Source organism: Dipteris shenzhenensis, chromosome 28, assembly GCF_047967505.1.
Source record: "Dipteris shenzhenensis isolate YYH24624 ecotype China chromosome 28, Dip_SZ_1.0, whole genome shotgun sequence".
Classification (NCBI taxonomy): domain Eukaryota; kingdom Viridiplantae; phylum Streptophyta; class Polypodiopsida; order Gleicheniales; family Dipteridaceae; genus Dipteris; species Dipteris shenzhenensis.
The window spans coordinates 46,170,945-46,243,033 of record NC_141623.1 but is presented as its reverse complement, the minus strand read 5'-3'; the positions used below and the strand labels follow the sequence as shown (position 1 = coordinate 46,243,033).

Sequence of the window (72,089 nt, the reverse complement as noted above, 5' to 3'; positions counted from 1 at the left end):
TCTCAGCACAAGGTTCCTAGCATGGTTATTAAGACACTCGTGTCTTATGATAAGGCACTTAAGACACAATGTTGCATCAAGAGATTGAATGACTTGAGCTTTCATAATCAATTTCTCATAAAGAAAGAAGTAGATAAAAAAACATATCTATATGGTAAGCAATATGCCTCTTCTCCAGATTGGGTACCCATGGATGGCTTGCAATTTCTAATTTCTACCTTTTGTTCCAACCCATGAATTCATGTTTCAGTGCAAGAACCTCTAGTGATTGAGAGTGAGGTAAAGCAGTCACAAGCTTAAGGAAGGGATGTTGACTATAAAAGGTACATGTCTTAGAAGAGAGGTTTGATAGAGAAGGCAAAAATGTACTCTATAAGTATAGACAATGGAGTGTGGTGGAATACTTTCTTTGAAGAATAAGCCCTCATCAGTAATACTACTACTTTGTGCAATGATGTTGTATGGACAACACCTTGTCCTCCTTCAAAACACATTGTATAGCCTCAGAGTCTATCGCTTGATGTTGAAGCTTTAATCAATATACCTACACTAGGGATGTATCTCAGTGCACAATGATTTCAAAGAAGATGATAAGAGCTCACTGAAATGTGAGCAACATTTGTACAAGATTTGAATATTGGATCCATGTTGTGACTCTTGCTCAAGAGGACCCTCTTGGATATCCATTTTGGATTGCAAAAGTAATAGAAATTCAAAATTCTATGCAAGGGTAGGTAACTTTGTTTGTTGTGCATTGGTTTAGGACTACACATGCTAATCCGTTGAAAGGAAAATATGCTCTAGAAATAGTTGCATGTCCAAAAAAGAAAAGGGCAAGAAGGGGTAGCAAAGACCACCACCATTGGATGTTCTTGATCTTGGAGAAGTAGACATACTTGTTTATGATTTTCAACTTACAAATGATGGATGCCTAAGGAAGAAGACAATAGATATCCTCTAAATTGAGAAAGTTCCATCCTATATGACACATCTTGTTGGATCCTCCTCCTCTAGACTCACATGGTTGCAAATGGAAGTGCCACCACGTCTTCACAAGGACGAAAAGAATGTTCTTGTTGATAGTGTGGAGGCACTTGAGATAAAAAAAGGTTCCTTGGAAGTGAACCAAAGCCGGAGGACAATGCTTCCAATAAAAGTATATCAAACTAAGTACCCACCTTAGTGTCAATCCCATTTAGAATCTAACTCTAAGCTCACACTCAATGCTGCACGGTCTCGCACAAACTGATCCCTTGAGCTTGGAGGAGTCAACGAGCATTGAAGGAGAAATGGGTGAAAACCAAAATCTTGGGGCCTTTGTGGCTCCTAACTCTAGTTCAATCAGACCCATTCCCCCACACCTTCTACTATAGCCTCATGGCTTAGGGAATCGATCTCTAACATTATGGGGAGGTTTGGTCAATCTGACCCCGAGACGGTAAACCAAGTTTTAAGGATTATTTGAGTGCTTAAGGAGCTGTAGGGCCCTCTAACATCATTGGTACTAGGACCCACGTGGAGTATGCCTATTCGCACTGCATCATTAGTGAATCCCATGGGATCATCAATGGAAATTCCCATATTTTTTACAAACTCCGTCTAATTTCAAGATTCCCAAAGTCCCACTTTATCTAGTATGTTCTTCTATTGTGTACACAACAACTTTTAAAATTTCCATTAGAAGGTCAAAAAAATGTCATCTTCACAACAAATAATACACCGAATCCAGTTCAAGGGACAGGTGTTATCCCACAAAAGGATTAGTGAAAGATGTGCTCTATGTTCCGAAGCTTAGCAAGAACCTTTTGTCAGTAGGTCAAATGACAGTGATGAATGCACTATCAGAGACAAATCCAAAAGATGTCAGCTAGTAGCAAAAGGTTTCAAGGAAGGACACTTATATAGAATGCTAGCTACAGTACCAGATAAGCATGCCATGTCAACTCAACTGCAACAGATGCCACTATCTGCAAAATGGCACAAGAGATATGGTCATGTCAACTTCAAGTACTTGTTAGATCTTAGGAATCAGAATATGGCAATTGGGATTCTGAAGCTACAGTTTCTTGGAAAATTTTGTGAAGCATGCTACTTCCGCAAATAAAAGTGAACCAACTTTGTCAGAAGAATCTCTCGCACATGAGCTATTCTTGATTTGATACATACAGATGTATGGGGTTATGCATAGACTCGCAGCATCAATGGTTCACTTTATTACTTGACTTTCATCGATGACTATAGCAGATATTGTTGGGTCTACTTTCTGAAAGAGAAATCTGAAGTGTTTTCTAGATTTCAAGAATTCAAAGTCATGGTAGAAAACCAGATAGGCAAAAAGATCAAAGTTATGAGATCGGACAGAGGAGGTGAATACATGTCTTCAGCATTCATGAACTTTTGCAAAAATCACAGCATTTGAAGACAATTCACATGTGCAGATACTCCTCAATAGAATGCAAGAGCTGAAAGGAATAATGGGACTTTAGCACACTGTGCTAGAGCAATGCTTAGTGAAAAGCATCTTTCAAATCAGTATTGGGCAGAAGCAATAGCTATAGCAAACTACTTGCTTAATCGGCTTCCTACCGGCGAACTAATACAGGGTATGACTTGTTATGAAGCATTCACTGCACACAAGCCACACATTGGGCATCTCTACCTATTTGGTTTGTGGGGTTAAAGGTCACTGTGCCTTAACCCCAGTTATGTACAATACTCAAACACATATATAAATGAATGAAAAAGAAGATTAGGGTGGTTCTGCACCCACCAAACTTGTGTGGCTCTCTGTCTCTCTCTCTCCTTCTTCCGTTCTTGCTTCCGTTGAGAGCACTCTCAACTGGTATCAGAGCCCGAGTGATCTAGCTGAGTGTGCGTGAATGCTTGAAGCTCAGTAGCTCTGTGGGAGGAAGGAGAAGCTTTGTGGGAAGCTTTGTGGGTGACTTTACTTGCATTTGAGTGTGCAGAGACCTTGGAGGAACCTTTGGAAAAGTCACTTTGGCTTTACGAAGTGGTTTTGAGAGCCTGTTAAGAGCTTTCAAAGAAAAAGTCGTTTTTTGAGCTTTTCCCTGTTTCGTTCGATGACAGAGACTCCGTATTGACTTGTGGAGGCAACTATTGCTTGCTTTTGGTGTCCACATTACTTCAGGAGCCTGGAAACACTTTCATTCCTGAATCTGGGATCATTTCATTGGATTTCTGAGTCACTGTGTCAGTTCCTGCGTTTTTTGCCCGGGTGTTGGAACTCAAGTTTGGAGCAACCATTTGCAGATCTGTCAGTTCCGGTGGACTCAGGAGGTCCTAAAACTTCTATGTTGCTCATCATTCGCACTCCGGTGGAGTTTACAGATAGCTCTGTTTCCAAAAACGTTTTTCAGTCCGTGTGTTGGACCCAGTGATTGAGACCACGGTTTCCAAAACCGTCTGTCCCATTGCGTTCCGGACGCCCAAAAACCCCTACCTATCAGTTCTTGCGCGATTCGGTGAAGGATTTTCAGAGTTATAAATCTCTGTGTATTCGATTTCGTCTCTCTGTTATGCATTTTTCATACTAAGGTTTTGAAACCTTAGATTTATGCCACATGGCAGTGGATAAGTGTTGACTCCCATTTCTCACTCATCGGTTGGGATTTTGGAGTTCTGGCAGAAGAGAGATATTTGCAGATTTTCTTGCTGATTCCGATTATGCAATGGCGCCCATGTTTTGAGGCATCTCAGGTTCTATTTTCAATAGCGCTCATTACCGTGGGACTATGATTTCTTGAGCATACCTTATGCAGATCACTCTGGTTGCAGTTTGAGCAGTGTGCGCTCATTCATGGTGTGCATTGGGTTGCAGTGGATGATTTATAGGCCATTTGGATGCATTGCGGTCCTTGTTGGATGCGCTGATAGGCCCAAATTGCCTTGTGGGATGCTATTTTTATGGACGCTTTGCACATGGATGCTATTTTAAGCTGAGGGACAGCTTTGACACATTGCAGGTGATGCACTGATAGTGCTATGCTCTCTTGGATGAGACATTATTGATGCATATGCCAGTGGACAGTGTTTATGCTTGAGTCATTTGGCACTTATTGGCATTTTCTTTTGGGCCAGATTTGCTCATATGGATGCATAGTATATGCACATGAGTCAGATGCTTTGAGCTTTGAGTTTTGGTGATATTTCACTCTATTGTGGCATACACATTTGGGTGCACCTGGTATTTGGTGTGATTCTCTCTTGGAAGCACTAGCATTTGGGATTTTGCTTTATTTGCATCATGGCATCCTCTTCCATGTCTGAAAAGGAGTTTTTCAGCATTAAAAAGTTTGATGGGACAAACTTTTCTTTGTGGAAAGAACAAATAAGGGATGTGCTTATTCAAAAGAAGCAGATTAAACCCTTGGCAGGGATTGAAGCTAAGCCTACAAATATGTCTGAGGATGATTGGAATGAGCTGGATGCATTAGCAAAGTCTACTATTAGACTTCATCTTGCAGAGTCAGTTTATTTCACAGTAGTGAATGAGCAGACTACGGAAGATTTGTGGAAGAAACTATGTGCCACTTATGAGAAGGAAACTGCCTCTAATAAAGTTTACCTCATGAAGAGGTTGTTTGAGCTACAGATGAAGGAAGGGGTCTCCATTGCTTCTCACTTGAATGAATTCAATATTATTTTCAGCCAGCTTCAGGCTCAGAAAATGAATTTTGATGCGGAGACTAAGGCAATATTTCTCTTATGTTCATTGCCATCCTCATGGGATACCTTCCGTACAGCTGTCAGTAACTCTGCACCTGGTGGAGTACTGAAATTTGATGATGTTGTGGGTAGCTTATTGGCCGAGGAGATTAGACGAAAGTCTATGGATGGCACCAAGCAGGATGCAGCCTTAAATGTGCAAAGGGGTAGATCACAGTTCAGGGGGAAGTCCCAAGAAAGAGGGAAGTCTCGTAGCAAATCCAAGGCACGAAACATTGAGTGTTACCATTGTGGCAAGAAGGGCGATATGAAAAAGGATTGCTACAAGCTGAAAAGAGAGCAAAAGAATAAGAAAAAGAATGCAAATTGGGGTGCAAATCAAAAGGAAGAGAGTCCAAGGGAGGACAAAGGAAAAGTGAAGATCGAGGAGATCAATGCAGTCACACGTGATAGTGACAATGATGTTCTCTTCATGTCTAGTTTATCTGCAGAGTTGCTTACCACTTCAGATGATGCATATTCCCAGGATTGGATTTTGGATTCTGGTGCTTCATTCCATGTTACTCCCCATAGGGAATGGTTCTCCACTTATGACAGTGGAAAGACAGGTTGTGTACATCTTGGAAATGACTATGCATGTGACATAGTGGGAGCAGGTGACATAAAGTTTTCTTTTGCAAATGGGTCTGCATTTGTTTTGAAACATGTGAGACATGTGCCTAAGCTGACCAAGAGTCTTATTTCAGTGGGTCAGCTAGATGATGTTGGTTTTCACACCACTTTTGGCTTTCAAAGTTGGAAAATTCAGAAGGGCTCTATGCTTTTGGCCAGGGGTGCCAAGTGTGGGACTTTGTATCCCTTACATGTATCAGGGGTATTTGATCATGTTGTTGCAATAACCGAGCAGCCAAGCACTTCTTTGTGGCATTGCAGGTTGGGGCACATGAGCCAGAATGGAATGAAACTCTTATGCCGTTTGGGTTATGTACCGCATTTGAATTTCTCTGATTTTGAATTTTGTGAGCATTGTCTCTATGGGAAGCAGACTAAATCAGCCCATAAAAGAAGGGGAAAGAAAGAGTTTGAAATGCTTGATTTGGTGCATTCAGACGTATGTGGTCCCATGCCTACACGATCATTAGGCGGGGCTGAATACTATGTGACATTCATTGATGATGCAACTAGGAAAGTGTGGGCTTATGCTATAGCTCGGAAGAGTGATGTGTTCCAGGTATTTCAGAAATGGCTGGCCTTGGTTGAGAATCAGTCAGGTAGAATGCTTAAATGCCTACGGACTGACAATGGTGGAGAGTATCTCTCTCATGACTTTCAGCATTTCTGTGATACACGTGGGATTAAGAGGGAGCTTACATCCCCTCGTACTCCAGAGCAAAATCCAGTTGCAGAAAAGATGAACTGTACCATTCAAGAAAGGTTGCAATGCATGCTTTCCAATGCAAGTCTTTCTGGTGGTTTTTGGGCTGAGGCAATGAAGACTGCAGTGCATGTGATCAATAGATCACCTAGCAAAAGTTTGGATGGTGGTATTCCTGAAGAGGCATGGAGTGGAAAGAAGCCCTCTTACTCTCATTTGCATATATTTGGGTGTGAGGCATATGCACATGTGCCAAAAGAGCTTCGAAAGAAGCTAGATCCTAAGTCTAGGAAATGCATCTTTCTAGGTTATGGTGAAAGTGGAGAGATGGGCTATCGTCTCTGGGATCCAGAAGCAAAGAAGATCATACGCAGCCATGATGTGGTCTTCAATGAGAAGAAGATGCATAAGGCACCCATGAGGGATGTGGAAATGAGGAGAATCACTTTCCAGGATGTGAATCCACCTACATATGTTGATAGACAGCAAGCTGTCCATGCACCAAATGTGCAAGAAATGGTACAACCAAGTACTCCCACAGGTATACAATCAAGGGTAGATTATGGATCATCTATTGGTGGAAATGATGAGCCAAATGTGGCTGATATGCAAGTGGGACAGCAAGCTGAAATGCCCTTGAGAAGATCATCTAGAGTGTCTAGACCGCCTGATAGGTTTGTTCCAGGGGTAGACTATGTGATGCTTACTGATTGCGGGGAGCCTTCTTGCTACAAAGAGGCTATGATGCGTGAGGATCAATGCAAGTGGGAGTATGCTATGCAATCATGCAATCAGAGATGAGTTCACTTATGAAGAATAAAACTTGGGACTTGGTTTCTTTGCCACATGGAAAGAAAGCATTGCCATGTAAATGGGTCTACAAAATGAAGGTCACAGGTGATGATGTGCCTAGGTACAAGGCCCGTTTGGTTGCTAAAGGGTTCAAGCAAGAGAAGGGTGTGGACTTTGATGAGATATTCTCTCCAGTTGTGAAGATGACCACACTTAGATGCATGCTTGGACTAGTGGCAGTAGAGGATATGGAGCTTATGCAAATGGATGTCAAGACAGCTTTCTTGCATGGGGATTTGCATGAGGAAATTTACATGGTGCAGCCGGAAGGCTTTGAAGAAAAGGGCAAAGAGCATTTAGTTTGCAAGTTGAAGAAGAGTCTCTATGGTCTTAAGCAAGCACCTAGAGAATGGTATCAGAAGTTTGATGCTTTCATTCGGTCCCAAGGTTTTAGAAGGAGTGAAATTGATCACTGCCTCTACACTAAAAGGGCTAAGGATAGTAGCCTGATAATCCTGGCACTATATGTGGATGATATGCTATTGGCTAGCAAGAATACTTATGAGCTAGATGCATTAAAGGCCAAGTTGCATGAGGCCTTTGATATGAAGGATTTGGGATTTGCAGGTCATATTCTTGGTATGCGTATCACGTGTGATCGGAGTAGGAATCTCCTTTGGCTTTCACAAAAAGAGTATGTTACAAAAGTGTTGCAGCGTTTCAATATGAAGGGGGGGAAGGCAGTGAGTACTCCATTGCCTCCATATGTGAAACTGAGTCATACAAATAGTCCCAAATCAGATGAGGAAAGGGCCATGATGGCCAAGGTTCCTTATGCATCAGCAGTTGGGAGTCTTATGTATGCTATGATAGCTACTAGACCAGACATTGCATTTGCAGTGGGAGTTGTTAGCCGGTATATGGCTAATCCAGGAAAGAGGCACTGGGAGGCAGTTAAGTGCATCATGAGGTACATGAAGGGTACCAAGGAGATGTGCATTGGCTTTGGTAAAGGAGACATGCGTGTACTTGGGTACATAGATTCAGACTATGCAGGGCATGTGGATAGTAGGAGATCCACTTCTGGTTATGTGTTCACCTTTGCAGGTGGTGCAGTGTCGTGGATGTCTCGTGCACAGAATTGCGTTGCTTTGTCTACCACAGAGGCTGAGTATGTTGCAGCCACAGAGGGTTGCAAGGAGGCTATATGGCTTGATCGGCTAGTGGGAGATTTGGGGATTCATACAGGTGTGCCGACATTGCATAGTGATTCCATGAGTGCTATTCAGCTAGCACGGAATCCGGTCTTTCATGCAAAGACCAAACACATTGAGGTCAGGTACCATTTCATCAGGGAGGTATTTGAGGACAAGTGCATAGAGCTTTTCAAGGTTCATACAGATGATAACCCTGCAGATATGCTGACGAAGAGTCTACCTAGTCAGCGGTTTGAGTATTGTCGTGTATTGATGGGCATTGGATAGTATGCTCACTGGTTGTTCTCCCTTAAAGGCACATTGTCCTTTAAGTGGGAGGTTGTGGGGTTAAAGGTCACTGTGCCTTAACCCCAGTTATGTACAATACTCAAACACATATATAAATGAATGAAAAAGAAGATTAGGGTGGTTCTGCACCCACCAAACTTGTGTGGCTCTCTGTCTCTCTCTCTCCTTCTTCCGTTCTTGCTTCCGTTGAGAGCACTCTCATGGTTGCATAGCATATGCCCACATACATGATGATCATCGCAAGAAATTTGATGCAAAGTCACACAAATGCATCATGGTTGGCTACAGTGAAGAAAGCAAAGCATACAAATTGCATGATCCCATCAACCACAAAGTCATTATCTCTAGAGATGTAATCTTTGATGAGGAATCAGAATGGAAAACCTCACCTACACAGGAGATAGAAGCATCAACTTCACAGTCATCTACAGAATAGGTTGATGAAGAAGAGCAAGAATTGCCAGCAACACCCCAAGCAGAGCCACAACAACTGAGACAGTCTACTAGGGAAAGCAGACCTCTAGCTAGATTGACATATGCTCAGAAAGGCAAAGCAATTCTGGTTGAAACCACCAACTATGCTCTTATGACTACCATCATGGCTACAGAAGAGCCAGTGTACTTCGAAGATGCAGTAGACAAGCCAGAATGGCAAACTGCTATGAATGAAGAAATGGATGCTTTGTATAAGAATAATACTTGGGAATTATGCGACCTGCCACCAGGAAAGAAGGCCATAGCAAACAAATGGGTATACAAAGTGAAGTACAACCCAGATGGAAGATGGATTCCATACGGTTCTTGATATCACTAGCGACACTCAGCAAAATGGAATGTGTATCAACTTGATGTCAAGAATGCATTTCTCAATGGTTATCTAGACGAGGAAGTCTACATGCAACAACCAGCAGGTTATGTTGGACCAAGAAAGGAGAATAAGGTTTGCCATCTCAAGAAAAGTCTCTACGGCTTAAAACAAGCACCTAGAAGTTGGTACAGCACAATCGATAAGTATTTTATTGATATGGGATACATGAAGTCCAATGCAGATCATACTCTCTACTACAAAGTTCAAGGGGAAGACATTACTATTGCACTTTTGTACGTAGATGATCTGATTATGATAGGAAGCAAGGATAGCTTCATCAAAAAATTGAAACAAGACTTATCTGTAGAGTTCGACATGAAAGATCTTGGACTTATGCACTATTGTCTTGGAATTGAGTTTTGGAGAGATTCAGATAGTAGATTCATGAGTCAGCTCAAGTATGTTGACAATCTCCTGAAGAAGTTTCATATGGCAAATTGCAAGATTGCAGCCACTCCCATGGAATAGAGTTTGAAACTTACTAAAGATTCAGAAAAGCCTACAGTCAATGATAGATACTATAGGCAGCTCATTGAATCTCTTATATATCTGACAATCACACGGCCAGATATTTGTTATGTAGTAAGCTCACTAGCACAGTTTATGGCAAATCCAAAACAGTCTCACTAGAATGCAGCCAAAAGAGTCTTGAGATACATTAGAGGTACAAGACAGTTTGGAATAGAATACAGAGGAAGTCATCCACGGTTGCATGGATACTATGACAATGACTATGCCGGAGATCATGAGACTAGGAGATCGACACAGGGATATGCATTTTTCCTTGGTCAAGGTGCTATATCATGGTTGTCAAACAAATAGCCAACTGTTTCTTTGTCTTCGACTGAGCAAAATATAGAGCACTCACTACAGGTGCATGTGAGGCTATATGGCTCAGAAGACTATTGTCAGAAACAGATTACTTTGATGAGTCAAAGCCAACAACAATATATTGTGATAATCAATCGGCTCAAGCATTGGCCAAGAATCTAGTATATCACTCCAAGACAAAGCACATTGATGTTAGAGAGCATTTCATCAGAGAAAGAGTGTTACTTGGTGACATCACACTGCAACATTGTGATAGCAAAGAAAATGTTGCAGACATCTTTACCAAACCACTCGGTAAAGAGCTATTTGAGAAACACGGGTAAGTCAAAACATCGAGTGACTACGTTCGAGCGAGCCCAAAGTTCAAGTGACACTTATGAGGAACTTTGTCTAAACCTGTAGGAGCAATAAATTTTTAGTAAAAATGGTTGAATCTACATGACACTATTACAGATTGTTTTAAATTATTTTTGTATGATTCTTGGAAACTTACAAAGATTAAACTTACTATTGGATAACTCATATATCCATGCAAGTCAGCAATCATTCAATGAATACCAAAGGGAAAATTCTTGGCAACATACAAAGAGAAAACCTATTCTTCGATAAATAATAAATACATGCAAGTTAGCAATCATTCAATAGATATAAAAGAAAAAATGTTGCAATGTCTACACCTCGAGGCGATCACTCAAAATCATGTAAGGTAGCATGTGAGTTGAATAGGTTTCTTTATTTTATGGAGTTATATACATGGCAACAATAGTTCCACCGATGATATAGAAGCTCCTCCTAGCAAAATCTCTCACAAACAACTGTTTGTAGCTCATCGATTTTTATGCTACTGACATGATTTGATCCATTTTGTACACAAAATGATCACATGAATAAAATGTTTAAACTATGGAACTAATAAATTATTGATCACCTTATGACCATGATGATACTAACTAAATATGGATCACCTTTATATGTCCTTGACCATGTATACACCTCTAGGATGGAGGGAGGAAACCAAGGACCCAAAGTCTATATGAGAAAAATCCATGGTCATAATTAAATATAGAGTTTGATAAGGTCCGACTCTCATGAAACAAAGATAAGTATAAACTTTCTAAAGATCTAGGATTTTGACACTTTAACATGATAAATGTAATCATTCATATGATTCCGATCGTTTTGACTACAAGCATGACCATATTTGGAGTCCAATTGACCAAGTTATGGCCCAAATAAAATTGGCAAGAGGAGCCTCCCAAGAGGCCACGACATCGCGGCCTCTAGGGAGGCTCCTCCTCCCATTATTTTTTTGCCTTGAAAATGGAAATTGCACAAGAAAAACACATACTTTGACCCCTTTCTTCCACCTCTCCTTCGTTGACCCTTGAAAAACATTGCCAAACATTTTCAGAAATTGTTGTTTGTCTATTAGACAATTGATTACTCACAATATCGTGGGTAGGACAACAACTGTAAAAGTAAGCAATAAATGCTACTTTTTGAACATAAAACATCACATTAGAATGTCAAAAGTTATGAAATTCCTTGCTCAAACCATCACCTCACTCGAACGTAGTCGCTCGAATTCTAGTAATCCTATTACTAGCACTTGGTTTGACATAGAGGAGGGAAATTCCCATTAAAAGGGGTGTGATGGAATGTAATGCTCAGTCCTTCTTCGATTCCCCAGAATCATCATCTTGAGGAAAGGCCTACTTCATGATGTTAATCTCGAGGGAAGCTGTTGAGAGTTCACACTCAACATCATGTGATCACGTGTGCATAGCACCATCACGTGATCATATGTGCATAGCACTAACCTTATAGAGTGCTATAAAGGAAAGGGTTAGATCCCCTAACCCTAACCCTAAATGGGTTTGTATATATTCTAATTTTTCAACTAAATCTAGTGTACAGTTAGTCATTTGTGGTGTGCTCTTTAGCTGTGCCCTCTCTCCTCATCTCCACTCTTCTCCTCTCCCCTCTTCATATTTTGTCAGATCCCACTTCATATCGCCAATGCTTCACCTTCTCACGACGTGCATAGGGCAACATATATGGGTGTGGCACATGTATAAAATTAAAAAAGGATCATATATCAAACACATGAACACCCATAGGTATCTCAATCAACCTTAACTCTTTAACACTTACCATGTTTATGGTCGCATCCCATTCTCCATACTTTGAGACGTGATTGAGTGTAATTCTGCTTGCACGATACATGTTTCCTCGACACATCGATCACACATATATTTGATTTTCTGCTCCAACCACATTTTACGATGGTGGATATGAAGGGATTCATCCTCACTGGAGCTACTTGTTGAAGATGAAGACATCCTATAGATAAACAACCCAAAAAATATGTTCTTGCATGAGTTGTAAATGTCAAAATTCTGTGTAGCGTCTATAGGCGTATCTAAAACATAGTGTAGCTGCATTGATAGACACATGTTTAGATGCGCTTTTAGACGCATAGACTGCGAGCTAATTTTCGAACCTACTTTTAGCATGCTTGCTTTCCTTCATATACTTTTAGCGCCGCGCGGCTTGCTTTCCTATTAACAGACATAGCTTTGGGCATCCACACTTATCTCAAAGCACCCACACTCATCTCCAGGCTTATGCATTCATCCCCAAGCATACAAGAGAAGAGGGTGAACAAGGAAGAGAAGAAAGAGAAGCAGCTTTGAAGAAGGACAAGAAGCTTCCATACCTCTATCCAAGGTAAGTCTCTTGGCGGTTGGTCGTCTTTGGAAGTTGCTCTCTTTGGATTCGTCCTTTGTCGTATGTAGGGAAGGGATGTTTTTGGTACTAGTGTTGTTCTTTTTGGGATCGGGCACACGTTCTTTTCAGCTTCTTTTAAAAAGTCATTTGTCAGAGTGCATCTATAGACGCGTTAAACAACGAGTCTAATTTTTAGAAAAACATGTAGCCGCACCTATAGACGCATCTATAGACGTGCTACGACAGTTTTCTTATGGTTTCTTATGTGTTCTTCCCTTTCCTTTTCCTTTTCGCTTCCCCTTCCCCTTCCCCTTCCTTTTCATTCTCTTTCTCTTCGCCTTCCCCTTCCCCCTTCTCTTTCCCTTAAGCATTCGTGAGGAAATAAGGGATTGCATGAATGATGCATGAGGGCGGGTCCAAGAAAGAGGAAAATTGGACTGAAGCATGAGGGCGGGATACAGAAAGAGGGCATGCATGATGGAGCATTCTTTTTCAGTCTTTTTTCTCCCCTTTGTTCCTCTCTTTTCCCTTCTCTTTTCCCCTCTCCTTTCCTCTATTTTCACAACTCTTTCCAGGCTCTTTTTTCCTCTCTTTTTCTCTCTTATCTCCTCTCTTTTTCTCTCTTTTTTCTTCTCTCTTTTCTCCTCTCTTTTTGTCTCTTTTTGTCTCTTATCTCCTCTCTTTTTCTCTCCTTTTTCTCATCTCTTTTCCTCTCTTTTCTCCTCTCTTTCCCTCTATTTTCTCCTCTCTTGTTCTCTCTTATCTCCTCTCGTTTCCTCTGTTTCCTCTATTTTCTTCTCTTTTCTCATCTCTTTCCTTCTCTCTTTTTCTCTCTTTTATCCTCACTTTTTCTCTCTTTTTTCTTCTCTCTTTTATCCTCTCTTTCCCTCTCTCTTTTCCTCTCTTTTCTCCTCTCTTTTTCTCTCTTATCTCCTCTCTTTTTCTCTCTTTTTTGTCCTCTCTTTTCCTCTCTTTTCTCCTCTCTTTCCTTCTCTCTCTCTCTTTTATCCTCACTTTTTCTCTCTTTTTCCTTCTTTCTTTTATCCTCTCTTTTCATCTCTTTTCCTCTCTTCTCTCCTCTCTTTTTCTCTTTTATCTCCTCTCTTTTTCTCTCTTTTTTCTCCTCTCTTTTCCTTTATTTTCCTTTCTTTTCTCCTCTCTTTCCTTCTCTCTTTTTCTCTCTTTTATCCTCACTTTTTCTCTTTTCACTTTCTCTCTTTTTGTCTCTTTTCCTCTCTTTTCTCCTTTAAATCTCTTTTAATCTCTTTTATCCTCTCTTTTTCTCTCTTTTTTCTCCTCTCTTTTTACCTCTCTTTTCCTATCTTTTCCTCTCTTTTCTCCTCTCTTTCCTTCTCTTTTCCCCTCCCTTTTCCTCTCTTTTTTCCTCTGTTTCCTTCTCTCTTTTTCCCCACATGAAGCTCAGTAGCCTGACATTGAGCAAGCAGATATAGACTTCTGTCACTCTAATTCAAAGAATGCAGGAGTCTATAAATGCTTGCTCAATGTCAGGCTGTCACTCTATTTTTTCTTTTGCATGATGGAAAGAGGGCATGCTCTATGAAAATCTTCTTCTTTTCTTTTCTTCAGTTCATCATGTGGACAGGAAGCTCTTCAACCTCACCTAATCTTCAAGATGCCATCTTTCGAGAGTTATATAACATTTGCACCCTCCCACTCCTGGGGAGTTATACACATATATGACGGGTACTCTAAACACCCCCTAGAAGTTGTCAGTATAGACTCCAAACCACCCCAACCCTACACCAGCTGAGATTACCCTAGTGGAGTCGAGACAGCCCAGCAGGCTATAGAGCCGAGCCCCTTCTCCCCCCCTGTGGTCAAGAGGCCCTTCTACCTTGCAGAGCCACCGCGCACTCCCGTGCAGTCAAGAGTCACTTCTCCAGCTACAAGTGGCCAACGTACTAGCTCAACACAACAAGGTAGCATGCATAGTAGTAGGGAGAGCGGTGGGGGATGCATGGCACAGTGCTTTGGGGGGGGTAGTGTTGGGAGCAAGGATGATTCAAATGATACAGACGTGCCACAGGGTGATGGTACGATCTACTATGACATCACTCAGACAGGAGGCATCTTGATGGATGCACGGGGGAAGGACATCACGGCCTTCATGCACTCTATAATTACTAACAACTATAGAGATTGCTTTATTTACTACAAAGAGCATCCAAAAAGGTTGGCTGATGAGACCATCGCTGCTGTTTGCTCTAGGTATCCCAATCCCCCCAATGTTCAGTTCACAACAAGTAAATGGGCAAAGTCAAAGATTGTTATGATACTTGCCAAATAAAAGATCTTCGCTTAAGAGACAGGCACTAGCCGAGATTGCCAGGAGAGAGGGAGGTCGACCACCAAGGGTCCAGCCCCACACCGCTTACAAGCATGAGTGGAAGAAAGCAATGAAGGCAATGAAGGGAGACCCCGATCTACAGCACGTGGAGGCACGAATGATCCAAATGGAGCAATATGGAAATGTGCATTTTGGAGCAGGGGGTGTTGAATCATGGGAGGTCCAATTTGTAAGTATAGATCTCAAATTATATTGTGTTTATGTGGTTTATTAGGAGGCTGTTTCTTTGTACTAACCCCTCCGCAAATTGTGTCATCTTGCAGCTTGATATCGTGGGCAAGTACCCTACTCTTGTCGAGATAGCCTACCACCGCCACCATCGCAGAGGAGATACATGGAGGCACTTCTATGATAATGGGTTGATTACTGAGGAGCAGTATATCCTGGCTACTGGAGCGCCCCCCCAGGTATTTAAAAGTAATTAAATAATGTCAATATTGTAAGTAAAGATTTGATTTTTCATACATTGATACATGTTGTCCCTCATTTACAGGGCCCTAGGGCTGATCAAGAGGAAGAAGATGAGGAAGAAGGAAGCGAAGAAGGGGGCGAGGATGCGAAGAACTTAGATTAGTCATAGAAGTAGTGCTAGCTACTCTTTTTTGTACTTGAAGCCATTGGCTTGGCTTCGTGCCTCTCTTCTCTATACACTCCTCTTATTTTTTGTACTTGAAGCCACAAGACGTGGCTTGGCTTCGTGCTATATTTATATACAAGCACTTTTTGGGCTATGAATTAATATACACTCCTTTTTTTTTTTTGGCTTTTAATTTCCTTATGCAACATTCTATCAATAAATGCCTTGTGAAGTAAACGTTTTGGAGTTGTAATGTTTTATTTGGAATTGTAATCATCAGCTATAGATGTGCTTGGAATCATGCTAATTAAAATGTGGTTGGATGTAAGAATTGAATTGCACAATGTGGAAATGGGATTCTCATAACCACATAGCATACACAACATACACAGCATTCTGTTCAACCACATAAAATTTTGCTTTTATTAAAAAAAAGATTATGTAGAGCACCTATAAGCGCGTCTATGTACGTGTCTTTCTTTTTTTTTTAATTTCTATAGAGCATCTAAAAGCGCATCTGTAGGCACATCTGTCTGTTGTATAGACGCGCTGATAGACGTGGGTCTGTAGACGTGCATATAGATGCACAAATAGACATGCCCGTAAGTTTTTTTTTCAATTAAGAAAACGCGTCTGTGTGCGCATTTGTGGGTGCTTTGTGTTGTTGTGCATGTTGTTGCATTGTCTAGTTTCCATATACACCATGGAGCAACTTACTGTTTGTGTCATCAAACCTACATCACTACTATGACAAGCTAGCAAATTTTGTGAAGAACCATATACAGCTGCAAACTACACATCTTGGGATCTTTGAGGTGTGACTACATCATGGGTTGTTGTTGGGGTTGTTTGCATGCTACTATATCATTCACTTGACTGTCTACACTTTATGTATATATCTCAAGCTAGAATGGCTATAACTCTCTCAACTCCTGGGCCCTTGCATTTCCCAATTTGTTTTTTAGGAGCACCTAGGAAATGCCTTTACATTCATGTGCCGGGATCTACATTGTACTCTTTGTGGCATATGTTACATTTTCACCTTTTACTAGTTAACATTGTAACATAATCCTGATCCTTTGTTGGATTTCCTCCTCGTTTCTCTGGAGCCATGGTTATTGGCAAGGCTGAAAGAGAAGCATCAATAAATTGGAATGAGTGGTCTATTTATCTTCCTATGTTTATGTCTATAACATAAATTTTAGGAGTCAAGACAAGTAGCAACCTTTGGTTTTATTTCCTATTGCACATCTAGTTTAGATAGACATGGCAAAACTAACTTGGGGTATTTCATATAAGCTTGCTAGAGCTCAAGAGAGAGAAATTATCCAATTGTCTGGGCCCCTCCTGACATGATTGGATGATCATAAGTGTGGTAATCTTACTATTATTTTAGGCGTGCTATGGCACATCGTCTTCCCCCCCCCCTCTCTCTCTCTCTCTCTCTTAAGCATCTATCTGTGACATGATCATTCACAACATTATGTTGCTCTAGCAAATATCAATATTTCACACACACTGGTGCAGTAGCTAGCGTTACTTACATGAGCAATACCACACAATTTTAACTCTAAGCTAGTGTGTTCTAAACTGCAAACCCACCCATATCTATAGACTATTCTAAACAATTGTGGAGCCATGGCTAGTCAAAATCGCACCATATGCAACATCACTGTTTTTTTTTCACTTAATACTATATGGAAAAATGGACTATATGAGCACTACCACGCAATATTTTTTCTCTAAACTCTAAGCTAGCATATGTTCTAAACCGTGAATCTGCCAATATCTATTCTAAACAAGTGTGGAGTCATGGGCTAGAAATTGCACCATATGCAACATTACTGTTTTTATTTTTTTGCACTTAACAGTATATAAGGACCTCAATTTTTTCTCTAAACTCTAAGCTAGCGTATGTTATAAACCGTGAACCCACTAGCATCTATTCTAAACAAGTGTAGAGTCATGAGCTAGAAATTGCACCCTACTATTTTTATTTTTTTGCACTTAATAGTATATGGAAACTTTTAACCATGATTTATAAGCCAATGTATACTAAAATCCATCAATTGTAATGGGTTAACTGTCTACAAGCGTGTCACTTTTTGCGATTTGCTACGAGCTGACAATTGTGAGCTCTACAATCGGCTATACTACGAATGAGCTGCTTATCGGCTGGTATGCGAACCTCCAACTGGCACATTGACTTTTATTTTTTAAAACCCTACATATTTATAAGTGTTTATATTCTACTAAAGAAAATATAACAAATGCAAAGTTAAGATTTTCAAAAAGCAACTATTTTAAAAACCTAAGTATTTTAAAACCTATAACATTTCATGTAACCAACAAACTACAAATGCTAAGTTTATATAAAGTAACTACTTTACAAACTAAAATATTTCATGCAATTAAAAAAATAAAATGCTAAGTCTATCCAACTAGTATTTGAGTGCGACTGGATTTTGGCTAGCAAAGGTGGGCCCACCACTCGTGCCACCTTTTAAAGGATAAATGAAACCTACAAATTTGGTATGTAGCTTTGTTTATCCCTTTTCTTAGTCCTTTTTTTATTTCCCAAAACTCCACAGAAGAGCCACAAAACAACAAGAATCTCAGTAATGTGAATAGTACGTTCACGGACAGGCATACTACATAGTTAGAATTTACCGCGCGGTAAATCGCATCATCGCATAGTGTTACAAAAAACATCGCATAGTGACTACTAGCGTTGCAGGTGTTCATATCATAGCATGGCAGATCCACAAAAGTGATAGAGCCAATCCTGCCTTTATAGTCACTCTCATCCACTAAATATGCTACTGGAAAACAAAACAGAGAGCAAAGTAACACTCATACAAAGTCTTCATCTTAAAGCCATGATTTCAGTGGGATCAGCAAGGTGTGGGCAACTCGTATAGATAGAGCATAAACACCAGAGCTCGTCTAAGGATTCCCCAGCCTTCACAATCATCCTCCTCATCAAATCCAGAAGCTCCCAATGAAGGCAACGGCCGACTCTTCCAACCTCCCATTCACAGCCACCATCCCCACGTGCATGCCAACCGCCAAAAGAACCTAGAGCGAACCCACAAGCTCATGCATGCACATGTCTTTTCTAGATAATTCAGCCACCTCATGCTTGCATTTTTACAACTCTCAAAATTTTCCCCCAAATTGTACACCAAGGCTATTAATGCCCATATTCCAACCTTAGGCTCACACATGCATGCCACCAAAATTTAATGCTTGCTCACAGACTATCCACATGATGAACCCAATCCCGACATACAAAGATTTACATGACACCCACAACAAAAAAGCCATCATAGGGACGAGACAAACAACCATGAAAGACATGTCATCCCATAACAAAAACACCGTCACACTGGATATCATGCTCTGAAGTGGCATGCACCCACACTGCACTCATCATTTCCCACTGAGACGCTACAAAAAAACATTCATAAGCTCTTTACATCAGAGCAGATCCTTTTGATAAAAGGGTGCTCATAGATCCCAAGATCAAAACTATTTGACTATGTGCAAGGCTAAGTGCCTAACCACAAGCATGCAACGAGTGGAAAAACTATTTACATTTTTATCCACACACGGTATGGTTATACACCGCACAGTTTCTTTCCACATTACCACATGGTATTTGGATACACCATGCAATAACCGTTTGTATCTGGTCCTAGCTTATTAAAAAACATTTTAAATATTTTAATATGGCCTTTTAAAACGAGTGTTTTCATACCGTCGCAAATCCTGGAAATTGTGCCTCATCCTATAATATAAAACTTTGAAGAATAATGAAACAAGACCACTTTTTGTTAAGGTAGATATGTCTACTATCTTCCCTTTTAGCCACAAAACAAATTCTTAAATATAGGCATGAGCATGATTTCAATAGGAGAGATGAACCCCTTCTTAGGTTATAGTTTTTTTAAATGAGAATACACACCAGCTCTCCACCTACAAATTGGCATCTAGCTGAATGTGTAAGAGTAAACTTTTGATTGGATTGATATTAATTTGAAGATTCCATTATCAAAGGTTGAACTTAAGCAAAAAATAGCAAAGCACTTAACATAAGGTCCTAATAGGACAAAATGAGTTGAAATTTCCCAGGAGCTTTCGTGATAAAGAGAGCATTTGAAGGAATGTTACATGGGGCATGCATCACGGAGAGAGAAAGTAAAAGCGCCCAAGTACATACACACACACACAAAGATGATATGATAGAGACTGCGTGAGAACCTTCACGATCATAGGACCGGGGATCACTCTTACCTAAAGAGTGATCTTTACTTACATCGAGAGGAAGTAAATATTGCAAAACTTGCTATGTGGTGATACTGATAGAACTATCTTGTCTACTAGCCCTACTACCTTTCAAGACTTCTTTTGAGGAACTCACTGGGCTAGCTGCAATGGGTGCCACGTGTGCGGACGGGATGAATGTGCCAACTTTTCTCGCTCGTCTTGGTCGTTCTTTCTCTTTCTGCAGCTTCATCGAACGCACCGCACACTCCTCATTACTGTTTCATCCCCATGTCCAGTTCTCCATCCAACGTATATTTTGCCCCGTTCCGCATTCAATTGTTAATTAGAAGCCTGGAATATGTCGATACCCATGATATGCTTTCGCACACTTGTCTGTATTCTTCCTCTGTGCTTCTCGTGTCCTTAACATGCCTTGCTAGACAGTACGGTTCTGCTCTCTCTCTTTCCTCCTTCCATGCTGAAACATCCTCCTAGTTATTGCGTAGGATAAGTTTTGTATTTGCAATCGCCTTCGTCTTCGTTGTTGTATGACTGCATGCAAAACAAGTGCGCTCCCACTCTCGATCCCGTGCTTCTCTTTGCCCACGTCACGTGCTAAACGAGGCTTGGAATCTGGATCCTTTCTAGCATGCGTCCACATCGCTATCGAGCTTGATTGAACGAGAAGAAAGTTCTCTATGAAAAGATTGAGCTCATCTAATTTTGTGTCGGGTTACATCTATTTTCTAGTTTTTTGACATATCAAAGCCTTGTAGACCAGCTTCTGTGTTGTGGAGTTTTTTGGGCGTGTTCATCACCCTTTTGCAACCGAAGGATGGAAAAAAGCAATAGAAGGAGGGACACGCCTTTACTTGTAGACTCACCACTGCATACAATGCTCTCCGATTGGAAAGATGACCTTAAACAGAAAGGCATAGTGGCAACACCTGCTGGTGGGAACCCAGGCTCTCATTTAGAAGCAAGAAAATCTGACTACGAGGCTGACCTTATACAGGAACTCAGTCCAAGCATCCCTGCTAAAAGTACGTACCGAAATACACATGCAGTTCAACGCCAGAACAATTCCACAGCAGGTTCACCCGACGAGATTGGTAGAGCTACCACTGTATTGGCAAGCTCTCTAAGAGCTGCTAAAACTTCTGACATTAAAAATGGAGATGCGGCTCCATTTCAAATTCATTCCGTAACGAATTCGCCCCAGGAGACTAAAATATTTTCGGCTATTAGATATCCCCTTACCAGGTCGAAAAGTCAGGGATTCCTTCGACTGACGGAAGTACTGGAAAGTGATACCGTTAAGCCAGCGTCTGCAAGGAGAGAAGGTCCAGAAGTTTTGATCGATAATATTCCGCAGATTCCTGACACCGTTGGTGCGAAACGAGCCCCAAAGGTCGGACTGCCTGACAATTGGTCTTACCAACAGTCATGGCTGGGACATGGAACAGACAGTGGAAATTACCGGCTTTTCAACACAAGGTCTCGAACAGGCGAAAGGGAACGCTCACATCTACAGTCCGGTCAGCAGCAAGCTCGAAATATTCCGTCTGCTGAACGCTATTTTGATGCTTTGATGGGTCCGGAATTGAAGATCTTAAAGGTGCGTACTCCAAACGTTACGACATGTTCTATTGCTATGAACGCTCACTCTTCACCCTAGCATACATTGGATTTCATCATTCAAGTGCGTTAGACCTTAGTGTGGGGTGTCAATGGGGTTAAAGGATTTTTATGTTCTACTCCAAATTCAAGGGTGGGTTCGTCTAATAGGACCTCATTAGTTGCACTACTAATTGTTTAGGTATGTCCAAACTTTTTTCAAACCCCTCTTAATTTTAAAATGGCTTTTGTTGGTAAAACTCTCTCTCTCTCTCTCTCTCTCTCATTGTCTCCCTCAATCTCCCCTTTATTAATTCCCACTTCTAATAAACTTACAAGGTAGTGACCATATGCTCTCTTGGTCAGGGAAAAAAATAGGGGCGAATTTAGAGCCTTCCACAAGTTGCCTGGGCTAATATTTACAACATTAAATTTGATATATTCGCCCAAATTTTAACATAACTTTCTCATAACAGCTCCAAATTTTGCCCACCAAGTACTCAAATTGATCGGCACATTTCATTTGGACGCATCTATAATGTTAAATTTTTTAACTTCTATCTTATCAAAAACCTGAATATGAAGATTAAGTATACTTAAACCCATTAAAGCCTTGAAATGGTAGTATGGGCTAATACTTGTAATTATATCGCAAAGAGTTTTGCCGAATGACATACACTTCAAAGCTATTTCCTAAGAGATTCAACCAATGACCTACACTTTCATAACTATGTTTCCCTCTTATTTTTTACCTTGCTCTTGGTTTTCTTCAATGCACATATGGAGGACCTTCTTAATTGATGTTTCTCTTTAACAGTAGGTTGGTACTTTAGCAATATATAAAAGTGCCCTTTTGAAGATTTGTGGAAATTTTTATTCTTTCACAAGAAATTTTATTTGAAATTTTCCTTAACCATGGCACGTGCTCAATCTACGTTATCCTACCACTATGAGAAAAATGTATTTAGTACAGGATTAAACATGGATGATGCCAAACTTTCAATGTCATTCCATATGAAAATGATCCTATTATCCATTTGCTTAGTGGATCAAGTATTACTAGGCCTGTGAAAAGGCCAATGCCATCAATTGGCCTAGATGTAAGGCAAGTCACATCTTGGTGTTTTTTTTTTAAATAAATAAAATGCCGGGTTTATTAGAAGGGGGTCCTGCATCAAAAAAAAAAGGATGTTAGCTATACAAAAAAAGGCCTACACTAGGGGCTAACTGCCCTGGGCCAACGCAGATTTGCAATTACAGCCTATTTGAGCCACCAAGAAACAATCCGCAGATAGGTAGCCACTAGGTCATCCGAGGGTAGGACGGCCGACACCATGTCATGGAGTTGTACAGCCGCGTCTGCGACCAGGATTGAGGCAGTTCCAACCTGGATGCCTCCCTTTCCGAAAGCCAATTGGTTTCTTCATCCCCAAGTAGCTAGGCACACAGCCGCTCTGATAAAGGACCAGCATGCTGCCAACGTGGAGGGTAGGCCTTCTGTGTCGCCCAACAGCACCGCCTGCCATTTGTGCATGACCTTGAAGTGTGTCATCAGACCCGCTAGCCTGACAACCCTCTGCATTTTGGTCCACACCTCCCTGACTACCGAGCATATTCAGAAAAGATGTTTGACACTCTCTTGTGTCGACTTGCAGAGTGGGCATGATGGGCTGACATTGATTCACTTGGCTATCTTCCCTCGCATGGGCAGGGTCTCCAACATAATCTTCCACAATAGGAAACGAGCTTTGCCAAACTTAACCTCGTGCCAGATTTCGCGAAATTCCTGTTCAGCACCGGTATTAGGGGGTTAGGGGGTAAAAGGGTTGTGTATGCTCCCTTTGCCCGTCAGCTTCCTAAGACAGGAGCAGTTCATCCACCACTGGTTTGCTTTCCAGTGATTAAAAAAGATTGTATTCATCGGCCACCCTTCCGGAATTAGTTGTAGGCAAGTGTTTAGGTAGAGTACTTATGGGCGATTGAGACTATACTAAGTTCTCAACATCTCTACCATTTTCGATCCCGTTGATTTGGCATCCCAAAGATTGATCCACCATCTGATACCTTTTCTATGCAAACGTCTTGCTAGAGCCAAAATGGATTCAGCCAAGGGTCCCTGTGGGAAAGGAACAGCCTTGCTCCACGAGATCCATTCACCCAGGCTGGCATCACCACGCAACCCGCTTCTGCCCTGCCACTGCAAGTGTTTCCCAACTTCCTTCCAAGCACGGACCAGGCCTTCCATCAATTCCGATCCCTTAACTTTCACTGGGAATTCAGAGAAGATTTTGTGGTACCAGGAGGTATCAAGCCAGTTTCCCACCTTCTGTCCCTTTGCCCTACCCATTTTAGTATCTGCATCCATGGACTGTTAATCTTGAGTATGGCTAGCATCCATTTGCAAAGTAGGGCCTTGTTCTTGGTCTCTGCATCGACCAGTCCCAAGCCGCCCTGCGCCTTCGGGGTCTTAATTATCTCCCATGAGATGTAGTGGATGCGTTTCTTCCCACTCTCCTCAGCCCACAGGAAGGCTCTGAATAGCTTTTCTATCTCCAACCAATGGGACTTTTTGAAGTGCCACACTGAGGCTAAGTACGTTGTTGATGCCGAGAGGATGTGTTGTAAGACCAAGAATCTTGCATACCAACCGAGTGGGAGGCCATTCCAATCTAACAATTTCTATTTCAGTTTGTTCTTCATCCAATCAAATCTTTGTCGCATGGAAATACCTATTCCAATAGGGACGCCAAGGTATCTCACAATCTCACCTTTCTCCAGCCAATGGACCCCCAAGTCCTTCAACCATGGGGGCATGCTCCCTTGCATTAAACTGAGTGCAAAGGTCTTTGACAAACTGCAGACCGAGCCTAATGCCTGGCAAAACACTTGAATTGCCTTGAAGAGATTGGAGACACTTTCTTGGTCCACTGCTAATATCGTGAGCATATCATCAGCAAACATCTAAATAGTTAGTTGACTGCCATTAGGTAGATGTAGCCCTTTGATCAAGCCCTGGCTCACCTTTTTTATCGTGGCTATTAGTGGGATTGTTGCTAGGGCACTTTTATGGAAAATAAAACTTACGTATAAGGATGTGGATTTTGAAAAGGGTATATTAAATGCATGTTTGCTCATATATATTATATAAGATTTTGTTTAGTGGCCACTCTCAATGAGACATAGAAAATAAAAAGTTGTAGCTATAAATATTACATCTGGAAAGAGTAGATTTTACCATGAAGGGAATATCAATTTTCTAAAACTGGAGACTTACAACATTGTTCTCAAGGCAATCACCACCTAGACATCCCATACTCGGTGCTTTCAGGGGTGATTTTAAAAATGCCTACTTATAGACTTTTTTGGATAAATTCACACTAGATTTCACATTTAAAGCTTTTAATTATGGTTATGAGAGTATTATGAGGGTAGACAACCTTTTGTGACGAATAGCAAACAAAGAATGGGAACACATGACAAAAACGTTAACCCAAACTAGGGCCTAATTAACTAAGACGTTGCAACAAACATTGTTTTTCTTTTTTTTTTAACCCCCCTTTTACCTCGGATTTGATGGAGAAAATTAGCCATAACTTCATAAAATGTCATTTTCTTTAATCTAACATTACTAAATCACAATATTCATGTAAATCAATCTTCCAAAAACATTTGAATCAATCTTCCAAAAACACTTGAATGCCATGTTTGCCTAGTTTTTCCCCAATCCCAAATGAGCATCTAATTTTCTAAATTTTACCTTTAAAGGATTGGTGTATTCAACTGGGAGTGTTAGCTAGGAACCACATCTACCAATAGAAAAACTCACAAGCTTCTCCATCCTAACGTTCCTAACACTCATTCATTAATCTCTCAAGTGCAGAGGCAAGCTACTGAGCTCTCTCACTCTCCTTAAGGTACTTGGAAACGATGGATACCACTAGGTCTCCCACAATAGATCTAACATCTCCAAGAAGAGGAGGAAACAAATGGAACCCTAAGGGAATAGAAGTTCTTAAGCCACCCACAAACTAAAACACATCCTACAAGCAAACAAAATTTTAGATGTGGGAGCAAGCAGGTGCAACCAAACACAAGTTACAAATAAGCACAAGCACTAAGAAATGAGACAATAAGCATGAAAATAAAAGTTTAAATGTGAGAAAGTGAGGAAGTCTAGCTTGGGATCAATGAATTTAGTGAAAATTAATGTCGGTGAAAAATGCCTTTACAAGGTCAAACTCGAACTTTGAGGTAGATGGCACCATTGAGAGATGCAAAGCAAGGTTGCTTACAAAAGGTTAGGTTGGACAAGAACTACATTTCCAAAAAAATACTATACCAGTAATCAGAATGTACACAATTACATTGCTATTTTCAATTGCATGTACTTTAAACTTATATGTTAATCCAATAGCTGTGAAGTCACCTTTTATCAATGTAGACCTTCAAGAAGAGACATAAATGTAACATCCATTAGGTTTAAGATTGAAGGAAAGGTGCAAATGGTCTACAAATATAAGAAAGCACTTTATAATTAAAATGTCAATCTTACCAAGCTATTTCATGGTGAGAAGGAATGATTGGCCTACTTCACATTCTTACCTAGTATATTGAGAAAAAAGCCACACACGAACATGCATGTGCGCATGCACGCACGCACGAACATGCATGTGCGCACGCACGCGCGTGCAGTGCACACACACAAAACACACGTGCAATGTAAGAAGTCGTACATTCTTTATCATTTCTATTGTTTGTTTCCATAAAACACCTTGAAACAAGATTAACATCTAGTCAAAAGGATTTGGCAACATGGAACATGATCATGAGTTATCTACTATGAGCAAAGATGGACATCTAACAATCATTGCGGCACCAAGGGGCGAGATCATGCAAGAAGTTGTTCGAATAGCTCTAGAAGGCAAATATGAAAGTACTTTTCTAGAGTACTTGAGTAGCATGCGCGATGGTTTTCGAGATTGAGCGCTTCCAACGAGAAGAGTAGTGGATTGTTTGCATGGGTTCAAGCTGAGCATAACAAAAACTCCATTCATGCAATGCTGTCTTGAACAGGCCTTAAGCTAGATGCCATTATTGCCTTTATTTAATTAGTGAGCCACTCGAAAGTTAAACAAAACAATAATTTACAATAAGCATAATTTACAAAAAGCAGCCGCCTAAGTTGATGTGTCATCACGATTCACGTACCATTTCTTAGTACGCCCAAATAATTCTCACCTCGATTTTCACTCATTGGATTCCCCGCATGCATTCGTTTCCGTCATTTCCTGTTGGAATATTGGCCAGCTCTCCTGTACATCTTGCTCTCCCGACAATTGTTTCTACCACCTTCGTTGTCCTACCAAAGTGCCACCTTCCCACCATCGTTACCATACCCAAGCCTTGAATACCTTTGATTTTCACGCTCCAAGTTGCACATCTCTAACGCAATGCCAGCTCCACGTGTTATCGATTTGGCCCTCCATTTAGATGTTCGTGCTTTGTCCTGTTTTGCCTCTGTTCGACATATCTTTGCACAACATTGAGCCCTCGAGAGGCTCAAACTTCAGCGATTCTGCTGGTGCGATTTTAGGTTCGCTACAAGATTGACCTTACTTCGAAGATGGCTACTTTATTGTCGACCCTTGAGAATGACAATCACCTCAATTCTCTCATCAAATGTATCTACCAGTCTGGGAACTTTCCGGCTCGGGCTTGAATTTTCATCTCTACAGAAGTCTCTTTCAACAAATGATACGGAAAAAGCCTGGTTTACAACCACCTGAGAATGCAAGCACTGTTTGCAGTATCAGCTCTATCGATTACACCAACTTCTGTGTTACAAAAAATTTGGATCTATAAAACAGAAGGATAGCTGAGAAAAGCAAAATAAAGATGGACAAATCCATTTTGTCAGACCCAGCACTTGATGGAGTTGATAACAAATTTGGAAGACTGATGATTGACACTGTGGAAACATTCGAGACTCCAGGTGAGTCATTTACTCCATGCTTGGGAAAGTTCACCTTCAAAAGGCAAGATAGCAACACATCTTCTGATACAGCTTTGCAGTTCGCAGCGAAAGAATATAATCGTCAGGATAGTTTTACAAAGCAATTCTCTCTGAGCCCAGGCAGTGATAACCGTAACGATCTCCCAACCAGATCTAAACTTGACGAGGAGGAGTTCACTTCTGAGATAATCCTACCTACCCACCTCAATCCTCCAGAGAAAGTGGCAATTTTGGCAAGAGCTGCAAACTCGTTTGGGAGCAGGAACATATATGCAGCTCACAGATCTATTAAAATAAAAGGGTTCGTCCCTCAGGAGAAGAGTTTGAAAGGTGGTCATCTAAATCAAGTCTCTTTCAGCAAAGAAAGACATATTCATTTGCTTGAGATTCAACCTCTTGATATCCCTCAAACTCCTGCCACTATTAGTGCTAGACGACCCCGAGAGCATCGGCTTTTTTCTTTGGCACCTTTCACTCGGAAAAATCAATATGACAATGACGAATATCATGGACGATCTACGCTGGGGCCTGGGTCAATGTCAGATACAATACATGACGTGAGGGAAGGAAACTATCAGTTCTTCAAGACAAGGTCAAGAAAATTTGAAAAACAGACCTCAAACCCAGACTTCAGAATTCAGCAAGCAGAAGATGTACAAAGTATCCCATCCATTGAACGCTACTATGATGCCTTGAGGGGTCCAGAATTGAAGACCTTGAAGGTTAGTGGATTGGATAATCTTCAGACTACAGATTGCTAAAGAAAATCGAAGCTTAACTTCATCTGAAGATGAGTAAGATGATTGCTAATGCTCTCAATAAGAAGGGCACGGTGTCTATGGTGTGTGTATTGCTTAGGAAATGACGCTTCCCATCATAAAGAACGAGCAATACAGAGCCATGTTCTAGATAAGCTAAGTTATGACCGGCTGATTGTTTTACAATGAAAAGCTATTTGTACTATCTCAATTTAGATCACCAATGTTTCTTGCTATACATGGTTTTTGGGCCTCATCTTACAGAAACAAGTGTATCTCCCAATTCAAATTTGCTAGAAATTTGTTTGTCACAAGCTAGAAGCACCGTAAGAAAGTGGAGAGGACACCTACAATGTAGATAGAATTGTAGTCAGATAGATCGGAGACCAAAGCTCTTGACCTAGCCTGAACTCGGGCTAAGAAGCTATCGATTGTTGTGGGTTCTGGAGCATGTTTGACAGATGATGCGATCAATGCAAGATGTGTTCATACTACTGTCTGACATGTGCATGTGCAGAACAAGAGAGGAGTGTGTGCTCCTCTGTCTTTACCTCATTGTGATCACAGAGGCGCAAAGGCTGGCATTGGCGATCAATGCAAGATGCATTCATACTTCTCTCAGACAGGTGCATGTGCAGAATAAGAGGAAAGTGTGTGCTCCTCCTTTTCCTCATTACGATCTCAGAGGTGCAACGGCTGGCATCGGGTGGCTGCTCCCCCGAAGTTCCAGCCTCCACTCCAAGGTGATGGGACCTAATACGGATCAAAGTTATGGCATGTCAAGCCTGACGTGAGGTCGGTGTCTATAAGTGCAGCTGCACTTGCTCCTCTATGTAAGTCTCCCAATACCAGGGATTGATGTGTGCACAATACTACTCAAATTTGGACCATTTGGGGACCTCTTTCCATTGCCTGTGTAAAGTATCCCGCAAATGGTGACAAGTAATTTTCAGCTTCATTACTTCATGAGGAAAGCCCAACATCCACTCAACCTACCATCTTCAGAACGATGCTTGTATGTCATGGACCCATCCCGTCATAAGGACCTTGTTTTCAACCATCTTCTGTAATTTAGATCCAGTCTTCCATGCTCATTTAACTAGTCTGTCATCGTGCATCTCCTTCACCTTTGTGACATATCAGCATACTCTTTTCAAGGCAGAGAACTCTAATGGCTGTTGGAAAATACGGTCCATTGTCCTGGCACCTATAAGCCCCCATATGAAGAGAAATGTAGGAATGGGGAGTATGAGAGTCTGCTGTGTTTGGATGCCACATCAGCGCATCCAGTGGAGGGAAACCTCCACAGGACAGCCACATGGGCAGCACTGTGGGCTGCTATGTAGTTCACTGTAGAGCTGGGCAGGAGCTTTGGATTAGGGCAAACCTGTGAGCAGCATGCGGACTGTACAAGAACAGATATGGATGGTACCGCAGCTTCTACAGAGGCCAGCAGGCTGCGCAATCTAGGGGCTGGTACAGCAAATACAGTAGCCGTTATAGACTTCTGCAGGGCCTGGAAGACACTAAACAGGTTGGCAGATGTGCAGGTCGCGTACAGCAGGGATGGCAGCAGGTGTAGGAAGTTGCCTGGAGGCTGCAGAAGGGCTGGAGCAGGAACCAGCAGGCTGCGCAATACATGGCATATACATGGGCCAGGGAGGACTGCCAGCAGGTCGGCAGTCTGGACAGTCTTGAGGGCTGTCAGGTCAGCAGAATGACCTGGTCAGATAAGGGCCGTCCCAGTGGCTGGTCAACTGTTTTTACTGACTGGGTCGGCCTAGCCTATAGGGCCTAAAACCCTATATATATGCCCATTTGTGGGCACAATACGTAGTTCAGTTTGGAGGCATCCTTTACTCACTGAGGAGCATCACTTGGTGCATAGCTACAGCCAGTAGGAGAACACGTGTGCAGGAGGGTGATGTCTAAGGACTCGCACAACAGAGGGTCACTGAAGCTCACTATGGAGCACACAACCTGAGGAGTGCAAGGACAGAAGCAGGAGCAGTAATTGTGCCCGCCATAGAGCGCCCACGACCGCAGATTGCTGCATGTTTTGGGATCTCTCGTGAAGCTTTCTGTAAGGAGTGTTTAGCTCAGATTTTGTGCAATATACTCTGAAATATTTTTGGATTGTGTCTATCTCTTGAATTTTAAAGAGAAAAGTGATATATTCCATTCAAAATGAATCATACAACAGGTGGGAGAGAAAGTACTCTATCCCTAGCCTCTACAATGTGGCAAAAAAGCCATGGTGGTGGTCTAAAATGCCACGACATCCCAAAAGGGGTCAGATGAAAAAATAATGAGCAGTCCCATGTCCTCATGAAGGATAGAAGTCTCCCACGAGCTGCTAAAGAGGTGCCTGTACACTACTCCCACTGACTCCTAAGAGTGAAGATAATCTCCGCCCAAATGGAAGCGAGAGTGTCAGCCTCCGTGCATAAATGGCCCCCAAGGACAAAAGAACATCGCGAACACCATATCCGCCATAGAGTAATGCTGGAAATCACCTCCCAGGCTGACCCTGCAGGTGAAGTAGGCATGAAATCCTGAGCAGGTACAGGTACCAAAAGTAAATCCTGCGGCTCCATGATGCTAACATCTGTGGGACCCCGTCTCTGGCGACGCTTCATGAAGAAACCGTGGTCTCCTGGCTCTGACTCAAAGAAAGCAAAGGCTCCAGATCCTCTCCCCCAAAGGGCAGCACCCCATGTCATCAGAAAGGACTCGGATGTAACATATGAGAACAACCTGAAAATACCTGTCCATACCACTCTAGAGCTGGGGCAGCTCCATAAACAATGCTTACTAGATTCCTCTGCAAGCTGACAACGCATACACAAGGAGGGTCTACCCATCTGCTGAAGCCAAGTACCCACAGGTATACCCCTATTAGTTCTTGTGGGTTCTCTCTTGAATTTAGTTTTTGTGGGTTCTCTCTTGTGGACAAAGAAGGTTTGAAGTTTGAATTAAAGCACATTGCATACACCTTATTAATTTATATTTCCACTATGCGGAGAAACTAGCCGAGGGTCTAGGTTTTTTTAAACAACACCCAATTTCAAACAGAAGGATGACTAAGGAGTTGTGGTTTCGATTTCCATGTGTCCTCACAAAAGCTTTCTGAATTTTCTCAATGTCCTTCCAAGTGCTCTTGGAGATGCTCCCTGCCCATACCTCCACTCCATAAAGTAAGGCCGGCATGGCCAATGTGCTGAATAGATAAGATCTAAGGTGCCATCAGCAGATGCCCCCCTGATTTCATTTGTTCTCAAAAGCATAGTAGTTGGTCCAGCCAGCATGAATCCTTGGTTCAATCATTTGTGCCATTAGTAATTTGTTGAAAACTACGTCAATGATTTGTCCAAGCATGTGATATGTGGCAGCTCCTTACACTGACTCATTTTAGCTACCATAGTCTTTGTCTTCCCCACATTAACAGATAGCCCACTACTATCACAAAACTGATCTTGAATATGCATCAACTTCTGAAGGCCATCTTGGTTATACGCAAAGAGCACTATATCATTCACATACTTAAGCAACAGGAGAGTGTATTGCCTAAGATGCAATCCGCCAATGCCGCCTTCTTGTGAGAAATTCATAAGCATCATTTCCGGCTCATCTAAGCAGAGCTCAAACAAAGTGGGTGACAATCATTAGCCTTGTTTTACCCCCATGTCCTTGAAGAAAGGTTGTGTCAGACCTTTGTGTGCCATAAGTTGACATTTGATCTTCTCACAAAGGCAAGCTCATAAACACGTGCATGTGTGCGTGCATGTGTGTGTGTGTGTGTGTGTGCGTGTAAGTGAGAGAGAGAGAGAGAGGGAGAGAGAGAGAACCTTGCGACCCTATCGGCTGGCCTTCCGATTCGCTTCCCTTCGCATAGGTTTTCCAAGCACTTCTGGATATTCGGGAGGTTTCACTCCTCTCTAGCGGGCTATAGCCCTCTGTTTTCATGGGTTAGGTTTAATGCATACTAGACCATCTTGCATGATAGAAACTATCGCATGTCCTCTCATGCTCCTTTGGATACCTATGCATTCTTCAGGCATTCTTTGCATACGTCCCTAGATGATGGTTATCATATAGGTGACATTTCCATGTATCTTTTACAAGTGTTTTCTTGCTGCTTCTAGCTGCCACACTTGGTGGAGAAGATTGTAAATTGCACTAATTAATTTGAATCAATGGTTTCAGAAGAGAGCAAGAGAAAGAAAGAAAGAAAGAAAGTTTATTAAAGTCTTTGGAAGACCGATGGGTCTATGAGACTGCGAAAAAACCTGAATACAATGAGCTGTGGTAGTGGAGCTACTAAACGAGCATCCACACCAATGCAGAATGCAATAAATGCAAAATGGCAGTACTAAGTCGTAAGTACAGCATAGTCATATCCCGACTATATATATATATATATCAATCTAAGAATCATTGTCAGCATCACCATCATCATCATCAGCAACAGAACATCAAGCTGGATGAGGCTGTGGAAGCGGAAGCATGAGGTCAACAATAGAGCGATGTCGCCCCCTCAAGGGTGCAGTCCTGGTATGTCTCCTAGTCGTAGCTCTGCGTCTAACCAAGGCCACTGTGACCCCCGTCGGTCGGGCTCCGACCCTAAACGAGGGGATGTCTCCAAGTGTGATCTGTGAGTCAATCCTCTGTCTGAGCTGTCGGGTCACAAGCTCCGGGTCGCGGTCATGTCGAGGTCTCGCCTCAGGGGGGTCTATGTGATCTGGCTGAAAGAAATCCGTGATAGAGCTCTGAGAGGTATCAGTCAAGGGAGAAGTCTACTCCTGTCTCCGTACTCAGAGTATCCTATCTCGGTGTCTAAGCATCTCATGAATGAAACCAACCAAACATCGCTGGTCTGGGTAGGAGAGGACATGGGCCAACATCCCATAACTGTCTCTGAAGAGGCAGTAGAAACGCCCTCGAATCTCATAGTGAACAAGACATCTGAAGATGAAATGCCCCTCTGTCTCAACCTCCTGCATGTCACACCCTGTGCATATGCGCCTCTCCCTGGGTAACCACTCTGCTCGGCTGCTCTCGATACGAAACATGTGTGAAGAGACCCGGAATTGCCGAGATCCTCAGCGAGTGGGATAGGTGAATCTGCGTGTATCCTGGTGGATCAATGAAACCCTCCACTGTGATATGTAAGAAGTGATCTCTATAGAAGCTCAGCTTCACTGGAAGATCACTCGGGCTCAACCAAGTCCAGAATGTGTGTAGCTGTAGTAGATCCTCACGGATAACCTGGTTCACCTCGTGTGATAGGAGGGGAGAGAAAGGAGCATCCATGTTGTACTGCAAAGGGGGTAGTCTGTCCATGTGGAGCCCTAATCCTGCAAACCATCTCTCTGTGCGTGCATACCAACACCTCTGGTCTCCCCCTGCTGCAAGTGCCATAGAAGAGGACAGTGCTAGCCATGGTATCCTGCTATGCCCGGATGTGTAATCCCCATACTCCTTGACTCGATACAGATATGTAATGACCTGAAATGCAGCATCTAGTTGTAATGGGGGTGACCCAAACTCCGCCCGATTGATCTGGTGAGGGACAGATGGCTTACCACAAATCATCCATGATAACATGAAAACCTATAGCCGCTCCACCTTGGCCCACTCTGTATCCGACAAATCTGGTCCCCAACATGGATTGCCATACATCCCTGCAGGGCATATCCTTTGCTCAAGCGCGCCTACATCACGGGTCTCATGGTGAAGGTGGGTCCAGAAAAGACAACCCCCAGATAAGTGTATGATGGATGAAACTACCTCAACAGGAGATCCCTCAAAAGTGAAATGCTCATTGCACATGACGACTCCGGATGTATTGAAGATCATAACCTTGGTTTTACCCAAGTTGACCTTCAAATCATGAGACTCACAAAAGGACTGTAGTGCGTCAAGGTGTCTCTGGAGCCCCTCTGCTGAGGACAACAAGAGAGCAACATCATCTGCATAAAGTAATATCCGTATCAGCATGCCTGCGAGAGAGCAACCTACCCCACCCTGTGCCTGCATCACTATCTCGAGCTCGTCGATATAGAGGCCAAACAAAGTAGGTGGCAATGGGCACCCTTGTTTGACCCCGATAGTGCTCATGATATCGTCTATCCATCCAGATCCTATCCATACTCTGCCTGAAACTCGCTCATAAAGTGCCATGACAGCCCAAATGATCTCTTGGTCGTAACCCAGCTCATGTAGGTGTCGTAAGAGACGGGCTCTCAGAACAGTGTCAAATGCTTACGGAAGTCCACAAAGCAACAGTAAACCCTCTGCTTCCGTGCCCTCGTCTCCTCGATGATACATCTAAGCACGAGAATGTGATCCATGGGGGCGGTTCCCATGATCCCGCTTGAAATTGGCATGTCCCGCTGCTCTGAGTCGTTGACACTCCGCAAATCTGTTGACCTCAAAATCAAGTACTGATACATAAATCTTGGACATGACATGTCCAATCATGATGGTCCTGTAGTTCTCCAGGTTCATGGGATCCCTTGCCTTGTGGATAGGTGAGATAGTGTTGATGGTCCAGTCGCGTGGAAACCCCAAGCAAACGGCTTCATTTAATAGCTTGCTAAGATCGGGACTAGGAGGTTAATCCCATATGAAATGAACTCAGTGCATAGTCCCTCATGATCCTTCGCTCGGCCATTATGAAGTTTCATTACGACTTCCTTTACCCCCCCCAGTGAAGAGAGTGCAGGATGTGGGACGTGGCATATGTGATAGGTTAGGGCCTGGCTGATTTAGGATATCATAAAGCATTCGTGCATAATCAGGCCACACCTGAGTGTCAGCGAGTGGTGGGGGGGACCGCCGTCCCTCTAGAAATCTCCGCCATAAGTCCTTAGAATTATTACTGAACAAAATGTTCAGTAGCTCCTCGTTCCAACGCACGAAGTCAAGTTTCTTCTTGCGTACTAGACGGCGGTACTCGCGTAGCGTCGCTGATTCACTCAGAAGATTATTTTTTGTTTCGAATCTGAGCTGACAGCGTAAAGCCTTACACTCATCATCGTACCAGCTATTACAGGGTACGGTCCCAAGAGAGGTGGTGGACAAGTGGAGCGGGTGGTGTGGGAAAAGGCGTGAAGAGCAGCCTCGTGTAGTGAGCGAGTGACTAGGGCAGCACGGTCTTCTAGTAAGGGTATAAAGTCAATATATACGAGAAGAATGTACAGACGACCAGAGTAAGTAGGTGAGTGATCGCAATCAAAGCATATATCATGGTAAGTGGAGTAAAAGCTCAACGGGGTAGAAAGTGATGTGCGGTAGGGGGTAGAAATGCTAAAGAAAAGATAGGTATGGTCAATCCTTAGAGGGAGAGGTGCTACGGTAAAGTCAGTGATGCGAGATGTGAAGGCAGGGGATCCCATGATGTAGTCCACAACACTAAAGCCTCCCCCATGTGGAAAGCAAGTGAAGCCACCTAATGCGAGCCATCTGTCAAGACCATTATAGATAATGAGATCATGCATCCTGCCGAGGTCTAATAGGGCCTGCCCATAGGATGTGAGCAATCCTCATCTATCAACCGAAACTCGTAGCATACCTGCCTCCTCAAGGTCAATGTCTGACAGTAGAGTGGAATCATCCTTGAAGTCGAGGAGTGGTACCTGACGAGTGTCTGTTCTCGCGTTGAAGTCCCCAACTGGGAGGATTTCCCGCAGTTGGAGAAGTCAACGATGGACTGATAAAGAGCAGCAAATGGGGATGTCTCATCCTCCCCTCGAATATCTCTGGCAAAGCGGGAGGTCTCGGGGGGGAAGTAGCAAACTGCGATAAACAAATCCCGGCTATCCATGCGTCGGATCTGAATCCAAAGAAACCTGGTGTGTGGATCTCTCTGCTCCACTGAGATGATCCCCAAAAGTGTGGATCTGTAAAGGACTGCGACTCCTCCTGATCCTCCAATCCCTCCTTGATCCCTCGTCTCATCTCTGTAGGCAGACTCCCATGTATACCCACTGACTGATGGTAGTAGGCGCTCTAGACTCTGATGTGTCTCTGTATAAAAGACTATGTCGTGACCTGTATAGGATTCCGAGAAGTTCCATGGTTCTGACCATAAGGTACCATTACAGTTCCAGATGGTACAGGATAGGGTCTCAGATGTCTGAGTCTCATAGGTCCCGCCTCCCTATGTGGGAGAAGAGGTGGGTGCCCGACGGGGACCTGTAAGGAGTCGTCCATCTCGTACTACTGCCCACTTCCCCTCTTTGCGGGCCTGATCCCGCTGCTGCAACAGAAAACACCTCTCCTCAACCTGTAGTGGAGTTAGGTCCTCGTCCATGGAGATCGCTGGCTGGTCTCGTAAGGCTGACCTATGACGTAAAGCCGAAAGTCGTGCCTGGCGTCATGGAACCGGATGATAAGAGGCTGCTCTCAGTTGGGGTCCCTCCCAACCCGCCATGCTCTCTCAATCATGTGCTCAGTCACCCCTACGGTAGTGGTCTTCACGAAGACCTGCGCATCTGCCATCGGGGTAGCCTCAATGCGGGGAATCCCACGTACTCTAATGTTGAGAGCCTTGCAGGCTCTTTGTTGCTGCTCCAGGATGGTAGTCAAAACGGTTACCCTTGCAGGTTCCCGTTTAGCTACGTCGACCCATCTGGACGTCTCCTCGATGGCAGATTACATGGTCGCAATCTGTGCCTCCACGACTGGGGTGCTTCCTGGGACTGTACGTACAGCAGTGACCTCCTGTTGGAGCTGTGAGATCTCCTGTTTGAGCCCCTGAATAAGATCAGCCTGGACTCTGATAACCTAAGACTGCTCCTGTATGAGTCGTGCCTGCTCCTGGGTGAAGCGTGTCTGCTCCTATGCGAAGCGTGACAGCTCCCTCTCGCGCTCTCGGATGCTCTGGACCTCCATCAGCAAATACTCCCAAGTCTCTGATGGGTCAGCTCGTCCGTGCTCTAACGGGTACTGATAGGACTGCGGCCTGAAAGTATGAGGAACAGACTGGAGACTAGGTGATGACTGGGTAAGATGGGTGCGGTATGGGGATGATGAGGCGATCCCAGCAGGGTGAGGGAGTGTGGGCTGACTGAGAGGCAGAGGGGAGAGAAAGGTCAAGTACTACAGAACAGTGTACGACCCCTCCAAAGTAGGTGTCATAATCGGGGAGAGAACTGTAGCGGCAAAAGAAGGGAGAGATGGAAGAGATGGTGTCACTGACAACCCCTCTATCCTAGGGGAGGATGGGGCAATCGATGTCATGGGTAGGGGTATATCAGAGCCAGTATCTGTAACAGTAGAGGCTGTGGGCAGAAGTGGAGCTGGAACTGGAACTGGAGCTGACACTGAGGCTGAAGCTGAGGCTGAGTATGAGGATGTAGCTGATGTAGCTGAAATCAAAGCTGAGACTGGAGCTGGAGCTGAAGCTAAGGCTGTGGCTATGGCTGAAACTGAGGCGGAAGTGGGCCCCGCCTTTGCTTTGCTGTCCACTCCGAGTCCACTGCGGTTGTATCTTGTGTTCACATCTTCGAGTTTCAGCTGTGTCTGTTTTTTCTTGGCAGCTTTATCTGTATCCTTGCCACCTTTTCCCATTCCGTTTTGATTGATCTGTGTTCGGTGCAGGTCTTATTGTAGGAGCGGGAGCGGAAGAGGGAGCGGGAGCATGATGGGCTCCCTCCCCATGACGGGAGGTACCCTCAAGGGGGCTGAAAAGAGGCTGAGGGGTGGCAAGGGGGCTGTAGGTAGGCTGAGAGGCTGAGAGCAGGCGGGGGGCTAGTAGGGAAGGGGGGGGTGGCTGAGTGGTAGAGGGAGTAGCTGAGGGGTCGAGAGGGGGTGAGTGGTAGAGGGAGTAGCTGAGGGGTCCAGAGGGAGTAGCTGAGGGGTCAAGAGGGGGTGGGATGGCGGGGAGCTGAGTGAGAGAGAGAGAGAGAGAGAGAGAGAGAGAGCCAAGTTATGCCCATGGGAACCATGTCTATGGGACATCAAAGAACCCAGCTAATACATCCATTCAAAGAGTCACTTTATTTATAAAATACCTACATTACAGTCTGAAAATGAAGACGATAAACAGCCATACATCAGTTTTAAGAGTAGCATGCATGGACTTAATGTGCGGAAATAGATGAAATGCAACAAGAGAACGCAAGCATGAGAGATACCAAAGGTCTCCCTAACTATAGTACACTACTTTATTATAATGCTAGCACAAATGCTTTGGCTAATGTTGTACATGAGTGCCAAATCGACATACAAAATTGAGCTGAGAAACTCCCCTTAATTGTGACTGCGGGAGCATGAGCTATGTTGCTGAAACAGACTGTCCACCCTTAACCATATGCTGTCCATCCCGGGATGTGCCTATCATGGAACCCTAGTCTTCGACTGTCATCTGGTACGGCTGCTATACAGAGGCTCTACGACTATTGCTGGAGTAGGCAGAGGCACAGCACAAGGGCTGGCTGGAGGCTGCAGGACTGAATGCCAAACTGAGGGCCAAATAGCCCCTTATATAGGGCTAGGAAACAGGCCAACCTGGCAGGTGGTTTTGAACGACCTGACCACGCATCTGGCCACCTTGCTGGTTGGTCGACCACTTGCTTGGCCGGTTGACCGACCTACTTTGTCGAGTCAATTGACCCAACTTGGTCAGCCATGAGGACTGACCTTGGGTGACCAGTGATCTTGCCAATGGGCTCTTGGAATGCCCCAAAAACCTATGAATATGATGTGTTGGGATGCTGCGAGATGGTGATTGTACAACCAGTTGTCACTACCACTTGTGCCTACCACTAGTGCATGCAGCATTCCCCTCTTTTGAACTTGTTGCTAGGTGGATACCCCGCAACGCTTTACCCTAGCAACCCAAACTGCTCCGCCACCCACAGACTGGGAAATAGGAATGGACCCGTGTAGCTCGTGCCTAACCCGTCCCTAGACTAGGGGTCACGGCTTACAAAAAAATATCTTCGGTCTAACTATGTGTCACAATGCACCTTACTGTAGGGGTGCATGTGACAATGCCTCTTACTTAAATTCTGAATTATGGTAGCTGCTGAAGGACTGAGTGAATCTGCCAAGCAAATGTTCATGATGACCACAAACTGCTACGTGAAACTCAACTGCCCTCCTAAAGAAATGGGGAATAACCGTCTAGCACTGGGCAGTGGGACTGAGCCGGCACTGTTCCAAAAGGATGAGGAATGCTATGATAAGATGGCGGTTTAATAAAAACTTCGGAGAACCGGTACTGCTGCAAAGACTAGAAGCCAAACTGTTGTGGCCAGTCATCCCACCACACTATTACTACGAACTCCTGATCAACGGGTGGTATGGGACTCTAATAGGCTCCTGGAAATATGACTTGCATGCTGTCCTCGTGAACTTCTAAGGACTGACTGGGCTGCTGATCATGCAGAGGCAGTGCACCAATCTGAAAGGCTAATGGAGGTGCTGCCCGTGTCTGTGGCGGGGTCAGAGTTGACCTGGCAGGTGTGTCATCAACCAGATGTCCAGTAACACCTGCTGGTTGTGTTATGTCATCTTCTTCCACTTCATGGTCTGCTCTAGAGTGGAAGAATGCAGGAACTCTAGAGCAGACCATGAAGTGGAAGAAGATGAAGTGACACTCTAGAGCAGACCATGAAGTGCTAATTATGTACCTTGTGGACAGGACTCCAAAGAAGCTTTGCTTCCACTCGACCAGAGGTGGCCATTTCTCTTGCAATTCCCAGTTGCATGCTTTGGTCTTGCGAGCCAGTCATTTATGGAAGATGACATAACACAACCACTTCATGGTCTGCTTCCACTTCATGGTCTGCAATCATACATGATGTCTCTGCCGATGTTTCCTTTCTTCTGCACCTTGTCCACTCATTACACTAGTTGTCCAGGCCTAGCCATAGGGGCATCCATCTGCTGAACGAGATCAGCCACATGACTGACTCTAATCCACAGAAGTTAGACAGCATGGGCTGAGGTACATATATGTTTTTTATAAAGAGAGCTCCTAAGGTCACAGTAACAAATTCAAGTCTAAATTGGACTTTGTATGTTCATGAAGTCTGTGCAGCTCATAAAACTTCCCATGTTGTTTTAAGTCAGTATTGACTTACGTGTTATAAATTATCAGACTACGAATAAACCAAACTAAACTAGTAATTCATTTAAGTCCAGAGATTCTGATATCTGAATGTTTTACAAATGCTGTTTCACAATGGTAGTTTCCTGCTGCGCCCTCTTTCAAAAGCTAATTATGCACCTTGTGGACAGGACTCCGAAGAAGCTTTGCTTCCACTCGACCAGAGGTGGCCATTTCTCTTGCGATTCCCAGTCGCATGCTTTGGTATCAGCATTGGTCTTGCGAGCCAATCATATTTATGGAAGACGCTTTCTTTGAATTCAATGAACTTTCTACATGTTCACAAGGATGTAAACCTCATATTGTGGTGTCTGGCTCTCTCTTCCCTAGTTATTATATCCATAACATACCTATTGAAGTGCCTTTTCTATTTTGAGGCAGTGCGTCGTGAATACTATCACCCTGTACGCAGCAATTTCTTTTTTGCTCCATGGGTAGCATGCCTGTTCTTGATTTTAGGTGTCCCTCCTGTCATTGCCAGTTCTGTGAGCCCTGTTATATGGTGCTTATTTATGACCCCTATTATTCTATTAGAGCTTAAGGTATATGGGCAATGGTTTTCAGGAGGAGGAAGGAGACTAAGTAAAGTAGCGAACCCTTCCACACATTTATCTGTGGTAGGAAATTTTATAGGAGCACTTCTTGCAGCTGTGGTCCATTGGAAGGAGGCGGCAATATTCTTCTGGGCAGTTGGCATTATACATTACCTGGTTCTTTTTGTAACTCTTTACCAGAGACTACCCGTGAGTGAGGTTATTCCCAAAGATCTCCATCCAGTTTTCTTCTTGTTTGTAGCAGCACCAAGCACTGCGAGTGTTGCCTGGGAGCGGATTGTGGGAGACTTTGACAATCAATCAAAAATCTGTTACTTTGTGGGACTATTCTTGTACTCTTCTTTGGTAAGCTGTCAAGTTTTATGCAAAGGGACTCTATTTATTAAAGTGACATACCACCTGCAACTTGCAGACCTCGTCTGGACCTACTTGCTGTGTATTGAAAAAGGAATCTTCCTGCTTGCTCTTAAACATGTGGCTAGTACTTTATACCACAACAACGCAATCTCAATCTTATATGTTGTTGGCTTGTTTTTCCTTGTTTTGGTTATGTTCCAGGCTGTTCGTCTCAACTTCTTCCGTGGATTTCCGTACGAATCTGAACCCTCTTTCAGCACTCCAGTTCTGAAATGTTTTTAAGTTTTCACCCTGAAAATGAATTTTTTGGGACTCACAAGCATGTCCTATGCCAAGTAGTGTGCTTTCATTGTGAAACATGGAAAAGAAAAAGTGTTAATAATGTCTTATCACCTAAATGATGGACATAGTATGTACTCTCTCTCTCTCTCTCTCTCTCTCTCTCTCTCGTCTACACAGACACACGCACACGTGTGTGTGTGCGCACGCGCGCACGCGTGTGTGTGTCTGTGTCTGTGTGGGTGGCTGGGTGGCTGGCTGGGTGGGTGGAGATAGATCCAGAAACATGCCCAAACTCATCCTTTGGAACACTGCAAATACTGCAGTTTCAATCTCATAACAGTAACTCACAAGGTTGAAATCAGGAGAGCAGGAAACAGCTACTATGACATCCACATCAATGTCATCAATGCCTAATGAAGGGTGTAGACCATAGCATAAACAAATGCTCTCACATATACATATCCACACACCCACACTTGGCACTAAAGGAGAAGGCTCTAATAAAAAAGAATCCACATTCTCTTCATTCAATCTACAACTACTTGCAAAAACTTAGTATTTCATTTTAGTCTCTCTCAAACAAAAAACATTTCTAAGTAAAAACTGCTTAGAAAAGAAAGCTGATAGAGCAACACACCACTTAGATAGAAAGAATTATTCCCAGCCTCAAAACAGAAATCGGGATGAAAGGTTCCAACATTCCATAACCTGAGAGCTCCGAATCTAGGATTCTAGCTCCCTAAGTTTGATGGTGCTCCGTGCTTTGCCTCCCTCCTACTACTCCCTTCTGCCTCTTCTCCCTACTCGTGACCCTTTCTCTTGCCCACCTCTATCCATCTCGCCTTCCTTCTCTCTTCAGCCCAGTTGGGCTGTTCCTCACCCATTTGAGGCTGCGCCTACCTGTTTTGGGCTTTTCTCCAAAACCCATCTATTTGCTGCCTCAGTTTGTGTTTGCCAGCCTATGAGCTTTTCTATCTTACTATGGGCTCAAGCAAGACCTCAAACAAAACTCTCCTTGATTTCGTCACGTCTAGGGTGAAGGACAAATTGATGTAATGGGGTCATATCCAGAGTCCTAAGGTCTACGGTTGTGAGTGTGTGAACACATGGTGTGCCTGGATAGGTGTCAGTAGGTGTGATTGAGTGAATCTAGGTGTGTGGTGTGTGATTGAGAGAATCATGGAATCGATTGAGAGATTTGTGGATTTAGATGCTCTACTGAGCTCAGATGTTATGTCACTACTGGATGTAACTGGAGCCTATATATTGGGCCTGTCTCTCTTGAATAGAACACCCTCTCTTTTGCTTCACTTGCTCAATCCTTCTTACAACTCCAACATGTGGTATCAGAGCCTTGGTTCACTCTCCTTGAGACCTCCTTGAGTGCCATGTCATCATCTTCTTCACCATAAAGTTTTCGAAGCTTTTCTTCCCACGAAATTTCCAAGTGCTTGTTCTCTTTCATCTCTGAACCATTGCTCCAGCCCTTTCAGGTGTAGATTCCCCTAGTTAAGGCACACTTCCACCTGAGAGGAATTGAAGGAATATTGCCTCTACAGACTATGCTAAAACTCGCTCTATTCTGCGCCATTTCTTCAAATTCAGCTTGCTAGAGCCACCATTTCAAAAATGGTATGAGGTGCACTTAGGCGACCCTATGGGCTACCTGCTAGTGAATTTTGAGGGCAAATGGTCAAGGGAATAAACAAAGGAAAAACCAGTCAGGTTTTGAAGAAGACATGTTTTTGGAGGTGGACAAGATGCTGCTGCCCCTGGAGGTATGAAGCTTCATTTGCTCTGAGACTTGCACTAAGTCTTCTACTTCCAAGTACCTTTAATTGCGCAGCAAATGCCCTCTACTTGATGCTTTGTGCAGTGAGGTAGCAATCCTCCAAGGTTCCTCTGTTTTCTGCAAGCATTTCTAGACTATTTTTAAAGTTTGATGCTACACTAAATGCTAAGGTGATGCTTGAGGAGTTAAAGCACAGTTCAGAGATTCAAAGATTGTTTTTTTCAATTCTGAGAATGCTCTTTGAACTTCAGTTGAATGCATTTTTCATCTTTTATATTGAGGATTGAAGTTTTGAAGTGGATTTCAAGTCATACTATCTTATTGACTAGTTGACTAAGTTGACTAGTGTGGATTGACCATGACAAGAGCTTACATGAAGGAAGAATATATCATGACTTGCATGATGATTTCCAATGGATATGATTGGAACAAAAGTTTCAACTACAACCATTATGATTCTTATTTTGAGATGCCTTAGTTATGGTCTCAGTATCTTTCATGATGTATGAATTGTACTTGCATTTGGTTGACTATACCTTGCCATACAATCATGACCACCTCTTGTACAAGAGTAGACACTGCCCTTGCATGACAAGTAGTAAGATCCTCTTCAGTCCATATGATTCACAAAATGTTTTTAAGGCTTGGACACTCAAAGAAGGTGAAGGACTACAAGGATCTTGTATTGCAAAATATAGACAAGATACATTAAAGAGTGTAGAGAAGGACAAAGAGCAAAGACCATTATGATTCTTATTTTGAGATGCCTTAGTTATGGTTTCAGTATCTTACATGATGTATGAATTGTACTTGCATTTGGTTGACTATACCTTGCCATACAATCATGACCACCTCTTGTACAAGAGTAGACACTGCCCTTGCATGACAAGTAGTAAGATCCAGTCCATATGATTCACAAAATGTTTTTAAGGCTTGGACACTCAAAGAAGGTGAAGGACTACAAGGATCTTGTATTGCAAAATATAGACAAGATACATTAAAGAGTGTAGAGAAGGACAAAGAGCAAAGAAGCACAAGATTGGCTACACCAAGAACCTCTCCAATGACAATGAACCTCACACCAGGTAGCTTGGAAGAGAAGGAGGAAAAGGACAAGACATGCCATCAAAGGGGGGTATTTTCCCACATCTCCAAATTAGAAATATTTATGTGTGTGTGGTTAATAAGGGTTCTTTGCCTTGGGATGTCCCCCTCAAATGATTGTTAGTCTTATGTGTTACCTTGTTGGATCTAAGAGTATTCCCATGCATAGTCATTGTCTATCTCCCAAATGTAAACCAACAAACCAAAGTCAGAGTGAGATCATGTTGGGATGAGGATGCCCAAATGAGTCTACTGCTGATGCAACTAGAGTGAGTACCAGGTTGTGGATCATGTGTGTTGCCACTAGAGGTGGGCAAGCCATGAAGTTTCCCATGGACTACTGCTAGGGTTGAGGTCATCAATTTGTGGGGGGGAATGAAGGACAAATTGATGTAATGGGGTCATATCTAGAGTCCTAAGATCAAAGGTTGTGAGTGTGTGAACACATGGTGTGCCTGGATAGGTGTTAGTAGGTGTGATTGAGTGAATCTAGGTGTGTGGTGTGTGATTGAGAGAATCATGGAACTGATATAGAGATTTGTGGATCTAGATGCTCTACTGAGCTCATATGTGATGTCACTACTAGATGTAACTGGAGCCTATATATTGGGCCTGTCTCTCTTGAATAGAGCACCCTCTCTTTTGCTTTACTTGCTCAATCCTTCTTGCAACTCCAACATAGGGCCTCTCTACCCACCAGTGCATGCCAAAGAGGGCTGTGTCATGTCATTTTACTGCCCATGAACCCCCTTTGGGGTTTTTCCATCCTCTCTTTCTTTCATCGCATCTAGGGCCTCTATTCCCACCAGTGCACGTCAAAAGGCTGTCTCATCTCATTCTACTGACCATGAACTCCCTTCAGGGTTTTTCCAGTCTCTCTAGCTATTCGGACCTTGAGACCCCTTCTAGGCTAGGCAAGGCCTAGCCTTGCAAAGTCGCTACGCACTACATCTCACCCAGCCCTTTTTCCGCGTCCGCCATTTCCTCCCTTTGCTAGCAGGAGCAACTTTCTGATTCGACATGGGAGATTGTGAGGTTGGTGGTGATTTTTTGATCTAGCCAGAGGGGCTTTTGTAACAGGGAGAAAGCCTAACTCACTCTCTCTCCTGCTCACTACTACCTGAACTGATAGAAGAATGCACTCAAAACACAAGTGGAACTGTGAAGTGAGTGAGAGAATCTGAGGGAGGAATCTAATGGGCCTCCGAGGAGGAAAAAAATAACTGAAATAATGTCTTGCCCAAAGGGCTGAATGTAACTGTAAATAACTGAAAGGACTACGTACTGTATGGAGGGGATGAACCCTCACTACAAAAGAGGAACGGAAATACTGTGTGGAGGGACTAAACCCTCACTGTTGAACTATGTGTTGATAGAGATAAGGGACTGCTCTGATGCAAACCCTAACTGTTTCTATCTGGACAGAACCAGGCCTGTAGAGGAACTTGTAGATGCCAGGACTAGGGGCAGTTCTTCTGCTCCCTGTTCTATGCCTGAACTGCTGCATGATCCCCTGCTGCTGGCAGAGGTGGTGAAGCTCCAAATTGCTCTGAAGATGGGATGAGTGAATGCAGGCCAAGGGAGGGCCTTTTATAGGCCCCTTGGAACCTGAAACTAGCCGACTAGGCTGAATCCCTACCAACCAACCTACTGCTGATGACCGACCTGCATCGACCCCTGCGGATGTCATCAGACTGCCATGTGGCAGTCCGGGTCTGATGCTGACATTAGTGCTAACATGGCATTGCCTACGACTATTCTTGTTGATTGCACAGGCTGCGCTAATTTCGTGTGTTGGATCTTCATATCCAGGCCACCATTTGCAAAGGTTTCTGCAAGGTCTTTGCACACCATAATGCAAGTAAAGTCATCCGACGGAGCTTCTCCTTCCTCCAATAGAGCTGTAGCAGCAGACTTCGGGCTCTAGACTCACACCTAGACTCAGCTAGAAAACCCACGCTCTGATACCAGTTGAGAGATCTCAACAACGGGCTCAGCTAGAAAATGTCAAGCAAAGCTCCATCTTCCTTGCCCCACACTCGGTCTTGTTTATAGCTTAGTACCACAGTTTTATGGTAGACGATATGGAGATGACACATCATGTGCCAGGGGTTCCAATGACGTTAGGGTATAAAGACCCCTTCTTTCTTCCATTGAAGCTTGCTTCAGATCGTGCTGGAGTCCTCCACCACAGCCTTGGTCTTGGCGGATGAAGGTGTTCTGCAGCTCAAGGGGATTGCAGGGTTCTTCTAGAGACCCTAGATGGTAATAAATTCAGGTAGATGGGCCCAGGTCTTAGCCTCCAAGGGCAGTGCCTTAGGTGCAGACAGATCGGGACCTAGCGAGACCTTGTCCTTGCCTTGTAGATGGCACTTCCTCCCACCAGTCATCTCGACTAAGACAGCATCTGAAGAGGCAAGAGGATAGATCTCCTTGCACAGACAAACAGTAGTAGGAGTCTCAAACCCCTTGGTTCAAACCATCCAAGATGGGCTCGACTCGCATGGACCGCAAATAAGCATGGCAAGAGAGCCGCAAAGAACCGAAGATGCCATGCACGTGGACAGCAACAATCAAGCACGATGCCACACCAGCCCTCTCCCCCCCAAGAGAAGGGTTTGGAGGGCCTCCTTAGGAGACCAAGAGCAGCAAGGTTTGTAGGGGGCCCTCCCACCCAAGAGGAGCAAGGTTTGGAGGGGGCCCTCAGAATGACCTGCAACACTCGAGGGAAAAGTCATCTTTGATCTTCCAATAGATCCTCTCCTCTCAGCACAAGGTTCCTAGCATGGTTATTAAGACACTCGTGTCTTATGATAAGGCACTTAAGACACTTAAGACATGTGTCTTAACTTAAGACACCATTAGACACTCTTGCTTTTTTTTTTAGTGGGAGGGGTGTAACAACAAACATCGAGTTTGACGTAACCATGTTATCATTGATACCATGCTATCATTGATGGTGGTGACTTCGGATCCACAGAGGTAGTGACCTCGCAGATTCAGATTAGGATGAATCTTGAGAGATTTGACTCTTGAGAGTCGAAAGTTTCCTTTCAATTATATGTATCGGCATGCATATTTCATTCATGTCACATGTGATTGATAGACTATTGCCATGATATTTATGTGTATTGATTAATGATGTGGTATATAATCTACGTAGCCCTCTAGGCTCTTGTTAATTTGTTTATCTAGATTTTTGAATATCAAGATTCAATTGTTAGTTTAAATCTTTAAACTTGTGATTCGTGACTTGCAAGCTCTTGAGTTGTGACTCTTACCTTGCAAGCTCTTGAGTCTTGAGTCTTAACTTCAACTTTTAAGTCTTGAGTACATTGTACAAGTGCATTGTTACCTCTTGCATTGTTTAAGTGTAGCTTATTGTACTTCTAGAATCTAGCAACTAGCTATGCTAGCAAGTTGTACACTTGTATACTTATGCATATATTAATTAAATATTTATTATTACAATAACGTGTCTTATCTTTAAGACAATTTAGACACTCGTGTCTGAAGCGTGTCTAACGTGTCGTGTCTTAACGTGTCTTACAACCATGGTTCCTAGTTGACCGAGGAGACTCTAGCGGGGCCAGGTGCAGGAGAAGCACTCCCCCTTGTTTCCCATCTTATCATCATCCCTCCCACCCCTCCCCCCTGGCGTCCAAACCCCCTCCCCCCTGCCCCCACCGTCCTCTTCTTCTTCTCCAATTGCCCACAACCCCCTCCCCCTTTCCACCTCTCACTGCCTCTTCAACAAAGCCAGCGATCACCCTTGCCCACACCCCGCCCTCCAAGCATTCCTTCCTCTTCTCCCAGCCTCCCTACCATTAGCTCCGTTCCACACCCCTCCCCTCTTCTCCCACATCACAATGCCCACCCTTGCCTAGGCCATCTACTCACTTTGGCCAAAGATCATCTTCCTCGTCTCAGTTCTAGTCCGTCCTTTCACTCAAACAAGGCACTGCTTCCTCATCTTAGTTCCAGCCTATCCATTTGCCGAACTGGGGCATGGCTCCCATAAAACCGGCACAAGAGACTCCCCCCTTTTCTCACAGTTCATGTGGACGGAGCTCGCGTAGGGCAGCCCATCCCAAGGGAGTTTTGACATTTGGGCCCTAGAACTATCTTGATATGCCACATGATTACCCTATCACACTAGAGATGACAATTTTGATCTTGCAACTTTGCAAAGGGGCTACTATTGGAGCTGTTGGGAGCACTTCCCATCTTCTAAGGATTTAATTTTGCAACCACGGGAGAGAAGCAGTGGACCCCCCTCCTATTTCACTTTATAATGCGGGACTAGATGTTCCACATGATGGAGGAGTAGTTCAGCCAACAGGGGAATTATCTCCCACCACCTTTCAGCTCACTTTTTCAATGGACAAACAAGGCCTAGGTTTAGCAATCACAATGGGATCCAATAGCTCTGACAGGTTATACACTCACTACCGAACCAATGCACCAACAGCCTAGGAGTTAAGAGCTCCTTCTTGATGCAACAGGCCTTGAAGGTGGGCAATGCGCCAAGCATTGATGCCGCGAGCCTTGAAGGTGGGTATTGAGCTAGTCATTGAGCCAAGCATTGATGCAATGGGCCCTGAAGGTATATTTTCAGTTTCAGATATCAGATGATGGTGCGGTCTCCTCTTTAGTCTAGGTCCAAAGGTATGTTCTCCAACTATGGGTAGGAGTGGGGGCAGGTGGGGGGGGTGCGGGGGGGGGGGGGGGGGGGGGGGGGGCTTTTAGTAGCCTAGACCTTATCCCCAAGGTGTTTGGGTAAGGTGAGCTCATAGGGGGATGGGTTGTGTGGATAGACTTGAGGATGAGAGACCCTAGAACAGGGATCTTAAACGTTCACGCGCCTACATGTCATAAGCGATGTGTACCTTTCAGGAGACGTATTACCAAGAGACTCTTAGACGTGGACTCTTGGATTGTTGTTCTGGAGACTTCAACAATATAGTGTTCCAAGAAGGACAACCAAGAGGTACCTCCTTCTCGACAACGCCTTTGACCAAGCACAGCATCTGGGAGCAATTTATCTTTGAGACTGTTAGCAGCCACGACCCTAGAGAAAGGCTCCCTAGTAGCCTTTGTTACTCCTCCTACCAGTGATGGCGTGACGGACTAGTTGACAGTCTAGATAGAACTTATTTGGGGGACTTGGAGTTTCTATCAAGCAAAAAGGCAGACTCAGTCATGATGAAGGCTAGCACTAAAAGAGAAGGCTAAATTAGTCCACATTCTCTTCAATCAAGCTACAACTACTTGTGAGGACTATAGTATTTCATTTTAATCTCTCCAAATGAGCATTTCTAAGCAACAAATGCCTAGAAAAGAAACGGGATAGGGCAACGGATGCACCTCTTAGAGCTTATAGCAATATCAGCAAAGCAGCAATATGGACAAAATTTTCACAATCAGAAATTTGCATGTCCGCTAATATGGCAACAATAAATATCTAAATGAATCTAAAAGCATGCCCAAACTCATCCTCTGAAAACACAACAAATAGCGTAGTTTCAATCTCATGACGGTAACAAGGATGAAAACCTTAAAATCCATCATGCATAGCAAGGACTCGCTATTATGCCATCACCACCGACATCATCAGCGCCCAACGATAGGTGTAGACCATAGTGTAAAAAAATGCTCTCACATATAAATATCCACACAGCCATGCACACTAGGGCTTTGCACAGATGTCCTCGTGCTGAGTTTCTATCAACACTCCGGAGGCAAAGACAGCAGCACTAAAGGTGAAAGCTAATCAGAAAGTTGTCCACATTCTCTTCATCCAAGCTACAACTTGCTTGTGACAACCATTGGGTTTTGTTTAGTCTCCCCAAGCGAGCATTTTAAGTAGAAAATGCTTACAAAAGAAACTTGATAGGGGGAATGCACCACTTAAGATAGTGCAGTACCAACAAGCCACAACATGGACAAAGCTTCACAAAATGAAATATGCAGGTCTACTAATACAGCGGGAACGTATATCCAGATGAAACCAGAAATATGTCTAACCGCATCCCCTAAAAAACACAACAAACAATGCAGTTTGAATCTCATGACAATCACTCACAAGGTCGAAAATCATAAACCCCATCATGCATCGACTAGCTACTATGACATCCCCACCGACATCATCAATGCCCAGTGGCGGTGGGTGTAGACCATAGTATAAACCAATGCTCACACATACAAATCCACACACCCACACACACTTCAGCATTCACTTATACAAAAGTCTTTGTACTGAGCTTTTGTCAGCAATTTGGAGGTGAAGGGGCGACTCAGCCATGAAAAAGGCTAGTGCTAAAGGAGAAGGGTAATCCAAAAAGTAGTCCACATTGTTGAAAGTTAGAGGTCGACTCCCCACCTATGAGCCCCTGCATGAGGACATGGAGGAGTTGTACTAGCAACATACGATGGGATCAAAGATATGCAACAGGGGCAGACAAGAAGGCTTCCACGAAGGCAACATCTAAGAAATAGAAGAAATTGATCAGTTTGGTTCTGGAAGAGGGCGCGTCATAGGCTACAGAATATAGGCAGCAGCAGCTATACGTTGATAGAAGCCTGGAGCAGCTCAGTAGAACATTCACAGAAGGGTGGTAGCAGTATGAACAGGTCTACAACAGATTGCAGCAGACGGCTGAAGCAGAGTCAAGTACAGGTGCCTCGTACAGCAGAATATATAGATTATTAATGAGCTGTATTGATCAGCTATAGTGCACGTACAGTCGGCTGACATCAGCATGCTCACAGACTGGGTTGGCCCAGTCTGTAATGGTTGGGTGGAATCTGATCTGGGCGGCATCCACATCTAGGCAGCACACAGGCTGCTAGATGTTTGTAGATAGTGCACCATATTTTGTATCATGGTTTGTCCATTTTTGAAGCAATCTAATCTATATGTTTCGGCCATTCCACATCATGAACATGCTCTAGTTCGCATCTGTGAGTTACCTCAGTAATACCTGTGTGCACAAGAGATGGAGTGAGGTTTGTTTACGCATTGTGGGACTCCTGGGCATATTCTCCCACTCTGCAAGAGTAATGGCTACAACAAGCAACCTCCGTTTGTTCTTCTGATATGATATCAGAGCTATGAGGAAGATTCAAAAGTGCATTTTATCTAGAAGAGAGGTCCTCTGCATGAAAACAAGGTGACTTGAGTTGAGAATGTGCAAAATTTGAGATAAATTCTGACATTTGAAGGACAGGTGCATTTACGAGAAGAAAGATGACCTAGTTTTAGGTAAGTGTGCCCTTGTCAAGCAGGGATTGCAGAGTTTGTATCATTGCATCCTTGGTGTTACGTCTATTCTAAGCTTTCATTCCAATGGCTTCAAAGATCCCGTTCCCAAATTTCGGAGATGGAGGCAAACTACAGGGGAATAGTTGGCCTATTTGAAAGCTGAAGTTACAGAGTCGCATGCTGGCAAGGAAGGTGACAATAGGAGGGGAGGTGAAACCCACGACACATTGGATGCAACAGGAAAAGTAGTAAAACTTGCAGATCCAGATGATGTGGAAGAGTAGGAAAAGAAGGGTGCTGAGGCGTTTTCTATGATCATTGGAACAATGTCAGATGCAGTGCTCCTTCACATTCAGCTGGCAGATGCCTCAAAGGAGTTAGAAAACAGAGATGGAGGTTGCTTGCTGTAGCCAACACTCCTGCAGTGGAAGATTGTCTGAAAAGTTGCCCTGAAATCATACAGTGCTGACTAAAATCTCACTCCTCTCCCTTGATGTGTACCCATGTGAATATAGATAGACTTAGACAGTTAATGAACCATGCATATGAGAGTAGAAACAGAAAATATGTATTTCTCCAACAATGGACAAAACCCTGTACTAAGGTGTGCACAGTGTGCCACCATCTACTAGATAAGGTGCTGCCTAGATGTGGACCCCTAGCACCACGAAACTGTTCTCGTACCTCCTCCTGGAACCTTCAAAACACTGCCCATCTGTGTGTTCTCCTAGAGATACGGTGGGCTGAGTAGATGCCTTTGAAACAGACCTCCTTGCTGCTCCGATGGACAGCCAATGTTGAGGTACTGTTTGCACCCTGATCCTTGACCTCCTCACTGCTTCTGTGTGCAGCCAATGGTGAGACACAAGTCTCCCTGATTCCTGGCCTTCTTACTGCTCTGATCTTTGGACCTCCCTGCTGCTTGAATTGCAACCCAAACTAAGGTACCAAAGGCTCCCTGACTAAATCGTGGAATGCCCCTCCAGGGGCGCTTTATACAGCTGCTTGAATTGCAACCCAAACTGAGGTACCAAAGGCTCCCTGACTAAATCGTGGACTGCCCCTCCAGGGGCGCTTTATACAGCGCTGGATGACCCCAAAAACAGCTGACCAGATCTGCAGGCTGGTGATCTGCCAAGTGAGCTTGCTCCAAATCTGCTGCCTGAATGCCACGTGGCAGTTGCCCATTGGTCCGACCTGGTCTGTGCTGTAACATCGTGCTGCATTGCCCCATCCTGCTACACTTCTACTGTCGCTGTCTGCAGGGCCTATATCTTGGCCTTGGCAGCATGTGTGCTGCCCTATGTGCAGCCCTCACAGGGCCTTCTGCTCCAGCCATCTCCAGATCATCCTGCAGCCTCCGGTTTGCTCCAGCCATCTGTATGAGGTGCTGCCTAGGGTTTTTTTTTTTTGGGGGGGGGGGGGAGGAACACTCTTACCTGGTAAGCGGTCACATAACCAATGGCCGCTCAAATGAGACTGGCTAGCAATAGCCAGTACTATTCCTCGTAGGTTCAACTACAAAGAGAGTGGGAGCATACTGTGAAAGTACAAATGCCAATCATCAGTTGATCTAGCAAATACAACTAGAGCCCTTCTTACATAAGTCAAACGAGGGGGCAGTATACTTGTATATGGGATAAATGAGTTGCCCTATGACATGCGGCATGCTCACATTTATTCAGCTACAAAACTACATGAGTATTTAAGACCTGTAAATAAAAACACGATATAGCCCCTCAATACACAAAATAGGAATCTACGATGTAAGGTACATACCTAACATTTTACTAATGTTACAATCCCTTGACCTCAAATCACTCCAACATCGATAGGACCACTCTCAATGGCACCTTTGTTTATGGGATAAAAGACTCTCGAGTCCAATGGGATCTAAGCAAATAGTTCTAGTCATCCCGGGTTGGGCACTCAAAGCAGATAACTGTCACGGGCATCCACAGCCCATGGCCATGCTGGACTGTCACGCAGGCAACAAGCTCAGCGAGTAGTCCACGTAGGCAGCCACGTGGCCTGCCACGCAGGCAGCTAAGTCAGCAACTGCCACATGGGACTCCCACGCAGTCAGCCAGCAGGTGCTGGACATGCAGGCAGCGCAGGACACGCAGGCAGCACAGGAGCTGCCACGTGGCAGCGCTGACATCAGCATCTGCCATGTCAACAGGCGGAGCAACAGCAGGTTGGTAAGGGAGCAGCCTGGCATTGGGCAGGATCCTGCTGGTCTGTCAGTTTGAGGCCCAAGGGGGCCTATAAAAGCAGCGCCCCTTAGCCTTCACTTCTCATCCCAAAGTTGGGCATCACAGCCTCAGTTCAGCAGCAATTAGACCTCCCCGTGGCAGACCAGCAGCCTCAGCCTCTCCAGGAATCTAGATAGGATTCACCTCCTCTAGTTAGCTTAGTCTTTTCCAGTTTGGCAGTTGAGGGTTTCAGCCCGTCTATATAGTTGTATTCAGCCCTTTGGGCATCCATACATTTCAGTTATATATTCCTCTTCGGAGGTCCACTACATTTCTCTCCCTCTGATTCTCACTCACATCCACAGTATCACTTTGTGTATCTTGCAGTTGCAGTTAGTATTGAGCAGGAGAGAGAGTGAGGATATTCTATCTCCCGCTACAATGGTATCAGAGCTTCAGATTCTTTCCTGAGACAAAGGGGTTTCTAGGGTATCTATTTTTGTAGCTTGTGCATACCCCGGACTAGTGGTATTACCATGCTCCATTAGCCACTCCCTCCCGTACTCCATCACGCATCGGGCCGACCTTGAGGCACACAGTAAAGAGGGGAAATTTTTTTCTAGGAATCAAGAGGTTCAGGTCAGTCAGGGACAGCCCCCATCGTTTATGGTCCAGACAAGATCCGGTAAGAACACCATGAGCAACATTGAGTAGTCCAACACATGGGGGTAGGGTTCAGTGCCTCAACCACCACCCCCACCATAGAATCCTGCAGACACTTCCATGTCTGCCATGACAGCCATGTTGCAAGCTATGATACAAATGCAGCAACAACAGTCTGAGGCTCTCTTCATCTGCATGACCTAGCTTCAGGAGATGCGGGAAGATCATGAGCAGGCTGCCAAAGAGCGCGAAAGGCTAGCTCAGGAGGCAAAAGAAGAACGTGAACGGGAGGCTCGGGAAGCAAAAGAAGAACACGATCGGGAAGCTCAAGAAGCCGAAAGGGCAGCTCGGAAAGCAAAAGGCAAACTATGAACACAATAGAGACACTCGGGAAGTCAAGGAACTTCAGGACCGCCAAGCTCAGGAGGCCAAGGAGCTCCAAGAACATACCACTCGAGAAGAGAAGGAAGAATGGGACCGGCAGCTTCTCATTTCTCTACTCCGACCAGCGCGGGAGAAATGGAGACACTTCCACCTACGGCGAAGCCCTCCTTCCTAGGGAAGCTCAACTTCACACAGTATTATAGTAAGCATGAACCCTTAGTGTACAGCTTATTGCAAGAGGACCGGTCTACAGCTTTTGAGAGTAAGAAGCTAGATGACACTCAGTTCGGTAGCCAACTCAAAAGAACAAATATATGCAGCCATTTACGCATTGAAAACTTGGAGACATTATCTATATGGAGCCAAGTTTGATGTATTGACAAACCATGAGTCTATCAAATATATGTGTGATAGGCCTCAGTTGGAGGGAAGAAAGGCACAATGGGCTGACTGATGCAAGGCTTTGATATGGAGCTTATTTTTTGGGGCAAAAACATGATAAGGGTTTATCCATGGATACCGTTGAAGTGAATCGGTTTTGCATGCAGTACATCTGTAAGCTTGCAAAGGTATAAGTTGCTTTTGAGCCATGCAAAATCAGGTCCTGGATATGTAGATTAGATCTTTCATAGATCGAATCAATCATGTGATATCCTGTTGTTTCCCATACGGGTAATTCATAAGCCTGGCTGAAAGGTCACGTATGCTTCCTTTGATTAGGCAGCTTCACATCAAAAAAATCCTTCTTTTCTTTGTAATTCTCTCTTAAATCACTACCAACAAGCACTATATTGATTCCAGGGATTTGACTCCTTGTCTTTTTGTCCGCAGGTTTTCTATTTCATGGTGGGCTTACTTGTATCCGATGACTTCGTCAGCGATTGCCACTATTCATTATTCCCAAAAAGTACAACATCCGTTATCAAAGACCATGGCAGTAGCTCTATCAATGATCTCAGCAATTACAGTCTTATGTCTTTTCATATCAACTATAATCCATGGTGTCTTCTTGAATACATTGTTTCCTAATGACATTGCAATAGCCATCACAACTACAAGGCCTAAAAAGAAGCAGAAGGGAAGCACAGCAACAGATAAAGGCAACCCTACTGACACCAACATGACTTCGTTAGCAATCAAGTCTCCTCCACTTCAAACAGATGTTTCGTTACCTCCGAGACAGAGTACTTCGCCATCCCCTATAAACGGATATGTGTAAATACAATCATTATTTCTTATTCAGTAGCTTCCAAAGGCAGTCTGGCATTGTATTTGACGGCAGCTAATGAGATATTCATTATATCGAAGAATCCCTGTAACTCTTTACTTAAGATCATATTAACATGATATAGGGCAAAGGCATGGATTTCAATGGACCCAAACATCTTTTGTCCGTCCTTTTCCAATACGTCTCCTTCAGGTATAATCAAAAGAAAGAGTAGCTTTCCAACGTGTTTCAAATATGCTTGATATATTTCTGAGACTTCTTATCCCCATATGCAAATTAAACCCATGTTGCGGTCTAGAAATAAATGTGCCGGCCTAATTGTGGGGTGTACTTTGTCGAAACATTCAAAACCTTAAAGATGTGACATTTTTTTGGTACACTGAATGCTTTGTTTCTTAATGCCTAGAAATTGCTGAAAGCGATCCGTGTCTCTCCCCATGACCCATAGACTGCCTTCAGATTTGGGTGTGTTAAAGTGCATCCACTTACAAAATTGTCTAAAACGTATACATGCAGAACACACCAAAAAACAAAGCATGTTCACCTAAACCAACAAAAAGGCCTCGTCATGCTCTAATTTGCCACATGTAATAAATATCGATGGCTGTATTCACATCATGGGCTCCAAAGGTACGCATGGTCCAACATATCTGTGCTGTACTCAATGTCAGAGGCAAACCCCCTCCTATAACATGCCTACATTGTGTGCATCATATCCTCTAACATACTCAAAAGGGATATTGGGGTGTCTCAAACGTGGATTTAAAGCATACATGAGACCTTCAGTGTCATCTTGCAATGTTACTCCCCAAGGAAAACTCCATATTTTAGCACGCATTGCTCAGATACCAGGTGTGGTATATCCCAATTTATTTTTGCTCATGTAACCAAGTGTGGTATACCCCAATTTATTTCCAGAAATCAAGGCCAATTCACTTAGCTTCACTTTCCACTTGCAGGTAAGACTATTTAATTTTTCAGTTACGTGAAATCCAATTTGAGCACCTGCGACATATAAAGGTCTTGAACATTCACACTTGTCATGCCAAATATGTGCAACACACTCCATTTTCCAATTGAAGGACACTTTGCTTCTATGTTTGTCAAAACAGAAAAAAATTTGCTTTTCCATAGACAGACACAACCAGCAACCCAACATCCCACAAATTTTACTTGCAGACTGATGAGACCAAAAAATCTAGCTCAAAGAGAGAGAACCCTTGCAAGAATCTTTTAAAAACAAGGAGAATTGGCTCTCTTTGATGGTTGGCATAGAGCCTGAACATAAGATCAAGTCTGTTGTTCTCTCCTGAAGAGAAATATTAGCTTGACAAGCAGGGGCTTTAACTTCTAGATTAGATCAATGCAAAATATGCTTTCTTCATAATAGGAGGCCATAGCTTGCCAAGAAGGGGCTATAACTTCTAGATTAGATCAATGCAAAATACGTTTTCTTCATAATAGGAGGCCATAGCTTGACAAGAAGGGGCTATAACTTAAAGATTAGATCAATGCAAAATACGTTTTATTCATAATAGGAGGCCATGAGTGATGTTTAAACCACCAAGAAATGAGCCTACAATGGTGAGGTGACATCCCACGCAGTCCCTGTGGCATATGAGCCGCAAACCTCCAATGCCCATCGCACGAAGACAGGCGAAGAAGAAGTAGAACACCTTTGGGAAGTAGATAAAAGACTAAGTCCCGGGGACCAAGCCAGTTGGTCTCCTCCAGCGAAAACAAAGCAGACACAACTCTTCCATGTCTTATGTCCTTATAGAGTGCTTTGGCTCGTTTACAAGCTGTCGAATAAGCCTTGCATATGGTTTCCCTTACGAAGGTTATAGGGAAGATGCGGAAGGAGATAGCCTATCCCGGACAGCCGACCAACGGCAGCACGCCAGCTGGGAGGTTGTGAGAGGTGGACTCCCGTCACCTACGGGAGCGTTGGGAACTGTAAGAGGGAGCCTCTCGACTCCCGTTACCTCCCCAAGCTCCAGAGCGTACGCGAGGAGAGCTTCAGAAGACACACAGGCGAATTCAGCAGGATGGGGAACGTTTTAGCAATGCGCAAGGTGCTGCCCGTTAATATGACATGTTGGCAATAGATCGATTTTCAGCATCTTCATCACCACAAAATCGTCCCGCAGCACTGTTCTCTTTAGCCGTTCTGCGAAGTTAAACCCCTGCACTGTCTCGGACTTTCTCCCAGACGATAAGCTCAAAACGCTGGCTTAGCACACATGCCCATGTCCAGGGTTTCATTCTTCACCCGCAAGAGGTGAAGCTTTTTAAGCTTTGCATAATCCGTAGCAAGAGATTTGTGAAATCTTGATTCTGCTTCGGATATCAGCTACCAAAACTTGAATCGCAACTCCTGATCACTCAAATATTTGATTTCTTCGCGTGTTCTTTAAATACGATCCAAGGATGTTTCACCAGTAGGGGCTCCGCATCATTGATGAACATCTGCTTGAAGAGGCATTTCTGCTCGCTTCCAGTTCTCCTATATGAGTTTTCCGCTTTCTAAGGCCAAACTTCAAGTCCAGACACCAAATGCATCGACTTCTTTCAAATGTACAACATGAAAGTTCAAATGCATCGACTTCTTTTAAATGTACATCATGAAAGTCATTGGCAGAATACCTATCGGTGCGCTCCTTCAAAGCAAGATGTAGCTGAATTTCCGGAACAACTGGTACGTTTGGAGATCAACAATCCCCTTTTCGTCACGCATTCGTGACTGTAAAACACAGGCATAAAAGTAAATCTCTCACACTCTCAATGAAGCGTTTTTGCTGCCTTGGCGCCATTGATGGTCGGACTTCTTGGCATGAATCGAGCAGAGCTTCGGACATTCTCTCTTGATCCTTGATCTTAGGGCAAAGAGACCTGGCTGCAGCGTTCGTTCGATCTCTGAAGCAAACAAGATCGATGCCGGAAGCATCCTCCATCTCTTGGCCGACTCCATTTTTATCCAAAAGCTCAAGGTGGTGCATCAGAAGACGTGCACCATAACTCTTACAGCCACCTGTCGCTGATGTGGCACCATAACTCTTACAGGATCGCAGACGTGGCACCTTAACTCTACCAGGATGGAAGACTACGGTACGTGCACGCAATGCTTCAACACGCATTGAAAAGTTGCCACAATGCTCGTGGGTGTACATGCCTCACAGAGCAAAGCTGGCTTTCAAAACAAAACAAAATGCCCTGCGTGTTTGCCCTTGGAGCGCATCTTGCCATCTTCCAACAGCCATGTGCCTGTAATTTCGGCGGCATTGTAATGTGCCCCATCCATGCTTAACGGATTGTAATCTCCGCCACACATGTACCTGATCTATGCTTAATGGATTGTAATCTCTGACACACTTGTGCCCGATCTATTCAAACGACGGCGCATGATATGGAAGACAGGGAAGTCGCATGGGTGCTATGTAGCTCTCCCAGAACTTGTGTCCAATCAACCCAAATTCCAAGGCTAGAGCCCAAAGGACCACCCATGTAAGTGAACCGGCGGAGGTGGCCATCTAGCTATCTAGGTGTGCCACCTAGCCTACGCGAAAATAGGCCCTTAGAGCCTATTCACATGATCAGTCATTACAAACCTCCGGGAGCTTGGGAGTAACCCAATTGCCAACAAATCATACTAGATCTTCAGACTCTTTAACCCTTGTCTACCTGTAGGTGGCAGTTGTTACGAAGTAGCTATGGATAGTCAAGTTGATTCTCCAGCTTGCAAATATGAAAATGCAAAGGGTTGCTGGGCTATAGACATTCGGTTGTAATGATGATGCTTTTTGTGAAGCAACCGATGGTAAACCAACATGTAATGATTACCAAAAATTTTGAGCACGTGAATGGTTGGGTTAGTAATCGAATTTCTGAAAAATTGCTAACTTGCCTCATCACAAGAACAAACTGTTAGGGGCCCGTGCTTGAGATCCACTAAAGGAAACACTCTCTCTTGTCCATGCCCATGTCCAATGCTTTCTCAGTTTCAGTTTGTCATTTGCATCATTGCACTTCATTGATGCAATATTATAGAATTTGAGAATGGCCCAAGTTTATGAAAAGATTGATAAGATCCTCTATTGATGTTATCACCATATGGCACTTTGCTCAGAAGGGACCACCAAGGCAATTGTGTGCCCGGGCACTCTAGTGTTTCCAAGACCCCTATTTTATGTACAATGGTAAATTGTTTCCCTTTTGCGAGTGAAACCAAGGTAAATGCCCTAATGGAATTGATTGAAAGATTTGTGTTGTGATGGTGTCTAGATGAGATATGGCTCTCATGAGAATCCAGGGATACATGGACTAAAAAGTATGGCATAAGAGGATATAATATGGAGCAACGGCTAGATACTTTTACATGATTGTTAGGAGTAGACGTGACTAAAAAACCATGATGTGTGTGGCTCCTTCAAAAGGTTGTCACACTTAAACAGTCAAAGACATGGGGATGATTCTTCTTATATCCTTGGGATAATTATTAGGGATGGAAATGACCAAGAAACTATGATACTAGTGGCTCCTTGAGAAACACACTAAGACATTATCATGGAGGAAACATTAGACCCCATCTCCTTTGCTGGGAATGGAGATGGGCAAGAAACAAAAAAATTTGCAGCTCCTTCTAATAAGTAGTCATACTAGAATAATGGAAGAGAAAAAGTAAAAAAGCATGATCCTTTTACAATAGCCTAGTGAAAACTATGCAAATGGTGATCTAATAGAGCTTGCAATGCACAACATCGTGCAAACTATGCAAAAAGCATGATCCTTGTGCAATAGCCTAGTGCAAACTATGCAAATGGTGATCTAATGGAGCTTGCAATGCACAAGGAAGGACTTTGCAAAGGTGGGGATTTATTGGAATCATGTAGAATGCTTTTAGTCCTTCATTACTTTGTATTGTTATCCCTCATAGTCCCAGTAAGCTTTGTGAAAGACTAGTGTGGCTCATTCCATCAATTTGTATGTTAATCAAGTACATGTTCGCAAGTAAAATCAAAGTGTATGAATCAACATCAGCAAAACATTTATTATTTTTAGACTTTCTCTTGTTTATCGAATTTTTACAAAACCGTTGTCCTAGCATGCCAAACGCAAATATGGTTGTTCAAACACCACCAAATGATAATTTGTATAGACATGATCTTTCTAGTTAACTCACAAAAATGAAAGTAAGTGCACGACCAAGGACTAGAGGAGGTGATTTGGGAATGCGAGGATTGGAGGGATGAGAGAAGGAGAATCTATAGCTATAGCTAACAAGAGTACACAAGTGCGTGTAGGCACTCTCTCCTAGTATAGTGCTAAAGCAAGCGCTTTAAGGTTCAAAAGAGAAAGCAAACTATTTTTTAAAGGGTTGGGGGATGATCTCCATAAATGGCAATTTGAAACACACAACTTAATTAATTTTTTTTTAATCACACTTGGAAATTCACAAAAGCGTTTCAATCCTCCACTATAGCACGACCTCTAGGGAGGTAGGTCGTAAGATTGTAAGAGAATATTAGGTATGCATATGACTTATAGACATACGTTAATGATTTCTCTCACAATATGCTTCTTTCCAAAAATATATATATGCTTATTTCTACACCTATCATTTGGCATTAACAAACAAACATTAGGTGCAAATGGTCTAGTGGAATACTAAAAAATTTAATGACAAGAAGAGTAAAAAGTTGTAAATGAATTGAACAAGTAGATTATGCTAATGGAGATTTGACATTTACGCTTCGAAATATCCGCATTGGTTGATGATGAGACATGGTTTACTAAGCCAAATGGTTTTGCTATGTGTTCTTACTAGTATAAAGGGCATTTCTTATTTCCTACTACCATTGTTTATACTTACCTTGGATTATTGCTGTTGATGTTTGTTTGTACTCTTGCTATGTTACTACTTTTGAATGTTATTATTACTTCTACCACAGTTGTTTAAGTGCCTTATTGTTATTGCATATGTTGCTAGTGTTTTATTTAGCTTCAAATGCAGTACTCTAATAGGGTATATTGAGAATTTACAAGTTGTAAATGATTATTTGGAGATCATATGCAAGTACCAATGAATGGTGGCAAAGACCATAGCATACCAGACTTGAAACATTGAGAAAGGTTGATGTGAAGGTATATTATATGCAAACCACAATAGCAAGCAGTAAAAGACAATAAGGGGGAGGGGGGCCGCTTGAGGTTTTAGGGAAGTGAAATGTCTACAATAGCATATCTTGAATCAATGGAGATAGCAAGCATTCATTTTCAAAGTTGTATCTGCTTGAAGATATGGAGACTATAAATACTTGTAAGGATATTTAAATTGTAATTGGACCCATGACCAAGGTGATAAATTGTTGATTCCTTGTAGCCTAAGGCGACCTCACTCCTGAAGACTATCTTGTTATAGACTTCCCAAACTGAAAGAAATACTAAGGCGCAAATGTATGGCCAGTAGGCTACTAGGCTCGAGGGGAGCCGTGTCGCCTCTCTCGTGCAAACCAAAATCGCCATTGCAAGCCAATGTAGAACTTGGCCACTAGGCTCCTCTTGCAAATTGCAGCCTCCACTCTGAGCCATACCCTGCAGGTGACACAGCAATTCATGAAGAGGTGCCTTACTAGTTCCGTTGACTTACCATAGAGGGGGCACATCGGGGACATGGGCATGTGCTTCCCTAGTCTGCCCCTAGCTGGCAACCACTAGTGAATGACCTTCCACATCATGAATGATGCTTTTTCAGCTACGCACGCCTTCCAAATAGAGTGAAACCTCGAACGCCACCATTTGACCCCTCTTCTAAGCATCCATTTATGGTTAAAGGCTAGGATTATGGTTGTGCCATGGATCACTCCTATATATGATTTTTGAGGAGATCAAATGCGTCTTACCTAGCTACAAATCATTGAGTCTCTAGAATATGGATCGCAGGCATTGGTGGGCCATTCCTTTGGGATCCTTTCAAACTCTCCGTGAAGGAGGTCTAACTCACCATCATTGAGCTGGAATTGGCTTTGCAGCTGCTCAAGAGTATACCAGTGCACTGTATCTTGGTTTTAGAAATCCTCCCCATTCTTGAGCCCCTTCTTAAACAAGGTCCTAGCATGCCTAAGGTCATGATTTGTGAACGGGTCCCAACCAGAATGTTGAGCTCCACCATACGCTCTCTGCTAGGCTGGAGCTACCTCTGAGGCCTTCATGGCCCTTCCAAGTCAGCAGGGGGACACATTCCTTCCAAGCAAAAACCAAACCTGCTATGAGATCTGAACCTACAATGTGGAGGGAAAAACCCAAACAAAGACGATCAAACGAAGGCAAGCTTGACCATTTCTGTTTACTGATGAATTCCTTGACAATTTTTGCCCATGGATGGAGAATTCAATCAACCGGGGAAGCCACTTACCAACAATTAGTGCCACGTTTCTGTGCTTGGCGACGGGGAGGCCTAGACCACCTAGCATTTTGGGCACTTTTAGGGGCTCCCATGGGATGTGATGCATCCGCCTCTTATTCTCCTCCTCTGCCCATAGAAAACTACATAGGAGTCGCTCGATTTCTTGCCAATTTGACTTGGGGAGGTTCCACACTGATGCGACATACATGGTGGTGGCAGCTGACAAGATGTGTTGAACGATCAGGACCTGTCCGTTCCAGCCAAGGGTGAGACCGTGCCGAACTTTGAGTTTACTCTTGAGAGAATTTGAGTTTACTCTTGATTCTCTCCTTGATCTATGCGAACATCTGGTGAACTGTTAATCCAATACCCGGTGGCACACCTAGGTACCGCACTATTGCCCCCATTTGATCACTTGGAGATGGTAACACCTCAACCAAGGGGGTGGGGCACAGGTCTGGGTCTATTTTCAACACGAAGGTTTTCATCCAGCTACACTTGGAGCCAGAAGCCCGACAAAACATCTTGAGAATACAAAAGAGAGCTACTTCACTAGCGTCCTCTTCTATAAAGAACGCCATCGTATCATCTGCAAAGAGTTGCGAGCAGAGCTAGCTGCTTGGAGCCAGAAGCCAAACAAAACATCTCAAGAATACAAAAGAGAGCTACTACACTAGTGTCCTCTTCTACAAAGAACGCCATCATATCATCTGCAAAGAGTTGCAAGCAGAGCTAGCTATTGGAAGGTAGCATGACTCCCTTGATGGCACTAGAGGCCACTGCGTTCTGAATCATGTGAATCAAAGGGACGGTGCCAATTGCGAACACAAGGGGGGCTAGGGGGCAGCCCTGGTGGATGGGCCGTTTGAGCTCGAAATTACCCACAACTCCCCCGTTTAGGCTGAGAACCGCTAACTTGTTTCCTTTGAGAGCAACAACTTTACCTGTGAATCCACCCCAAAACCCCAACCTATCTAACACCACTAGAAGGTAGTCCCACCTAACATGGCCATACGCCTTGCCAAAGAAATTTACCTTCTATCTTGTCTTGCAAAACATGATCTAGGGTGACGGAGACGTTGATAATATTTTCAAAAATATCCCTGCCCTTAATGAAGCCACATTGCTCCCTATCAACCACAGATGTGCACACTTGTCATATCCTAATTGCGAGAGCTTTAGCTAGGATTTTGTAAGAGGTATTTAACATGGTTATTGGCCTCCAATTGGCCACCTTGAGACAAGTTTGACGCTTGGGGAGCAGCTTGATTAGGCCCACATTGATGTTGGAGGAGACTTAACCTTTGCACACTACCTCATTGGCCATCTCTAAGAGGTCTTGCCCAAGTATGTCCCAAAACTCTTTGAAAATTTCTACCATGAGACCATCGGGACCTGGCACCCTATCGTTTTCCATGGCATTCACAATGCTGCCTCTAGCTCATCCTCATGAAAGGTAGACCCCTCTGATACTCTGAAACCCTTGGGACTAGTTCGTCAAGAACTTTGTTAACGCTGGCGGCCCATTCTGTACTTTGCACTGTGTCTTCATTTTCTATCGCACCCAGCTCCTTACAAAACAGCTCGACTATGTGCCAGTATTAAGTGACAAGGTTGTCCTGTTGGTCTACAACCCTATCAATGGCTTCTCTAGCAAATTTGAGCTTCACTGATTGGAAGAAAAACTTTGTTGGGCAATCCCCTATTGAGAGCCATAACTGCCGGCTTTTAATCCTAGCCTTAATCCTAGACAAACTGCATGGCTCGACAAACTGCATGGCTGCCTCAGTCTCCACCAAAAGTGTGGCCACCAAGGGGTCCTTGGGCGTGAGCTTGATTGCTGCCCTCGAGGACCTTCTAACTTTGGGCAGCTAGTGCGAGGCATCCTTCTTTTTATTTTACTCTGGCTTTGCTATTCCTTTGCTTTGAGTAGAATTTTTCTCACCCGGTCCCTCACCTAGCACATGGGTCCAACACATCGATGGCAGGAGCTACCCAGAGCCGTCAAATCTCCTGGTAGAAGCTTTTGGAATTAATGAGTTGCTTGTTGAATTTGAAGGGGATGTCCTTAGAGAAACCCATGCATGATGGCACACAGAAAGTACATCTGACATGAAGATGATTTGAGAGGCTCATTTGAAGAAGGCATTCCCCGCTCAATGGACCTTTGAGCCACCAGCCCTCCTCGAAGGCATAGAACCAATCTAGGAAACTGGCACAATAGAGCTCCCCTTTCCGTCGATTGCTCCATGTGAAATCACCCAGGCCTCCCAATGCTAGCTCCTCACAGTCGATGAGCCCCTTGTTAAGGGACAACTCGTCCCAGGCTGTGCATTCTGCGCCCTCCAGCACTCCCGATGAATGAGACCTATCATGATCACCTTTCGTGAAATTCCAATCTCCTGCCAAAGTCTAGTGACCCCCACTCATGTGGGAATTCAAAAATTTCCAGCACTCCACTCTCTGTGTAGAAAAATTCGAGGCGTATATGCACCCTGCCGAGCACCCTGCATGTAGTTTGAAGCCATCCCACTCGAGACATGGCAATGCAGCTCCCTTGTCATCCCTAAAAACTTTATTGGCACCAAACTAACAGCGCACAGGAATAGCCATTCCTCCCTTCCCCACGCTCCATGCAAGCCTATGGATCCTTAGAAATAAGCCACTTTATTTAGAATGGTGGTCTCCTAATTTTCACATGACAAAGAAAGGTCAATAGTGATTTGGAGTGGGTTAGGTCCCTTTTCTTTGTGCAACCAAGTAGCAAAGCTCTACAACAGCATTGGGAATGTGGTTGGGGTTGAAAAAGGAACAATTTGTTATTTCCAAGGGAAATCCTTAGATATGTGTTACAACTAGTTATGGTTGAAGACCTTCTAGATACGCAGATTTTCCCTTTTCTTTGTGCAACCAAGTAGCAAAGCTCTATAGCATTGGGAATGTGGTTGGGGTTGAAAAATGAAAAAATTGTTATTCCAAAGCTTGGTGACATCCCTTAAGTGGACCACCAGCAATCTTACTTTAAATTGGGCATTTAGAAAGCCTCAAGACATAGTATAGTGTACAACAAATCAAGTGTACCACATGATGGTGAAAGAGGCTTAAGCATTGACTCAATTAGAAGGCTAATTTGGTATGGGAGACTCGAAAGAGTAGAGCCTAGTGGACATAAGTACTTCTTTAGGGCTAGTGCTCTGGGGTTCCATATCAAGGGAAGGTTTTTTTTTTTGCATACTAGTGGGAGGCCTACTCATGGGAGACCAATTGCAAACATGTTAGATCACCTTGGGTAATTGTGTGTTTTGTGCTACATACTTGGAAACTTCTCCACATCTTTTCCTTTCATGTCCAATAGCAATGAAGGTCTAGGGTTCCATTTCTTAGAAACATTTAGCTAGTTATGGTTGAAGAACTTATGGATATGCTTGTCATTCTTCATGGAAATGGAGAGGTATACAAAGAGCAACCCCTAGTGTATAAGAAACTCCAAAACTCTTGTTTTCACTGTGGGATATCCTCTAATACAGTTAAGAACTACCCTTAGAAAAAGGGTAAGGCCAAGAATCCTATAGTACAGTAGACTCGCGTCCTCGACCACCCGACAAAATGGGTACACAATGACAGCAAGCCTCAGGAGGATCCTAGCTTGGAAGCACATAATTTCTAGGACATGCAATTAAAAACGATCCCCCTCCCCAAGCATAAGACTCGAGAAGCACCACCAATTATAATAAAGAATGCTTTTGATGCACTAGATCAAAAGATTGATGAATGGATAACAAAAATGCTGAGGAAATATAAGGTGAGGCAGTCAGACGTGGTTGGTATCAAGAGTTTGAAGTTGAGTTAATTAAAAAAGATGCAATGATGATAGTGAAACTTGGTTGTGGTCTCAAGAGTTTTAAGTTGTGTTAAATCTAAAAGATGCAATGATGATAGACATAGAGGAGGGGGAGAATTTGAAGAAGAAGTCCTTTCTCCTAAGCCAATAGAGAAAGATATTGTTCTAAAGGGTAAATCCCTAACAATAATTCAAAATAAGAGACGAGTTTTCCTAGGTGAAAGGAGACACCCAGCCCCCAACGACCCTGCCCCAAAGGCTAAAAATGGGGAAAACGAAAATGGTAAGTAAGCCCATCTCTTTGCTCACCCTCAAAGTCTATGGATTAATTTACGCTAACAAAGGGTTAGAACTAGTCGGGTGGTTGAGGATTAACTCTCTTTCCCCAACGTTCCTTGCACTTTAGGACATTAAGGTCATCAGACAAGCGCTAGGACAAATATTAATGTCAATTGATAGAAGAAGAGTTTGGTTTTCCACTAATCGTGAAGAGGGCAGAGGGGTACAACCATCAGCATCCTTTCTCACTATCAAGAAGGGATCATTAAAGCACTCAAAGATGCAAAGTCTAATTTAATAAGGATCCAATGTAGGATGAAGGTGTTTCTTTCACAGTTATCTCAGTGTATGCCCCCACTAGTGTTCAAAGTAGAAAACAAATGTGGGATTCAATACGAGATTGTGATGAGGATGTGATAATGTTAGGGGGTTTTGGTTAAGGAAAAGGTCTATATTAAGGGGTTTAGAATTACAAGTTTCAATCATCTTAAGGAACATCTATAGCTTGTGGACATTGGCAAAGTGGGTGAAATCACACATGGTACAACATGTAGACTAGTGACAACAGGAGAGGCCACGCTAGACAAATGCTATGTTGCTCAAGTCTTACTACAGAAATCTATATCTTGCACCTCTCAGACCTTCTCTAGCCTTTTCCTTTTAGATTACAAACCAATGCTATGGTTTGTGATTTTGGAAGGGGTCAAAAGCCCTCTTTTAGGTTTTAGATAGACCCTTCCCTTTCCCAATCGAGGTATGTACATCAGATTATTGAGAGCTGGAGTGAGTCCTTTGCAAAGTTGTCTTCCCCCGCAACTGCATGGTAGGAGGTAGTCCTTAACACCCAGATGGCTCTTAAGTTAGCCAAAAAAATAGGGTTGGTAATAGAGCAAAAAGGATGGACATGATAAAGATCACTATTCAAGAAGCTAAATCAAAAGCCAAGCAAGGGGATGTGGTTGCACAAGAAGAGCTCACTAGGGCCAAAAGATAATTCAGGAAACAAGAGCAGATTTATTCTAGAAGAAGCCAAAATCTACTTTAAAGAATGGTGGGCATGGAAACTTAACAGACCTTCCAAGGAGATGTTTAAAATTATCAAGAGAAAGAGGGGAAAGGAAGAAATCCCCCTCCTCATAAAAGAGAACAACACTTATGTAGTATCCACTGAGGACAACACTTATGCATCATTCACTGAGGACAACCTGCAAATAGTATGCTCCCATTTCCAGATATTGCTATGTGCGTCTATCAATGTTAATGAAGGGGTGCTAGCTACTAGAAGGACTGTGCAAAAAGTTGACGAGGACTTATTAGAAAAACTCCTCACCATTGAGGAGTTAAACGATGTTGTAACTGCAATGGTTAATGGTAAAACCCTAGGTGAAATGGACTTTCAATTGAATTTTATAAATACTTTTTGGGATTTTTCGGGCCTTGATATGCTTAAGGTCTGGCATAAAATTTTAGAAAAAAACATATTTTTAGACACATCAATGGAGGCATTATCGATGTCATACCCAAAGCAGGTAAAACAAAATCTCAAGAATTGGAGACCACTCACAATGCTAAATTGTAGTTACAATAACTTTGCCAATGCTCTTGCATTAAGGATTCACAAGTTAATGGGAACTTGGATACCTCAAGAATAAAGGGGATTCATTAAGGGCAGGCATTTACTTGAAGTCATTATCAATATCTAGGAAGGATGTGAATATGAAAAGGAATTAGGGTAGGAAACATATTTTTTAAAAGTGGACTTTGATAAGGCATATGACAGATTGGATTGGGGCTTCTTGATTCAGTCTCTGAAGCACCTAGGGCTAGGTGACAATTATGTATCTTCAGTCAAATTATTGCTAAGCAATGCTTTGCCTTTCATTTTGAAGACTTCTATCAGGCAAGGATTGAGTCTTGCACCTCTACTTTTTGCCATTGCTAATGATGCCTTAGCCTGGCTTCTTCAAGACCAAGTTGACAAAGGGCGAGCATAGATCTCCCTTCAGAAAAACAACTACTATCCCAACAATTTGCAAATGATACTAATGTTATCCCTAGGAAAACTAAACAGGACATCAAAGGAGTGCTTGAATTCCTTGACACTTTCTACAAAGCATCTGGGTCTCTAATTAATCACTCCAAAACTAGCTTTTGTACCTTAAAAGTGAGGGCCTCTGAGATTTTGAAACAGTTGGGATGCTTCAAAATATGCAAGGGCATAGTTTTTAGACTCCTTGGCATACCAATGGTTTTTGAAGTATCCATGAAGGATAGATGGGATTTGTTCTTGAAAAGCTTCAAGGAGAAACTAGAAAAGTGGAGAGGTTTGCAAGCAAATCTGGTTGGGAAAAGACTTGTGCTCAAGCACTGCATCTATCCAATGAGCATATTCTATCTTTCTTACTGCTCTGCTACTAAATCTAGCCTGGACGAGTTCATTAAGCTATATAGATTCTTCCTTTGGGTGGCACTCCATTAAGAAGAAGGATCTCTAAGGTCAAGTGGTCCTTCCATACTAGATCTAAAGCAGAAGGTAGACTTGGAGTTGTTGACATTGAATAGTCATCCTATAAGCTTGTTGTTACCTAGATAATAAAGGCCATCCTCAATCCTAAATGGGATTTGTCCTCACTACTCCTGAGAAACTTTTCCTTAGTCGAAAATAGTGAGAGCTCCTAAATGGAAAAACTATCCAAGCCTTGCTGCTATCTGCAATCCAGAACATTGTACCACAAAATGAAGCCATCTCTAGATATCTCTCTGGGGCTCTTTTGAGGCTATAAAAAACTTGTCTTTTCAAGGTAAGGGTCCTTTATGACTTTCGATTCTATATGGGTCTCTACCATTTATAAAAACTACCATCTGGATGACAATGATTTCCAGCCAAGCATATGATTTTTAAAAACAGGTTGCAATCTTGGGGTCAACTTTTGCTAGAGGAGGAATTCAGATGGAAAACTTGGCTAGAGATTAGAAGGAAATTTAGATTGAAAAACAAGGAAATAAATCTTATAATGGGAAGAGTCAGGTTGTGTTTAGAGGAGACACAATGGAAAGGGGGCACTTCCCTACTCTGGTGGAAGGAAGCTGGGTAGGTTGCAACCATCTTCTTCCCATTCCTACCCCCAAAGAGGACTTTGATGAGGTTTTTTAGAACCTTTAAAAATAGATGGAAAACTAATGATAGCAGGCATAGATGGAAAAATATATTTCTTCAAATATGGGACAAAGGGATTCCAAAGAAAAAGTCAACAATACTCTGGTTAATTTTACACAAAGCGGTGTCATCTAGTAAAAGCCTAATGATTTGTAAACATGATGAAAGCTGTTAAAGGTGCCCAAGTTCAAAGGAAGATGTTTTCCACCTCTTTGTGGCATGCCCTGCTACTAGGAGAGCCTAGAAACTTATCCAACATCACTTAGGTGAACCTGTAAATCGAAAGGCCATACTTCTTGGAGATGTTGCTTAAGTCAGTCAAAATTAACGGTTTACAATGAGGGCCCATGCATTGTGGTTCATTTGGCTTTAACGATATAGTTTCTAACCCTAAAATAGTTTTCATGAAATGGTTCCGAAAGGCACATATTTGCTTCCTATTATATGATGTTGATGTTACTAACTCTTTCCTTATGCTCAATTTGGTGGTGCCACAGGCCCAGAGGTTGGTTGACCACCAATAGATACTTAATTACAACGATGGCCTCAACCAACTGCACAAAGAAATCATTGCTCATGACCAGCCTTTTGATGCCAGCAAAGTACAACAAAAAGTTATGCAAGCTCCAAAAGCTCCTACCTTATTCTAGGTAAAAGCTAAGGAGACCTAATGTGGGAAGTCATGGTTTATGCAGTTCTCAAATGTTTAATAGCTACTATTTTTGTGTCTCTTTTTTCTCCCCTTGGGGGATATGTAAACAAGGATATGTAAAGACTAATCCTATGATCTTCTATTAATAATACAAATACTACTCCCCCCCCCCCAAAAAAAAAAATTTCCATCATCAACCCATATTATAAGCCACAGTGTCTTATTAATGGCTTTTGGAACTTTTTACAATACAAGATGATTGAGTCCATGATTTTTTTGCTTGGACAGGGATGACCATGCTCTTCAAAAACACAGAAATTGTGCGGTAATCAAGAATGATCCTTTGTAAGTAGCAATCATCTTGGAAAGGGTATGTGCAATTAATGATATGCCTCATGCTTATCAATAACTGGAAGCGAATTATA

At 43.3% G+C, this 72,089-nt stretch overlaps 1 protein-coding gene across 1 annotated transcript; it reads left to right on the top strand.

The window, feature by feature from the left end:
* Positions 1-27,513: 27,513 nt before the first annotated feature.
* On the top strand, positions 27,514-56,324 carry LOC147883619 (S-type anion channel SLAH2-like). Its single transcript, XM_087399532.1, has 4 exons — positions 27,514-28,353; positions 40,642-41,409; positions 41,623-41,654; positions 55,937-56,324. Exons 1-4 carry the CDS (start codon positions 27,514-27,516, stop codon positions 56,322-56,324), a joined length of 2,028 nt encoding a protein of 675 aa, XP_087255658.1.
* Positions 56,325-72,089: the final 15,765 nt, after the last annotated feature.

Bases quoted from the DNA above. Each gene is read 5' to 3' on its own strand.
- LOC147883619 (XM_087399532.1), top strand. From the start codon at position 27,514: ATGGACAAATCCATTTTGTCAGACCCAGCACTTGATGGAGTTGATAAC. The intron at 41,410-41,622 runs GTAAGCTGTCAA...GTTATGTTCCAG, and splicing joins TATTCTTGTACTCTTCTTTG to GCTGTTCGTCTCAACTTCTT. The intron at 41,655-55,936 runs GTACGAATCTGA...TTTTGTCCGCAG, and splicing joins AACTTCTTCCGTGGATTTCC to GTTTTCTATTTCATGGTGGG.